The sequence below is a fragment of the Narcine bancroftii genome, chromosome 1 (assembly GCF_036971445.1).
Source record: "Narcine bancroftii isolate sNarBan1 chromosome 1, sNarBan1.hap1, whole genome shotgun sequence".
Taxonomy (NCBI): Eukaryota; Metazoa; Chordata; class Chondrichthyes; order Torpediniformes; family Narcinidae; genus Narcine; species Narcine bancroftii.
Window position 1 is genome coordinate 196,552,522 of NC_091469.1, and position 72,089 is coordinate 196,624,610.

The 72,089-nt window shown below is 41.9% G+C and overlaps 1 protein-coding gene and 1 non-coding gene across 9 annotated transcripts; both read left to right on the forward strand.

Moving 5' to 3' along the window:
- The first annotated feature begins 20,299 nt into the window (after positions 1-20,299).
- On the forward strand, positions 20,300-51,238 carry LOC138737033 (ras-related protein Rab-14). 8 transcript variants are annotated; one of them, XM_069887455.1, is made up of 10 exons: positions 20,300-20,458; positions 21,686-21,779; positions 23,558-23,689; positions 29,304-29,362; positions 35,285-35,338; positions 43,810-43,987; positions 44,561-44,627; positions 46,506-46,593; positions 48,714-48,744; positions 49,232-51,238. In XM_069887455.1, exons 4-10 carry the CDS (start codon positions 29,311-29,313, stop codon positions 49,407-49,409), a joined length of 648 nt encoding a protein of 215 aa, XP_069743556.1. In that variant the 5' UTR covers positions 20,300-20,458; positions 21,686-21,779; positions 23,558-23,689; positions 29,304-29,310; the 3' UTR covers positions 49,410-51,238. The 8 variants fall into 8 exon arrangements, with proteins under 8 accessions (XP_069743556.1, XP_069743579.1, XP_069743546.1 ...); XM_069887478.1 differs by lacking the exon at positions 23,558-23,689; XM_069887445.1 differs by lacking the exon at positions 21,686-21,779.
- Positions 21,932-22,090, forward strand: LOC138752044 (U1 spliceosomal RNA). Its single transcript, XR_011350336.1, has one exon. It is a non-coding gene; the product is annotated as a U1 spliceosomal RNA (small nuclear RNA).
- Positions 51,239-72,089: the final 20,851 nt, after the last annotated feature.

A 72,089-nucleotide genomic window follows, 5' to 3' on the forward strand; every position in this document is an offset into this window, starting at 1 on the left:
TAGTAGTGGTGTGTGTCATTCCTTGTAGCAGCTGCTACACTAGTGTCTTTAAAGCAACAGATGTCCAGGCAGAAACTGATTCCTATGTCTGGTTGCAGTTTGCTGTTCTAAGAGGGGTCATGTTGTTTCGCAAAAAGTGAGAGGGAGAAGGAGGGAATTCAGTTCTACGGTTCTGCAGTGGCTTTTAAGGCAACATGGCAAGCTGGCAGGCTTGTTGAAAACCCCATTTTGAAGACTGGCTGTGAGTTCTGAGTTCAGCCTGTTTTTTTTTTTAACTTTATTTATTTGTTCAAAAAACAAATAGTACATAACATATACAATAATTAACCATAAACATGAATGTTATTTTTTATATATATAGAAAAAAAAGAAAAAGAAAAGAACCCCCCCCCTTCAGCCAACTCTCCTAAGGAGAGCCATAAAGAAAGAAAAAGGAAAAAATATTAAAGAAAAATTAAATATACATATTAAGGTCTAATCAATGTAAATTGAAAAGTAAATATTCTAAGTATAACAACCACTTATTAATAAAAAAACTATAATTATCACGCAAAACATACGTAATTTTTTCCATTATTAAACAATATCTCATCTCATTATGCCATCTATTAATATCAATCATATTTGTATCTTTCCATGTACTAGCAATACATTTTTTCGCTACAGATAAAGCTAAATATACAAAAGCAAGCTGAAACTTATCTAATCCCAAGCCTTTCAGAGGTTGCAAACTACCCAATAAAAATACTGTCGAATCTAAAAGTATTTTAATCTTATATAGGTATTCTAAAAACAATTGAATTTTCTTCCAAAAAGATTGTACATGTATACATGACCAAACAGCATGAAAAAAAAGTTCCAACAGAATTACCACATCTAAAACACAAATCTGATTCATGAAAACCATACTTTTTTAATTTTTCAGGTGTTAAGTATAATTGATGTAAAAAATTATAGTTAATCATTGCATAACGTGCATTTATCAATCTAGTTACACTATCACAACAAATATCTAACCAATCATCCTCGGAAAAAATAAAACCAGTATCCTCTTCCCATTTAGTTCAGTCTGTTGAAAACCCTTGTAGTACTTACAAGAGGAAGTGGCTGGCTAGAGTGTTCCTCCTGAAATAAGAGAAACAAGAGGAACTCTGTGGTGACCTGGAAGAAGAGATTATCATTTGGAAAACGCATGATGGGACAAATTTCTTTGGCAAGACACTGAAGTGGCTGATTGGAGGAAATCAGTTTGTGTGTGTGTTCATCGAGCAACAAATCTCTCTCTGAAACCAACAAGAACCTTCCTGAGTGGTAACCATTTACCTTTAAGTGCTAGAGTCTGGTGAAAATTCATAAATGTTAAATTCTGTGCACAGTATAAGAATTGCCTGATAGTGGTGAACTTGGAGAAGTGAATGACTGGACTATTAAAGCAAAGAACTTTCCTGAACATATACACATTACATACACGTGCACTTAGAATTAGAAGGGGGTTAAGTTAGGTTATGTTAAAAGTAATAAGTTAAAGTTTGATCCTCTTTTTAAGTTTAAAGAAAATTAAAAGCAACTTTTATTTAAGTAATCATTTGTCTTGGTGAATTTCTATGCTGCTGGGTTTTGGGACTTCTGGACTTGTAACAATATCCATACACCCCACAGTGGGGCACTAAAGTTAATAAAGTGAGAAGGGTGTATTCTTATGCAGTTACAAAACAGTTCACATTATCCTAACTATATAACATTCTCAAGATAAAGAAAAAATTAGTGTTCTTTATCACTTTCTTTCCAGTGCAACTTAAGTAACTGAACTTGTACACTAGTTTATTTACACAACTATTTTTAAATAGTTCTTACTGATATCACACTGGTGGCAGTATTGCTGGTACACGTGTAGGTGATGTAGCTTTCTGCTTCATCACATCTTGTGTCGGCCGGGTGTGAATTCTGTTCCTCCTCAGCTAATTGCCAGAGTCTGTCTCGATAATGTAGGATCTTGGTGTCTCAGCTTCTCTGATGACCTTTGCTGGGGTCCATGTTTTCAACATCGGCTCTTGAATATGCACGTGCTGCCCTCTGAAGAGTTCTGGCAATGTTTGTGCATATTTGCTATGATGTTGGCATCCTTCTTCTTGTGAGTCAGCCAGTTTTCTTCTGGTTTCCTCCTGATCTTCTGGAGAGTGATTTTGCTTGGCAGAGTTGTTTTATATCTCCTGCCAGGGACTTAATGTCAGTCTTTAAAGATGTTGCTTGTAATGATAGAAGAGCTAGGTCTGGGTCTTCTTTTCTTTCGCGACACTTAACTAGTGTGCGTTTCAGTTTGCACCTGGCCTTCTATGAACCCATGACATTTGGGGTAGTATGGGGATGATGTAGTGATAACAATCCCATATTCTGCAGTCAGTTTTCTGAATTCATGTGACGTGAACTGTGTTCCATTGTCACATATTACCTGCTCAGGTATTCCTTATTCAGCAAATAGCTCTCTCATTTCTGAGGTGATAGTTAATGCTCTCAGGCCTTTCACCCTTTTGATGAATGGAAACTCAGAGTACTAACAGGCTACTATTAAATACCACTCTTGATTCTTGGTGAACCAATCTGCTCCCACTGTGTGCCATAGCCTGGAAGGTACTTCTGTGGAAATCATTTCCTCTTTTTATTATGTGTTTCTGTTTTGGATATCTTCTTTGTCTGGATCTCATGGTTGACAGAGATCAACTGCAACTCCTGGCAGCTATCTAGACCTAGAATTGCTGGTCCATCTGCGTCTACCATGTGGAATGTACAGAGGATGTTCTTTCCCTTATGGCAGCCATTGATATTAGCTCACCCTCACTCCTTGATCATGGATCCACCAGAGGCTGTTAATGTGACATTGGTTGTTTCCAAAGCACTGTCTTTTAGATACCATTGTGGCGGTGCACATCACTCGTGGCGAACCAGCCCCGCTTATATCACCGCACTGGTAGGGCAGCCATGGGAAGATGGCACCGTCGGGGAACCTCAGTGTCTTGAGGCTTAGGCCAAAGTGCTCATCTTGGGTGAGCGTGATGACATCACCGCCAGTGCAGGGGCGGAGCTCACGCCACCCTTAAAGGATGTGCGTGAAGTTCAAATAAACAGTTGATTTGAAACCCCCAATGTGTTCAGTGGTGTGTTTCTGTTTGTGTAGCATCCACTACATTGATGACCCCACCAAGTCCAGATGGTTTTCTGGCCTCGTGATATGGACGCAACAGCAGTCAATGCAGTTGTAGTGAAACTTCCCCCCCCACCTCTGGATGCATCGCCCACGCACTTGGTTCAGGCAAGCAGAGGCGCAGTTTCACCTCAGACACATCACCTCAGACGCCACGATGTTCTACCATGTTGTGAGCGCGCTCGATGAAGAAACTGTGGCCAGGGTGGATGACCTCATCCACAACCCACTGGAGGAAGGTAAATACCTCACACTCAAAAGCCTCCCCCTCGAGACTTTTGGCCTCTCCCATCGGCAGCACGCTGCCAGGCTCCTACATCTGGACGGTCTGGGCGACAGAACCCCATCTGCCCTCATGGCTGCTTGATGTTCGAACAGGCCTTCCTTGAGCAGATGCTGGAGGACATCCAACTCCTGCTGGCAAATGAGGATTTCTCAGATCCATGCAGAATTGCAGCCCGCACAGATGTCCTCTGGTGGACCAATCGAGGAAACGAGGCCGCCCTCAGCCAGGTCACCCGTCCGGGACCCAGTCAGCCGCAGGCACCCCCCAAGCACAAACCGGAAGAGCACCATCCCACCTGGTGTTTCTACCATCAGCACTGGGGGAACCCAAGCCCGCAAGTGCAGGAAGCCAAGTTTGTTTCAGGGAAATGACCGAGCCAGCTGCTGTTAACGGCTGCGATGGCTGGCCGCACTAACAGCCTCCTGCATGTGATTGATAAGTCCCGTGGCCGGCGTTTCATGGTAGACACCGGAGCAGAACTGAGTGTGCTTCCTCTGACCACCCTCAAGACCCACATCTGTCAACGAGGCCAACCCTCTGGGCAGCTAATGGTTTCTCCATCAAGACTTTCGGCACACGCAGCACCCAGATTCAGATTGGCAAGGACAAGTTTCGCTGGAAGATCGTACTGGCCACAGTGGGCACTGCGCTGCTGGGAACCGATTTCCTCCGAGTGCACAGCATGTTGGTGGACATCAAAGGCAAGCGGTTGGTATATGCCTGCATTTTCCAATCCGTCAGCCTCGATTCCACACACACGTGCGACTGAAAAATAGCTTCCATCAGTGCCGCCAAGGATGAGTATTCCCGCATTCTCAATGAATTCCCCACCATCCTGCAGTCACAGTTCACTTCCGCCATGCCCCAACATGCAGTCCACCACCACATTTTGATGCAGGGCACCCCTCCATGCCAAAGTTGGGCATTTGCCACCCAAGAAGCTGCAACTGGCAAAGGAGGAGTTCTCCCGACTGCAGGAGCTGGGGATTGTCCACAGGTTGAATAGGTCTTGGGCCTCCCCCCCTTCACATGGTCCTGAAGGCTTCCGGGGATTGGCGCCCATGCGGGGACTAAGGTCGCCTCAACAACATGTCCATGCCAGACTGATACCCCATCCTGCATATACAGGACTTTACTGCTAATTTGCATGGCGCCCAAGTGTTCTTGAAGGTTGACCTGGTACAGGGGTACAATTAAATCCCGGTCCATCCCGATGACACTGGCAAGACCACCATCATCACCCATTTCAGCCTATTTGAGTTTCTGCGGTTGCCTTTCGGTCTTAAAAACGCGTCCCAGGCACTTCAACGGCTGATGGACGCAGTGGGCATAGACCTGGATTTTGACGACATCCTCATCGCCAGTCAGGACCATGGTGAACACAAGGTCCATCTCTGTGCACTGCTCGCCTGGCAGAGTTCAGCCTCACCGTCAACGTGGCCAAGTGACAGTTTGGCAAGAAGTCCCTGAAGTTCCTGGGCCATTCCAACTCCGTGGATGGGGCCGCCCCAGCACCCGAGAAAGTCTCAGCCGTACACCAGCTCCAAAAGACTGACACCCTAAAAGATTTGCAGGAATTCACCGGGATGGTCAACCTTTACCACCAAGTTGGCTTGCATCATGCGGCCATTGTTTTCACTGATTGCCACCAAGAATAAGATTCTGGAGTGGATGGAAGAGGCCGAGAAAGCTTTCACCGCAACAAAGGACGCCCTGGTGAGCGCCACCCTACTAGCCCACCCATAGCCTGATGCCCACACCGCACTCTCAGTGGACGCTTTGGCCACGCCTGTCAGGGGCATCCTGGAGCAATCGGTCAACAGCCAGTGGAGCCCGCTTGCATTCTTCAGCAAACACCTCTGCCCCCCGGAACTAAGATAAAGCGCCTTTCGACAGGGAGCTTCTGGCCCTGTACCTGTCCATCAGACACTTCTGGTACTTCCTGGAGGGCAGGCCATTCACCGCTTTCATCAACCACAAACCGCTCACTCAGGCCCTCAAAATGTCCAACGATCCCTGGTCGGCGTGCCAGCAACAGCGTCTGTCCAGTGGAGTTCACCACTGACATCTGACACCAAGTGGGTAAGGACAATGTCATTGCAGATGTGCTCTCAAGGCCCACCATCCACAGCCTCGCCCCCGGCCTGGACTACGCCCAGCTAGCACAGGCGCAGAAGGAGGATGCAAAAACACAAGCTTTCCGCACCGCCATTCACGGGCCTCCAACTTTAGGACCTCAAATTGCTGGACAGCCCTGATACACTGTTCTGTGACATCTCTACCAGCTCGCCATGCCTGGTAGTTCCACCACAATGGAGGCTGCAGGCCTTCAGCATGGTCCACGACTTGGTTCACCCCTCGGTCAAGACCTCAGTGCTCATGGTGGCAGAAAGATTTGCGTGACACAGCCTCAAGAAACAGGTAGCCCAGATGGTGAGAAACTGCATGCAGTGCCAGGCCTTCAAAGTCCAGCGCCATGTCAAGGCCCTGTACAGCAGTTTAACTCCTCGACCAAGAGGTTCGAACACAAACACATCGACATCATGGGCCCCCTACCGGTATCCAGGGATGCCTGCTACTTGTTGACTGTGGTCGACTGCATGACAAGGTGACTGGAAGCCATCATGCTGTGAGACACTTCCGCCAAGTTCTGCGCTAGGAACCTACTCGCCCACTGGATCACCAGATTTGGAATCCTGGCACACATGAAAAGCAACGGGGTGCCCAGTTCACATCCGCCCTCTGGTCACAGCTGGTGAACCTCTTGGGGATCAAGCTCCACCATACCACCACATACCATCCCCAGGCCAACTGTCTAGAGGAGCGTTTCCACCAGCATCTAAAGTCAGCTCTCATGGCCCTCCTCACCAGCCCCAAATGGACAGACGAATTACCCAGGGTCCTGCTTGGGATCAGAATGGCCCCGAAGGAAGACCTACAGGTATCGTCTGCAGAGCTGGTCTATAGCGCACCGTCGTTGCTACCTGGGGAGTTCTTCATCCCAATCACTGGTTCCGTGACCGAGAATCAGACCTTACTGGCAGATTTGTGGGGCAAGCTCGCCTCACTAGTGCCCCCATCACTGATCCACCACGGCAGCTGCCCATCTTGCATCCCCAAAGAACTACCTGTGACTGATTTTGTTTTCATCCGTCGAGGCCCACATCCCACGTCTCTGCAGGGCCCCTACGAGGGCCTCTTCAAAGTCCTGAAACGCGCAGGCAAGACATTCACGTTGGATATTGGGGACAAGGAGGAGATATTTAAAGTTGACAAACTCAAGGTGGCACACTTGGACCTTAGCCAGCCAGTACTGATGGCCCGGCCGAAACAACGAGGTCAGCCAACGAAGTGGCGAGACGCGTAAGCCAGTTCTAGGGGGGGTTGTGTGGCAATGCACATCGCTCTGGCAACCGGACCCGCTTGTATTGCCACACCGGCGGGGCAGCTGCGGGAAGATGGTGCCATCAGAGGACCTCAGTGCCTCATGGCTTAGGCCAAAGTGCACGCCTCGGGTGAGCGTGATGACGTCACTGCCAGAGCAGGGACGGAGCTCACACCACCCTTAGAAGATGCGCGTGAAGTTCGAATAAACAGTTGATTGGAAACCCCCACCATGTTCAGTGGTGTTTTTCTGTTTGTGTAGTAGCTGCTACACCATTTTATTATGTTCTCTAGGAACATGGCAGTAGAGTCTGAGTGTAAGGATGTTGGTTTGTGATCCAGTATCCAGTTTCACCTTTAGGTTAAATATCATAGGCTTGTTCTGGATTGTCTTCTGTATTTAGATCCTTGTGTGCAACTCGCTTCCTTCTTTCATCTCATCCGACATCTTGTGAAGGTGTATGGATTCTATGTCCAGTATCTGGGTGTCGGAGTCCTCATTTTTGTTTCCTTTTATGTCATGGATCTTCTTGTTTTTTTTCCTCACTGGTATTATGTTTTCTTCATACCAGACTTGCACATCTTCGCCCAGTGGCTTGCTTTACCACAGTCTCTACATTCAAAACCGTATGTGGGGCATTTGTTTTGGTCTTTGAAAGGGTGTTGTCTGCCGCACCTCTTGCAGGTCTTGGGGGTTTGCAATTTTCTGATTGTGTTCTTTATACCATTAACCCTTCCTTCCCTTTGCTGTGGGTGGGTTTGCATAGATAGGGATTTCATTTGCATCTTTGTGACTTCGAAGGTTCTGGCTGTGTCTATAGCTTCGGCTAGTTTCAAGCTATCCTTCCCTGTAAGAGACTTTTGGACTTTGGGATGGGCACTCCCCCATATTAGTTGATCAACTAATCTTTCCTCTATATTCTTAAATCTGTACATTTGCAGCAACAATATTTAGTCTAGTGAAGACGTTATCAAATGTTTCCTCAGTGTCTTGCATTAAGCCTTGAAATTCATAGTGTTTAATTCGATGATGAGACCTGGATTCAAGGAGAGAAGCAAACTTTGCAAATATCTGCTCTGGATCATTTTTCTCCACCTCTGTAAGCTCCTAGTTATTAAATAAGTCAAGGGCTTGCTCCCCTGCCCAGAGAAGTATATAACTGACCTTCTCCTCTGCAGTTGCATTTTAAAAATTGCTTTTGAATGGTAAATTGTACTTCTGTTGAAACTTTTTAAACAATTCAACAATGTCTTCAGCCTCCCCGTCCATCACTGGGTGAACTGCTGTTGCTCCACCAATTTTTTTCTAGAATTGTTTTTTCTCTTCTTCCCCTTCATATTTCAGTGCCTTACAATCAATTGTATGGCTTTATTCCTGTTCTCTTATACCGCTGTCACCATGTTATGTCTCTTGAGTTACTTGGGAGCCTTCTTAAATAACTTAGAGATGCAAGATTCGAGGAGTCTTGGAGTGATGGAGTAGTGGCTGGTCAAGTATAACTAGCCCTCTCCAGAGAAAAGGAAAAAAAAAGTTTGGAAAAAACAGAGCTCAATAAACATAAAACACAGGAAAAGGAAGATAAAGTTACAAAAAAGAGCCAGGAGATGCACCCTGTGTTAGTACAGATTCTATCACCAATGTGTATATGTACATATGTACAGATGGTAGTGTAGAATGACTGTGATTGGCTGAGAGTGTAGCCACACCTACTGGCAGGTCTTAAAGGATTGCTCCTAGCCAGACTGGTCGACCTACTTGTGATATGCTCCAGTCTTTTAGTTAATAAAAGCCTTGGTTCTTTCGACGAGCATTACACACCCAAAAAAGAGAAAGCAAGAATAACAGAGAAAAGAGAAGAAAGAAAATCACCGGAGAAAAATGAAGGCGGCCTTACCTGCACATGGGAGCAGGGAGCCACCGTGGAGAGGAGCGACCGACCTCTGAAGCTGGCAAGTGCCCGGAGGAGCGGTGACCTCCCGACTGGCGGACTTCAAAAACGGCTGTCGGAGCCAAACAAAGAAGCGCAGTGCGCAAACAAAAGAAAAAGTGAATGCTGTCGGGAGGAGGGCCCAGCTGAGGAGCAGACAGCTGCAGAGCGACCAGCTGAGGGACACCCAGCACAGGGGCGCTCAGCTAGGGGAAGCCCACAGTCGAGAAGAGCAGAAAAGTGGTGAGAAAAGAAACGAGGGGCTGGAAGAGGTGAACAGCGATGGGGCGACCAATGGGTCAACCTGCAGCAGGAGGCCCAGAAGTGGGTCAGCCTGTGGCAGGAGGTCCGACAAAGACACAGAAGTGGCTCATCAGAAAGAGCTGAAGAGACACAGATACAGAGGAGAGAAGAAGGCGGCACAGGCCCAAATACAGACACACAAGAAGAGGTGGAAGAAGACAAAGATCTTCACAGGAAAGAAGAAGGTAAAGCAGATGGACAGAATAAATATGAAGAACAAATGAGGTCATTAAAAGAATGGCTATCATTAGAACAGTGCAATTAAAAGAAAAAATGAAAAGAACAGAAGATAAAATGGAAAGTTTAGAGTTGGTCATGACAGAAATAGAGAAAATGTGGAGGAATGAGAAACAGCTGTAGAAATGGAAATAAATTATTTAAGAGGAAAATTGGAAGAAAGAGACAAAAAAATTAAGGAGACACAAGATTTGTTATCCCAGAAAATTGACATGTGGGAAAACGACAGTAGGCAAAATAACATCAAAATAGTGGGCCTGAAAGAGGGAGAAGAAGGGACAGACGTGAAGGAATTTATAAAAGGATGGATCCCGAAGGTGTTGGGAGTGACAGACCTACATGAAGAAATATAAATATAAATGGCACATAGAGCACTAGTATCGAAGCTGCAACCACCCCAAAAGCCAAGATCCATCTTAATAAAACTTCTAAGATATATAACAAGAGAGAACATACTGGAACAGGCAAGGAATAAAGTTGGAGAAGACAATAAGCTGTTGGAATATAAGGGACAAAAAAATATTTTTTTACCTGGACATAAGTTTTGAATTTTTAAAGAAGAGGAAGGAGTTTAATACAGCGAAAACGATTTTATGGAAGAAAGGCTATAACTTTATGTTAAGACATCCAGCAGTACTCAAAGTATTTATTCCTGGGGAACAGAATTCTTGGATCCAAAGAAAGCCCAAGAATTTTCAGAACATTTGCAGGACAGGAGAAGAGATTAAGAGGAGTGACAAGGAAGAAGACTGACAAGAAAATATTCAAAAATAAGTATATAAAGTAGATTATATATATATATATATATATAGAGAGAGAGAGAGAGAGAGAGAGAGAGAGAGATTTAAAGATGAAAAAGAGAAGAGAAAGGAGGGAAAGAAGGGGGAAAAAAAGAGAGAGCTTTGTTATATGTACAGAAAAACAGTGTTCTCTGGGGGAGGATAACCATCACTGTGAAATCAGTTGATGCTTGAGAGTATTATCGCAAACCAAATAGAAAGGTGAGTTGTCCCTGGCAAGGGACAAGGGGCAACCCAAGGAGGGGGGGGGTTCATTTGGGGTTAAAGTGTTATTGGTTGTGGGTATTGTTGGGGTATTTTATGTTTTAAGCATGTTGTCATGTATTGAGATTAAAAAGGAAAACTAAAAATAATGGAAAAAAGGGGATCAAGGTGATGAGGAGGCCGATAAGAAGTGAAAACAAAGATATAAGATGGCCACGTTGAATTATATGACTATAAATATTAATGGAATACATAACCAAATTAAAAGGAAGAGGCTACTAACATTACTGAAAAAGGAAAAAATAGATATAGCATTTGTGCAGGAAACACATTTAAACGAGGTGGAACATAACAAATTGAAGAGAGACTGGATAGGACATGTAGCGGCAGCATCATATAATTCAAAAGCTAGAGGTGTAACTATATTAGTTAACAAAAATGTACCAATCAAGATAGAGGAGAAAATAGCAGACCCAGCAGAAAGGCATGTAATGATAAAGTGTCAGATATACTCAGAATTTTGGAATTTGCTCAATATATATGCACCTATTGATGAGGATCAAAAGTTTATGCAAGATATTTTTTTGAAGATTGCAGGTACCCAAGGAAACATTCTGATAGGAGGGGATTTTAACCTTAATTTGGATTCAGTGTTGAATGAAACTGGAAAGATAATTAACGAAAAGAATAAAGTAGCCAAATTTATGGTTAAATCAATGCAGGAAATGAAACTAATGGACATATGGAGGAGATAGCACCCAAAAGAGAAGTATTGAGAAGTATAAGAGAACAGAATTCATATTACTCGAAAAGGCACAAGACATACTCAAGGATTGTTATGTTTTTGTTGTCAGCTCATATTCAAGGGAGAGTCAGGAAAACTGAGTATAAAGCTTGACTACTTTCAGATCATTCACCCCTGCTATTGCTATTAGCAATAGAACTGGAGGACATCTCACCAAGAACATATAGATGGAGATTAAACTCCATGCTACTCAAAAGGCAGGAATTTAGAGAGTTTAATTGAACGCCAAATTAAAACATACTTTGAGATAAACACAGAATCTGTAAAAGATAAATTTATACTATGGGATGAAATGAAAGCCTTCATCAGAGGACAGATAATAAGTTATGTATCGAGATGTAAAAGGAATACAATCGAGAAATAGAACAGCTGGAAAGGGAGATGGCAATTATAGAAAATGAATTAGTGAAAAGGGAGGATATAAAAAAAAAGAGAGTTGGCAGACAAAAAAAATAAAATATGAAATATTACAAATGTACAAGGTGTAGAAGAACATAAGGAAAACAAAGTAAAAGTATTACGAATTGGGAGAAAAAACATAAAATATTGGCCTGGCAACTTAAAACAGAACATGCTAAAAGAACTGTATTGGCGTCAAGGAAAAAGGACAAACAAATCACATACAACCCAATAGAGATTCATGAAAACTTTAAGGAATTTTATAACAACTATACCAAACCGAGAATGAGGGGAAAAACAATTAAATAGACGTGTTTTTAGCTAAAATTGAATTGCCGAAATTGCAAGAGGATCAAAGCAAACTGATAAAACCGTTTGAAACAGAGGAAGTACAGGACATATTAAGAAAGCTGCTGAAGAATAAAAAACCAGGAGAGGATGGATTTCCAATAGAATTTTATAAAACATTGAAAGAGTTATTAATTACACCTCTCCTGGAAGTAATGAATCAGGTGGAAGAAACGCAAAACTTACCAGATTCATGTAAGACAGCAATAATCACAGTAATACCAACACCAGTATCATACAGACCAATATCCTTACTAAACGCAGATTATTAGATAATAATAAAATTATTAGCAAACAGATTGGCCGATCGTGTACCAAAAATAGTAAAACAAGATCAAACTGGATTTATTAAGAAAAGATGAACAGCAGACAATGTTTGTAAATTTATTAATTTAGTTCATGCAGCTCAAGGGAATAAAAACCAACTGTGGCGGTTGTTTTAGATGCAGAAAAAGCCTTTGATAGGGTAGAGTGGAACTACTTATTTAAAGTGTTACAGAAATTCAATCTGCCAGAAAAATATATTAACTGGATTAGGGCATTATATAATGGACCATTGGCAAAAGTAGTGGTAAATGGATATGTATCGAATCAGTTCAAACTAAGCAGATCAACTAGGCAGGGATGCCCATTGTCTCCCTCACTGTTTGCCTTAGCAATCGAACCATTGGCAGAGCTGATAAAAAAGGAAAATAAAATAAAAGGGATAAAAATAAAGGAGAACAAGTATAAAAACAGTCTATTCACAGACGACATCATAGTATACCTAACAGACCAGAGAAATCAATAAAAGAGTTATATAAGAAACTGAAAGAATATGGAGAAATATCTGGGTATAAGGTCAACACAAATAAAAGCGAAGTGATGCCAATGAGTAATGCGGACTATACAGAACTCAAAAAAAAAGAATTTCCATCGAAATGGCAATCACAAGGGATTCGATACCTTGGTATCAGGATAGACAATAACTTAAACCACTTGTACAAATTAAATTATCAGCCATTAATAAAGAAAATACTGGAAGACTTAGAAAATTGGAAAGAATTACCACTAACGTTGATAGGGAGGGTGAGTGCATTAAAATGAACGTATTCCTACGGATACAATATTTAAACCACTAACGTTGATAGGGAGGGTGAGTGCATTAAAATGAACGTATTCCCATGGATACAATATTTATTTCAAACGTTACCAATTGCCTTAACAGAGAAATTCTTTGCAGAACTAAGGAGAATAATAAGAAAGTTTTTATGGAAAGGGAGAAAATCGAGGGTAGTGCTAGATAAGTTATCAGAGAGGTATAATCAAGGTGGATTACAGTTACCAAACTTCAGAAATTATTACAGAGCTGCGCAATTAAGGTACTTATCAGATTTTTACCGGACAAGAGAAAAACTGGATTGGATTAAGATAGAACTAGATAAAATAGAAGAAAAGGTACAGGAACATATACTTTATAAATGGGATGAAAAGCTGGGGCAATATAACAACTCACCAGTACTGCATCATTTACTTAAAATATGGAAGAAGATACACATAGAAAGGAAAAATATAAATTACCAATACCAAAAATGCTATTGACTCAAAATACACTAATCCCTTTTACAATAGACAACATATTTTTTTTTAGAGAATGGGAGAGAGAAAAGGAATCAAGAGAATAGAAAATTGTTTTTTGGGAAATAATTTATTAACATTTGAACAGTTGAAGGATAAATATGGAATAATGTTTGTATACTATCAATTGAAAACTTATTTAAAGGACAAATTGGGAAGCAGATTGAGACTACCAGAAGGAAGCAGCTTTGAATATGTAATTACAGACACAATGATAATTAAAAGATTTATAACAAATATGTACATTAGCTGCAAGGCAAGGAAAATGATAAAACAAGATACAAACCTAAACAAAGATGGGAAAAGGATTTAAACATAAAGATAAAGAACGAAACATGGGAAAAGTTATTTTCTGGAACTATGAAGAACACAATAAACACAAGGCTACGTATGATATAATATAATTGGTTAGACAGGCCATATATCACCCCTCAGAAATAAAAAGAATGGGATCCAACAATATCGGATAGATGCTTTCGCTGTAAAAATGAAATTGGAACAACAATACACGAAATTTGGGCATCTGCAAAAGTGAATACTTCTTGGAAAGAACTAAATCAGATATTAAATAAAATCACAAAAAACAACATACCAAAAAATCCAGAAATGTTTCTTTTAAATAACATAAGAAGTAAAGAACTAGGTCTCAAATTGGATAGAGCACCAAAAAGATTCATTATGATAGCCTTAGCAGAGGCAAAAAAAGTATAATGTCAACTTGGAAAATGGAAGAGATCCTGAAAATACAACAATGGTACATGGGAATGGATAAGTGTATTCCATTGGAAAAAATTACATATAATTTAAAAGACAAAGTTATATTGTTTTAACAAATCTTGGAACCATACATGAAACATAACAGAAAAAGCTGGTCTCGGATCTCCACCTCCTAAAGTGATAAGAAGATAAACATGATCAGGTTTAATTTGTAAATGTAGATGACATGTCTTTCTTGTTTGTTTTTCTTTTGTGTAAAGATGTTTTTATATTGTATTTTATATGTTTAATATTTATTGGTTTTGGAGGAGGGTGGGAAGGGGGAGAGGGAGGGATGGGGAGAAGAGAGAAAATGTCACTGTGCATATTTAATGAGAAACATTTGTACATATTTTGGTTGATATGGTTCATAATGTGGTGGTACACCACCGGTCTACTGCAGGAGGCAACCTCTGTACCTGCAGGAGTGTAAGGGGACAGGACAATCAGTCAGCCTGAATGGATCAAGTCGGGTGTCAATCACCTTCCGGGATTATAAGCCTGTGCCGGCCTCCTGAGGCCTCACACTGAGTCGCTGCAGCCACAGCCAGCCTGTTGTCTTGGGTAGACTTATACCTCTCATTTTGTTCATTTTAGATTGGTCACAGTGTTTGAACTACCGAAAGAAAATAGACACACACCGAGAGCAGTTCAGTTTATACAAGTATTTATTACTAAATCTAAAGCTGAATTCGCACTACAACATGCAAGCCCTTCCCAATTATACTTATCAATGCCTGAACTGGTCCCAACTGCCAAAGCGAGGCGACGACTGCACACTTGTAGTAGGTTGACTGGGCACCGGTCCACCTCCCCGGACCGGGACGTTGGTTTGGAATCTTGAAGTTCTTCTTCCTGAGAGATGTTGCCACCTCTTGGAAAGTCTCAAACTTCAGCAGTGGGACCATGGCTTATATTACCCAAAAGTTGTTTACTTCAGATCTTATCTCTTTGAACAAATGATTTAATTATCTTCAAGGTCGCCTGACAGTCTGCGACCAACAAAAGACAACTGCATCTCTGGGCCTCATGGTGGAAGTTGGATAATGTCCACTGATTCATATGCATCCCTAGACCCCATATAGTGTAAATTTAGATAATGTCTTCTGATTCAACTGCATCCTGGGCCCCATGGTGGAATTTAGGTGTGTCTACTAATTCATATGCAACAAGCAGGTTCTCAGCCTTGCAGAAGCAAAGGCTGCAAAAGTAAGAAACGTGGTTTAAATCTTCCATTACATCTGTCTCTGTGGAGGATTTTGTGGATTAAAGCCTGTTGTTCAGTCTTTACCTTGTGTGTGTCTGATTCTGTCGAACAGCGCACCACAATTTAAACCACAAAATTTTCCCACAGTTGCCATGGAAAAATTCTTGTGCGCAGGGAGCCTCAAGGTCGACACACGCTTTGAGATCTGGCAGCACGCAGTTGAGGCAATCATCGAGGCACACGAGGGCGACATCCTGGACTCCGATCGGAAGAGGTTGGTCCCAATTCAGGATAAGATGTCTTTTTATAAGTTAAAGTGGACTCCGTTTGCTAATTATATGCATTTAAGTTTGATTTAAATATATGTTTAAGTGTGATATTTTAGTATTGACAATTTTTTTTTGTTGTTGTTGCTAGAATTTTTTTTAGGTTAAGTTTTATCTCTTTTTTTTTGTAAATGGGTATTTTTTTTTCCCATATATAATATTGTCAATTTTATTAATTCTTCACTCTTTATTTTGGGGGGGAGGGTTAGACTAATTTTAAGTTAGACTATTAATATTGTATTACAATTAACGGGGGGGGGGTTATTTTGTGTAGTTTTCTGATGTAATGTTGTAACCATACCTTTTTTAATTTTTTTTTCTATTTTTCTTTAAATGTAATTCTTTATTGTATTCATGTTATAAAATTTTAAATAAAGTCTTCAAAAAAAAAAGGAAGAGGTTGGTCCTACTCTGGTCAAAGCTGGGTTACCGAGCCTTCCAGGTAACCAAAGGCTGCACCACAGACAAGAGCGCAATGGAAATTCTTGAGAACGTATAAGCCCCCCCATGAATGTGGTCTGTGCAAGGTACCTCCTTAACACCTGAGCCAAGCAAGGGGGATGGCTGAGTCTTACCTGGGACACTTGCAAGAGTTGGCCCAACCGTGTCTGGCTGAACCCGGGGTAGGTGTAGAGGAGGTTGAGAGGCTGATCCGGGAGGCCTTCATCCGAGGGCTACGCTCAAGGGCCATCCGGCAGAAGCTGCTGGAGGTCAACATCTATGCCCTAACCAGGACTGTGGAAGTGGTCCAAACCCTGGAAGCAGCAGCCCTGATCGTCGAAGCCTTCAATTCCAGGTTTCTCCAGACTCCCTCATGACCCTCTCACACTACAGCTGCAGCCCCAGGCCGAACTGTGGAGGAGAACGTCACTACGGCAGTACTGTGGGTCCTGGTGCGGATCAGATCGACGATCACGCCAAAACTGCCCAGCTAGGAACCTGTATTGTTCCCGATGAGGCAAGAAAGGCCACTTTGCAAAAGTGTACCTCTCTAAACCTGCTGGCAGCTCAGCGGCCCTCTATGACCTCACTACCTCCTCCGCGAACCCCCCCCACATGCGCGTGCCAGATGGCGCCATTGTCCCCGACTTCGACCGCGCAACATCTGGCCCCCCCAGCAACCATCGCAGCGTGTGCCCCGAGCATCTGCACCAGCCCTCACTAAGAACTACAGTGATGTCACTTCCGGCTTCCTAAGGTTAAAAGTCCAGCCCACCACCTGCTCGATCGCCCTCGCCACCAACGATAAGACTGTTGGTACCCTTGGGCGCTGCTCAGTCGATATAATGGTGGAGGGGAGACTTACACAGGATTCAGGCTCCTGATCATGCCCAAACTCTGCGCACCATTCCTCCTGGGCCTGGATTTCCAGTGCCACTTGCAAAGTGTCACCCTTGCCTTCAGGGGGCCCCAATCTCCACTCTCATTGCACAGCACGCCAACCTACCAGCCCCAGCCAACCTGCGGCCTCTCCACACTGTGCATCACCCCACCGGCGCTCTTCCCACATCTTACGCTAGGCTGCAAGCCGATCGCCACCAGAAGTGGGCGCTATTGCGCTGCAGACAGGGACTTCATCAAGGCGGAGGTGTGGCAACTCCTGGCAGAAGGCGTTATAGAGCCCGTTAACAGCCCTTGGAGAGCCCAAGTCTTGGTGGTCAAAGGGGGAAGTAAGCCGAGGATGGTCGTGGATTACAGCCAGACCATTAATTGGTACACCCAGCTGGATGCGTACCCCCTGCCGAGGATCGCCGACATAGTCAATGAGATTGCCTGCTACCGGGTTTTTTCCACGATTGACCTGAAGTCGGCATATCACCAAATCCCTATCCACCCGAAGGACAAGCCCTGTACCGCCTTTGAGGCGGATGGGCACCTGTACCAGTTCTGCCAGGTTCCTTTTGGGGTCACGAACGGGGTCTCCATCTTTCAGCGGGAGATGGATCGCATGGTAGACCGGCACAAGCTGAAGGCGACGTTCCCATATCTGGATAACGTCACTATCTGCGGCTATCTGCGGCCGTGACCAGCAAGACCATGATGTTAACCTGGAAAAATTCCTCTAGATGGCCACAGAGCTGGACCTCACTTACAACAAGGAGAAGTGTGTGTTTAGCACCACCCGCCTCGCCATCCTGGGGTACATCACGGTCCATGGAGTCGTCGGCGCAGATCCGGAAAGGATGCGCTCATTAATGGAGTTAACCCTCCCCCCCATGCTAAAGGACCTCCGCAGGTGCCTGGGCCTTTTCTCTTATTACTCACAGTGGGTCCCTCGCTTCTCGGACAAGGTCCACCCACTGGCCCAAGCCACAACTTTTTCCCTCCCACCTGAGGCGCAGGCAACCTTCACCCGCATCAGGCAAGACATCGCGGACACCATGATACAGGCTGTGGATGAGGACTCCCCTTCCAGGTGGAGAGCGATGTCTCTGAGGTTGCCCTCGCTGCTACCCTCAACCAAGTGGGATGCCCTGTCGTCTTCTTTTCCAGGACCCTCCATGGCTCCAAGCTAGGGCACTCCGCCATTGAAAAAGAGGCCCAGCCGAATGTGGAAATTGTCTGCCACTGGCGCCACTACCTAGCCAGCAGGAGATTCATGATCCTCATGGACCAGCGTGCCATGGTGTTCATGTTTAACACTTCCCACAAGAGCAAGATAAAGAACGACAAGCTATAACCCTCAGGCGATGGGGTGGTCTGTAAGGCAGTCCTCCTGGCTCTCAGGTCAAAAGGGTGGGCCGTTGAATTCTGGCAGGAAGCCCTGCCTTAGGCGCTCCATACCATTTGGTCACTGCTTTGCATGGCTACCAACGAGACCCCTCACAAATGTCTGTTCTCATTCCCCAGGAGGTCGGCGACTGGAATGTCACTCCCAGCATGGCTCACGTTCCCGGGATCAGTGCTCCTGCGTAAGCATGTATGGACACACAAGGCTGAAGCCCAGGTGGAGCAGGTTTTCCTTCTTCATGCAAACCATAACTACGCTAATGTTAGGTTCGGCAGTGGCAGGGAGGACACCGTCTCAACCAGGGACCTGGCACCAGCAGGAGCACCCACCATACCACGCCACCCTCCAACCCAGAATGACGCTGGCCAGGCATACACCCCCGTCCCCATGCAGCTATGGGGACTCCTTGACCACCAGGGGCCCGCTTCAGCCTTAGGAGACGAACACGCCCCTCCACCCATCCAATACGGCCTGCATTCGTTGACCCCGGTCACCCCTCCGTGCGGCACCACACCAGCCATACACACCCCTGCCTTCAGCCCCCCCCCCACTTCCTCTCTGACCAGTGACCAAGAGCCAGTCCTACGACGGTCACAGAGACCCCAGCGGTTGTCGAATCGTCTCAACCTGTAAATTTTGTATGTACATAGTGGGTGCAATTCCTTGTTACTGCTCCCCCCCTCTGGAACAATTTTAAAGAAGGGGTGTATGTGGTGGTACACCACCTGCCTACTGCAGGGGCAACCTCTGTACCTGCAGGAGTGTAAGGGGACAGGACAACACCTGGCTGGCTGCCAATCAGAATGGAACAAGCCCCACCCGGTCGGGTGTCAATCACCCTCCGGGATATAAGCCTGTGCCAGAGGCGGTCCAACCACAGCCAGCCTGGCTCTGTGGATTAAAGCCTGTTGTTCAGTCTTTACCTTGTGTTTTTCTGATTGTCTAACAGCGCACCACACGTCGTGCAATAAATTAAAAATTACAAAAAAAAAGAAGTAAGATTCAAATAACAAAAGAGACTTTACATACTGATACCTTACACCATCTCAGGAAACCACACACATCCATATGCCCCCAGAGTGGAGCACTACAGTGAGAGGGTGTATTCCTCCGCTGATAAAAAATAGTTCACATTATCCTGACCATATAACACCTTCCAATTAATTCTAATGAACCTACATCGCCCTTGCATTTTAAAAGGTGGGAGGAAACCAGGGCACCATTAAGAAACCCACGCAGACGTGGCGAGAACATACAAACTCCTTGCAGACGTCACCAGGTCGCTGACTGCTCTGCTAATCATTCCATCCTAATTGGAGTTTTTAAACAAAGACCTCGCGCTTGGCGTCTTATACCTTGACGAAGGGACCAGGCCCGAAATGTTTGTAATCCTTGACCTCCAATGGATGTTGCATGACCTGCTGAGTTTCTCCAGCACAGTTGTGTACTGCACTCGACTGACCCCAGCATCTGACAACCTGCAAGGCTTCACCTCTAAGAATCTTCGAGCATTATCGTTGTTGGGGTAACTGCAAGAGATTGACGGGTGTTTTTAACTGCATGAATGATCTGTTTTTATATATTTGTTGATAATGGGTTTATTGTCCGGATACACCGTCCCATGTTCTTCCTGTCCTTGGGAGCGAGCTGGAGGGATGTGCAAGCGCAGGAAGCCGCTGCGCCGCCGCGACCAGAGCCCGACACCTCCCGGCTGCAGCCGCACGCCCCGCCCACTCTCTGCGGCGCGGCAACGGGCCTGACCCTTGACCCGCCCCTGTGACGAGCTGCAGGAAACCCCGACGGAAGTAGGCGCCATCTTGGAAGTTGCCGGGAGGGTGGTTCTCCAGAAGTGGGGATATTTTTTTCTTTTTTCATTTCAAGTGAGTGAGGTTAGGGCCAGGTTTATTTGCGGACGCTTGTGGACGACGGTGAGCTGTGGCGGAGGGGTGTAAGGGGGCGGGGCGCGGAGGGAAGGGAGGGAGGGAGGGTGAGAGGCCGCGGCCCTGACCCAGACCCAGCTTCTCGCCCCTCGGCCGCCGGCGCTCTCTGTTTTGACTCTCCATCCGGACGTGCACCGGGACGGGTGGGGTTGCCTGTTTGCTTGCCGGGCCCGCAAGGTCCGCTCCGGCCTGCTTGCTGTGCGGTTGAGTGAGGCCGCTCCCCTTGCAGCTTGCTGGCCTTTTAACTCCAGTCTCTATTCGTGAGTAAAGGGCGTTGGTGGTGACTTGTGGCCCCACTTCTTTCTCCCAACCTCCACCCCCGACATGTAACCTACGGGCATCAGAAAATCTGGGTGTGGGGTTTTTTTTGCCAGACTCTAAATAGCTGACGTTGGAAAACTGATGCCAGGTTGGGTGGGGAAGTGAATTCTGTTGAAGAAGCCTGCATTGCATGAATTATGAGCCATACTGACCGATTGTTACATGGAGAGCAGCTTTAATTGTGTTTGATTAAGCTGTCAACACCTGTGGTGTATTTTTCTATAGTATGTGTGGAATATTGTAGCCTGATGATGCTGAAACTTCAAAATCTCTTGGAGTTCAAGGGTTTCATGCAGCAGATCCTCATGACATTCCTCTGCAGTGTATATATTGGGAGGAACTGTCTAACAATAGATTGATTTTTGAACTTGAATGTTATGACACAATGAAATCGCTACTTTGTTTTGCTGGACCTAATTGTTACTCTTTATATGCATGCACATTCCTGATATTTTCCTTCTAACCTTTTCATTCTTTTCTGAATGGCACAGATATCCAGTCAAATGGAAGCTTATTTTGAATTAATTTCTATTGACATTGTTTTTTTTAAATTTTGGAGCAGAAATCAGTTGTGACTAACATTAATAACTTTCTCGTACACAATTAAATAAGGTTTAATTTTAATATTTTTAAATCTGGGTAATGGGCTAGTCTAGTGAAAAAATTAAACTATTTGTCAGATAACAAACTGTCAGATGTAGGGTAAAGTTCCTTCATCTTTCATTTTGAGATATCACCAGTTTGATTTTTTTTTGTCATGCAGGCAAAATTAAAGCCATGCCATCTCAAATTGCTAATCTGTGACATATTAATGCAGTTATGTGCTATGTAGGATTATTTACAAATAAACTGGGTTGAGATTGCTCAAACTGACTTATCATTGGATTCTTGCAGCCTGTAGAGAGAAGACTTGCATCCCATGACTCTGATCCAGATTTGAACAGAAGTTCAGGGTGAAAGTTTTTAACCACTACACTAAACCTGAAAGGTATTCTTGAATCCAAGTTCCCACTGTAGTGTTTAGTTCCATGTCTATGTAATTGAGTCTCTTAACACAGTAAGCTTCCAAGGAAGGGATCATTCTGATCACACATCTAATACAGAGAAGAGGTCAATTGAAGAACTTTCACAACTGATTAGAAAATTGCAGGGGAGAATCGGTGGTTATGATGGCCGATCTCCCAGGACGAGGCTATCCCATTGCACTTCAGGTGTGCTGACGCCTGCGATGTCCCTAAGTGCAGGATACTCGACTGCAAAATTTGTGGTAGTGGGGCACTGCGTTTGTGCTCTCCCATGAAACAAAAAAGAGAAAATGTCTAATGTAGTGCATTCCTGGCAGTTTAGAAAAAATCTAGCATCTTATAAATTTATGTAGGATTTTAAAATATTTTGAGAGTTCTGTAATGAATGCTACTTGGGGCGAAAAAAACTTTCATAGTTTAGTTTTTTTTTTCTGGAGCAAATCTTCCCAATTGTATTTTTTTAAGTGAAAAAAGTTAACATTTGAGATGAGTTCCTGAGAGTTCAAAATCCAAGATGGTACTGTAAAATGTTGGGTGTTTAGTTCTATTTTAGTAAGAAGAAATTGCACTGATAATGCTAATGTAGAATTGAAAAAAGATCCTGTAGTTTTATCGCATTTGTCATGAGTGTGGAGCATCACTAATTTCACTTTATCCTAACAGTTGAACTTGAAATAAAAGGGCATTTGGAAACTTTCAAGTTGTTGGTAGTAATTGCTTCTTTGCAGCTAATTACCAATTAATATTATTGTATTTGACTTCCTATCAGGAATTTGAAGGACTTCCATTTTATAACTTTTTATTGTTATTTAATTGTGCATTTTAATGCTGGTAGCTGCTGTTCCCCAATGTGGTTTCTGATCTTAAATGATGCATAACAGTGCTGTGGTCACAATTCCTGAAATTCCAAAGTGTTTGGCAAAACCAACTATATAGATAGGATAGAGTGTTAATTTTTACAATTATGTGAACTTTTTAGTTAATTAATGTTTTGATTTGATTAATTGATCTGGCACGCCGTCGCCTCCTGGGTGATGAGCAGCACGGACTGGCTTCTTGACTATTGGTGTTTTGTGAAGATAGTTGTTGCCTTGTTGTATATTTGAGATATTCATAGTTTGGCTACATTGGCACAAATTGGGGAGTATTCTATCAATGACATTAAAATGTTAAATAATGCTCTTGCTTTGTACTGGTGTGAAATCCTTTTGTATAAAGATCAAAGATCTTCCGGCATCATAATTAGTGACCAAAAATGTTCTGTTTGGTACTAATATTGTGAGATAGCCTGAGGCTCTGTAGGTGCAATAAAGAACAAGTTTTGATTTGATGGCTCATTTCCTCATTTGTGGAAAAAAATATTAATCTGCTACTGAACAGTTTGTAACTCTCGTTACACTTTGACACACTTTATATCTTTATTGGATAATGATGTTTCCACTTCATTCTTTCCCTCTGAGGGAAATGTGAGCAGGTGTATGCTCCATCAGCAGGGACAATTGTCCTTTAGTTTTGGGATAATTTGTGGTAAGATAACTACATTATTAAGAGCAGCCCTAACATTGAAATAAGCTCCATTGTATTTGTAATTGTACTTGAGTTCTTTCCTGTGCTTTTGGGAGACATGTTACATAAGGCACTTGTTTTCAATCTTCCTGAGAAAAATTAGGAGTATGAATACTGTTTGGCATACAGCATTGATGTGAAATGTTTTTAACTGAAGTAATACTTTTGGTTACAGTGCCCATGGTTACATAACATGTGGGATAATTGCTGACTTGGTGAGAACAAAGCAGTTTAAAGGCACTTGGAATATTTAAGATGCTATAAACAAAGTCGGGTGATTAAAGCAGCTTCCATCAGTAAACAGCAAGTAATAATTTTTTCTGGATTTACATGCTTAGTGGTACTCTCTTACCAGAGGAATTTTGATTATGGCTCTTATGAAGTGCTTTCAGAAAGGAACTTTGTGAAACCTGAACAAATTTGTTCAGTGCAGCCTCTGTGGATGAAGACAATTTTTGGTTGTGATTTTGGCTTCATTCAGATATATGAAACCTGCCTTTACCCTCACCATTTTGAGCTAGCTCAGATTGTCTTTGTGAAATAAGTATTGAGGCATTGCTATAAAGAGTTCTGCTCCGGCAATGTGCCTAGGTTGCTCATGCTGAATGGGGTAATCTTAAATATTGTCCTAAAACTATTTCATTGTGGCTGCTCCATTAATCTATCCATATGAAGGCAAATAAATGCATCTAGTATGAAACAAATTGTAAAGGTGGTGTTCAATACCACTGCAATAAACAACTTTTTAGTGAGGTATTTGGCAACAGCCACAGACAAGGAATTGGTGTGACATCATTTGTAACAACCAGGTGACATGGTATTGTGGAAACATTTTTCCAGTTGAACAAGGCCCGTAATGATCCTTGAGGAAATTAGTTGAAATCTTCTGAATTAAAAAAAAATCTCCAGTCATTCCAGCATAGGGAGCTGTAGTTGGTCTTGTAAAATTGGGAAGATAAATTTTAGATAAATCATGAAAGTTTTTACAGATGCTTGAAGTGTATGTAAATTATGGAAGTTCTTTAATCTGTATTTTTAAAGTATTTAGTCGATTATTATTTTGTCCTGGTCTATTCAAAGCCTCAAATTTATGGACCATGAATGAGTATAGATGAAAATTCCATACTAAAATGTGATTGGCTCATTAGAGCATTCTAAATTTTGGAATTTGATTTTTAAAATATTCCTTTCCCTGAGTTATTCTAACTTGTAGGTGCAATAAAACTTTATGTCCACTAAAGTGTACTTTTTTTCTGTATTAAGTTATTCTCTAATTTAAATTTCCATCTTGTATTCTGAGACAAAACTGTACACTAGAGCCAAGATATCTTTGAATGTATTGCTCCATTGAATGGAATAAATATTTCCACTGACATTTGTGATAGTTGTTTGAACATTGAATTTCCATGTATCCTTTACTGCTTCATGAGAGCCCAGCTTTTTGAGGAGATGTAATATATTTAACTGGAATTATTTTCTGTATGGGTAGTTTAAATCGAAAAACTCTGTTTCCAGCAGTACTTCAGCAAGCATTGTGGTTTTCAGTCTTCTCCAGTGGAATTGAGGAAAATAACTCAAATGAATTTGAGGAATACATGTAGTGACATTGTTTTGACTGGACATTATCTGAATAGATATTGGAGATTATCTTTTTAACTTAATTTGAGTTTTTCCCTATCAGGTGAAGATTTAGATGCATTTCTATTTTGAAATAACTTTCTCAGTTATCCAAATTGAGCATTAGAAAAGGCGTTTAACATGGAAGTAATCCAAGGTGATGTGATCTGTGGTGACCTGGAATTTTCTTTTGGTAGGGTTATGAAGTTTCTTTAAGCTATCCTTGTGTGGTGGAAAATCTCCAGCCTCATAAAATTCCTAGACTCCATTCCTTAAGAAAGTTGATCCTAATTTGATACATTGGAAGTGTCTTAATTCTAATTTGGTGCATTGACAGTTGCACTTGCGGTAAATGCAACATAAAAATCTCATAAGGGAATGCTCTCAAATCGAAGCCAAGGTCCTGCTGGATTAATGCGTCTGATGGGCAAAGCTGATATGAAGATTGGGCATCTGAAAAAGTTTCTGTTGAAATCCTAAGCTCAGAGTGATGATGGCATGTTGCCCAAGGTCAACTTGAAAGGCAATGCTTATTTGTGCAGAGGTAAACACAAAATTTACAGAAGTCCAAAAATCTGGACTGGTCGGGGATTGGCTTGTCCAGATTTTCTAGATTCTTGGGAAGTACTTTTAAAATTCAAATTTAAGGAGGAATAAAGAGATGAACAGGTATATTTTGATTATTTAAATAGCAACTGCAGCATGCTTCATTTATCATTTTAATATTTAACACTTGAGTAACTGAACAATGCTTGTGCTATTGCAAATTTGGTGGAATAAAATTATTAAATTGGATAAATACAATATAAAACTAGTATTTGTGCTGGTGACAATGTGGGATATTTGAATGGGTGATCTTTGAATTAAAACCATAAAGTTTGCATGAACTCACATTAGCTCCAGTTTTGGTCACCAAAGAATAGTTTAAATTGTATGAGGCAACATTCAATAATTTAACGTGAGTTTATAATAAAGCTGCAGTCAAGTCCAAGCAGACTGCTTTAGTCAAATTGCTTTAATCAGTAGTTCGAATCATTCTGACCCTTGAAGTAAGAGTCGCTGAAAGAAATGAAAAGCAATGTTGATAAATGTCATTTTTATTTCAGTTCTAGAATCACATTTTCTCCTCCAAAGTTGGTTGTGTTGGGTCGATTGAATTGAATGTCTGAGAGTCACTAAAGCAATGGTTCTCAACCTCTTTCTTTCCCCTCACATACCACTTTAAGTATTCCCTATGCCACAGGTCAGGGATGGTTAGTCAGGGATGGCTTAAGGTGGTATGTGGGTGGAAAGAAAAAGTTTGAAAACCACTGTTTTAATCAAATCTAATTGACTTGTTTTGTGCCTGGTTTGATAACACCAAAGGAAACGGGCCAATGACAATTTTTCTCAAGCAAAATATTTCAATAACAATTGGGTGATTCTCAACCTTCCCTTCCCACTCGCATACCACCTTAAGCAATCCCCTACTAATCACAGAGCATTTATGACATAGGGATTACTTAAAATGGTATGTGAGTGGAAAGAAATAGGTTGAGATCCACTGCACTAAAGTATCTCTTTATAAAATGAAAGAAACTGCTGATTGTTGAAACCTAAACTTTATAAATGAATAATGCTGGAAATCAGGTAGCATCTGTGATAAGAAACTGTTAATGTTTTAGTTCAAAGCCCATCCATAAGGAAAACAAATTGGTTTTAAATCACATGAGGTGGGGAAGGGATGGCTTGGAGAGCTCATTAGTGAATTTGTAATTCACATTGTACAATGTGTATACACAAATTATTGCTGAAGCTGAACACTTGTAAAGAAAATCTATAATAGTAAAATATTCACATAATCCTAGTGCAGAAAAAAAGTGACTTGCAATATTATGTTGATGGAGCAGTCTGTGATTAGCGTACCAAGGAAAGTTCAGGAGTCTGATAGCTGTTGGAAAGAAACTGTTCCTGAACTTGAGGTGCTGGTTTTCATCTTTCTGTACCTTCTGTCCATCATTGCCATTTGACCTCTGACAAGTCAAATATTCTGCATCCTTTCTAACCATGCTATCTGTTGGTTAAACAACATTTGTACAATTGAATTGTACTAGAAACAGGAGTAGAAATAAATGTGTAGTATATTCTTGAAATTATTTGGCTTCACAATACCAATGCTTCAATGGTGATTTAATTATTTCAGTGATTTTTTTTGTTTGGAACTGGTCCACTTTTTAAAGATGAAGGTGTGATACTGCTGCATTTTGTTCTTTAAAAAAAATCCTGTCCTTTATTGGGTGAGGTACAAAATTTGCCTGGTGGAGAAGGATGATATCATGCCAGGTGAAGGAAGAGAGTCTTAGGAAGATATACATGTAAAATTGGTTTGGCCTCATGAGAATGTAGTTCTAAGAATCCATTGCTAGCTCCAAAATTAAACTTTTAAGACATTGAGATTTGTGGATGGCCCAGTGTATCCTTATCTCACTTCACTCCAGAACCCATTGTATATAAATCAATTTTTTTTTCCATTCTGTTTAATTTCTGATCTGATGCAGAAAGTTTGTGGTTCTTTCTGATAATAAGTTGTCGCACCTTCCATCTTTTAAGTAAAAGGCAGGAGGACCAAGTAATTTCAGCTTTCATAAATAATAAAACCAGAAAATATAGTAATCCCTCAACAGGTTAGGTTGTATCTGTGGAAACAGTAAATATTTTGGGTCTGAGACCCTGTGGCAGATCTGATGCAGCCTTATCTTCGTATTTCCTGTGTTTTCAGATTTTATTTATTGCAAGTTTTGTTTCCATGAGATATAGGAGCAGAAATAGGCTAATCAGCCCATTGAGTCTACGCCACCATTCATTCATGAGCTGATCCATTTTCCCCACTCAGCCCCACTGTTCAGCCTTCTCCCCATCACCTTTGATACCCTGGCTAATTAAAAATAGCTATCATTCTCTTCAATGCACCCAAAGACTTGGACTCCACAACCACCTATGATAACAAATTCACTACCCTCTATCTAAATAAATTTCTCCTCATTTCTGTTATGTGGACACCCTTCAATCCTGAAGTTGTGCTCTTTTGTTCTTGACTCTCTCACCATGGAAAACAACCTTTCTGTATCTACTCTGTCCATACCTTTCAATATTCAAAATGTTTCCGTGAGATTCTCCCAAATTCCAATGAGTACAGGCCGAGGGCCGTCATTCAAACGTTCCACATGTGGTACCCTTTCATTCCTGGAATCTTCCTTGTGAATCTCCTCTGAACCTGCTCTAATGTCATTCATTCTTTCATAAGAGTGCAGAACTGCTCACATACTCCAGGTGAGGTCTCACCAGTGCCTTATAAAACCTTAACATCACTGCTCATGCATTCTATTTCATTGAAATGAATGATATGTAATGCTTTTGCCTTCTTCCCCAACCTGCAAATTTACCTTCAGCCTACCCTGTATGAGGACTCCCAGGTCCCTTTGCATGTGGACTTTTCAATTTTCTCCCATTTAGAAAGTAGCCTGCCTGTTTATTTCTTCTGACAAAGAACATAACCGTACATGTTGCGACATTGTATTTCTGCTCATTCTGCTAATCTGTGTATGTCCTCCTGCAGCCTACCTGTTTCTCAATGCTATCTGCTCCTCCACCTACCTTTGTATTATCTGCAAATGTGGCCACGAAACCATTTATTTTGTCATTTAAGTAATTGACATGCAATATAAAAAGAAGCGGCCCCAACACCTTCCCCTGCGGAACACCACTAGTAACTGGTAGCCAACCAGAATATGATCTCTGTATTCCAATTCTGTTTCCTGCCAATCAGCCAATGGTCTATCCACGGTAGCATGTTCCCTGTTCTACCATGGGCTCTCATCTTGTTAGAGGCCTTCTGAAAATCCAAGTATACAATATCCACTGTATCTCCTTAATCAAGCCTGCTTGTCTCCTTAAAGAATTCCAGTTGATTTCTTTTGTGAGTAGTGTACTACCTGATGTGTTACCAATAGGTTGTCCAGCCTGGATAGCATGCAAAACAAGTTTTTCTACCATTTTGGGAAATATGTCAAAAAAACAATTCAATTCAAAAGAAAATTGCACCTTGAAGAGATGGAAGAGACTTGTTTGAAGTAGCTTACTGCTTGAGGTGGGTGGGTGGGGTGGGGAGGGGAGGGGTGGTTGTAGTGCACTTTGATTACAATCAGACATTCCGAAGTATGATGCTGTGCATGAGAAGTGTATATGACTATTAGTTTTTTGTATACTCACAACAATTTAAATGTTTATTCAACTGTAGATTCAACCTTTTTTTTACTTCCCCTTAGAGCCAGGATGGCCACTGCTCCATACAACTATTCCTACATCTTCAAATATATTATAATTGGTGAGTACAATTTGTTTTGAATTTTAAATTCAATATCTAAAGATAGGATACAATGCAATTTTATAGCATGTATGAGGTAACTTATTTATAAAGCTAGAAAAGAATAACTTTTTAAATATAGTATGTTTCTGATAATCTAAGAAGCACTTAATACAAATTTTGGCGGCAAAATGACATCACAAGTTGAAAAACAATTTTCACCCCACGTGCTTGTGGGGCTCTGACGCACTAATAACATCAGTTTGGTAACATAGGTGAGCGACTGGAGGAAGTCGGTGGTTCAGGCAATGCATGGGGAGATTGTTCTCATTTCACATAGCTCCCTCCCCTCTCTCTTTCCATTTCTTTTTTTTACCCTCCACTGTACTTGGTTCTCTGCTGACCCCAGAGTTGGTGCCAGAACAAATCTAATCGGCGGGGGGGGGGGCAATTTTTTGGCTGCAGACCAGGTCAGGGGGCGGTGGCAGTGTTGGACCAGGGAGAGGGGTGGAGTTGGAGTGGGGACCTCAGGCTCCGGGGCAGGTTTGGCGATGGCAGTGGGGAGGTGTCTGGGATCGGTGATGGCCTGTACAAGTATTTTGCTGATGCTACTGGTTAGCTTAAAGCAATGCCTCAGTTATCAGAAAAATGCAGTTAACTGATACACATCCAGTCCGGAGCACTTTGGATAATTGGAAACCAACTGTAATAATATGTAATTGAACTAAAATCATTTGGCAGCTTTTAAACTTCCCGCCCTCTTCCAACTCCTTTCCCAATATTGTCTCTTGCAATACACCATGCTTCTTTTTAATAATTATGTTATTTTTTCCAATTGAATACATTTATTCATTTCCAAATACCATTGCTGTATTCTCAGGCTCTCTTCCATTTTCCAAATTGACATTATACACTTTTTTGCTACTGCTAAGGCTATCATAATGAATCTTTTTTGCGCTTTATCCAATTTGAGGCCTAATTCATTACTTCTTATGTTACTTAAAAGAAAGATCTCTGGGTTTTTTTGGTATGTTATTTTTTGTGATTTTTTATTTAATATCTGATTTAGATCTTCCCAAAACGTGCTCACTTTTGTACATGCCCAAATTGTACGTATTGTTGTTCCCATTTCCTTCTTACAGCAAAAACATCTATCTGATAATGTTGGATCCCATTCTTTTAATTTTTGAGGAGTGATAGATAACTTGTTTAACCAATTATACTGTATCATGTGTAACCTTGTGTTTATTGTTAACTAATATGGCTACACCTCTAGCTTTTGAATTATATGATGCTGCGCTACGTATCCTACCCAGTCTCTTTAATTTGTTATGTTCCACTTCAGTTAGATGTGTTTCCTGCACAAATGCTATATCTATTTTTTCTTTTTTCAGTAAATTTAATAGCCTCTTCCTTTTAATTTGGTTATGTATTCCATTAATGTTTATAGTCATATAGTTCAACGTGGCCATTTTGTATCTTGTTTACACCTCTTTTCTGCTTCCTCACCACCTCCATCCCCTTTTTTCCCCATTTTCATCTGTTTTCCCTTTTTAAACTCAATGTATGACAACACATTTAAAACATAAAATACTCCAACAATTCCCACACCCAATATTACCGTAACCCCAAATGCCCCTCCCCCTCTGAGTTGCCCCTTATCCCTTGCCAGGCAACCACACTTCCCTTTCCATTTGGGTTGCGATCTTGCTCGCAGCATCAACTGATTTCGCAGTGACGGTTATTCTCTCCCTCCCAACCCCCCCCCCCCCCCGACAACACTTTTTTAAACACATATAACAAAGCTCTCCCTTTTTTCCCCCTTCCTTCCTTCCTTCCCCTCTCTTTTCCCTCTTTAGTTCTTTACATATACATTGTTTTTACATCTTTATATATAATTACATCTTTTCATCTCTCCTTCTATCCTGCAAATGCTCTGCGAATTCTTGTGCTTCTTCCGGAACCGAGAACAGTCTGTTTTGCTCCCCGGGTATAAATATTTTAAGCACAGCTGGATGTCTTAACATGAATTTATAACCTTTTTTCCATAGAATTGATTTTGCTGTATTAAACTCTTTCCTCTTTAAGAGTTTAAAACTTGTGTCTGGGTAAAAAAATATTTTTTGACCCTTGTATTCCAATGGTTTATTATCTTCTCTAATTTTATTCCTTGCCCTCTCCAATATATTTTCTCTCGTCGTATATCTCCAAAATTTTGCTAAGATGGATCTTGGTTTTTGATGTGTCTGCGGTTTTGGAGCTAGTGCTCTGTGTGCCCTTTCTATTTCCATTTCTTCCTGCATTTCTGTCATTCCCAGAATCTTCGGGATCCATCCTTTTATAAATTCCTCCATGTCTGCGTCTTCTTCCCCCTCCTTCAGCCCCACTATTTTTGTTATTTCGCCTACTATAATTTTCCAACATATCAATTTTCTGCGATAACAACTCTTGTGTCTCTAATTTTTTTTGTCACTTTCTTACAATTTTCCTCTTAAGTCATTTACTTCCATTTCTACAGCCTTTTCTCGTTCTTCCACATTTTCTACTCTTTTCCCTATTTCTGTCATGACCAGTTCTAAACTTTCCATTTTATCTTCTGTTCTTTTCATTTTTCTTTTAATTGCACTAAATTCTAATGATAACGATTCTTTTAATGCTCTCATTTGTTCTTCAAAAATGGCTTTATCTATATTCTGTCCATCTGTTTTACCTTCTGTTTCTCTGTGAAGATCTTGGTGGTCTTCTTCCTCTTTTTCTGTGTCTATACCTGTGTTTGTCTTCTTTGTATCTGTGTCTCTTCTGATTCTCTTGATGAGTTGCTTGTATCACTTTGTGGGGCCTCTTCGTGCTGGGCCTCTTGTTGATCCTCCTCTCCTGGTTCCTCACTCCCTCTCCTGCTGCCTTCCTCATCTTCCAGCTGAGAGCCCTGGTGTCGGGTGTCCCTCAGCTGGTTGCGCCGTGGTTGCCCACTCCTCAGCTGAGCCCCCTCCCGTCGGTGTTTCCTCTTACCTTTGATTGTGCAGTTGTGCACTTTTGTTTGGCTCAGAGAGCCATTTTTGCAGTCCACTAGTCGGCGGGGAGGGGGTCGCGACTCCGTGAGGCCGGCACCAACCTCTGAGATCGGGTGCTCTTCGCCACCACGGCTCCCTGTTCCTTCGTGCGGGTAAGGCCTTCTTTCTTTTCCGGTGACTTTTCTTCTTTTTTCCCCCATTGTTTTTACTTTTTCCTTCTTGGGAGCCATCTTCTTTCCCTTCTCTGCAACTTTATCTTCTATTTTTTATACTTTATATTTGTTAAGCTTTGTCTTTTCTTGACTTTTTTCTGGAGAGGGCTGGTTTTACCCTACCGGTCATTACTCCATCACGTGACTCCTCCTCCAATACATCATGCTTCTTGACTGCTAAGTTCCATTTTGGTGAAAAGCAAATTAAAGCAGAAATCCATGAAATTTTGCTCTCATTTTAAATGTTATAAATTAAGCTAAAAATTACATGCTTCTTGGTGTTGATCAGAAAGTTGTGCTCTCAAGCACTAATTCAGACTGGGCAGTGCTCTGCCGAGAGTGCTGCATTTTCATGTATAGGATGAGCCATTAAACTTCTGTCTGAGTTGCACATAGATTTCCTTGGAATATTTTGAAGGAGCATGTCATTCTTTACCTTTTCCCTATTGTTCTGCACGTCTTGATTCAACAGCATCTAAAACAAGTTAGTATATTTGCATCTTCTGAGATTATATTCTGCCTGTATTGTCTACACATAGTAGATTTTAGAATCTGAATGTAATTCACTGGTTTATAATATTTTTGCAGATCCCATATAATCAATTTAAGTCAAGTTAAAATTTTGGGCAGAATTTGGTATACAAACCTGCTGCTTGATGTTAATTCTTTATTTTTAAATTTTTCAGTATTCAGCACCTGGAATAATATTCATGGTTTCTAGATTTCTATTTTGTTCTCCATTAGAAATCAGAACAAAGCTCAGAAAAGTTATTTTGCATGGAAAGTTGCTTTAGACAACTGAGGTTTGGTTGACTGATTTAATACAAGTGTTGTGGAGCTCTAACTTGTATACTAGTACTTTGAGAGTTTTTATTTGAGGGATCCTGCAATCCAAATGTGGTCTGTAAAACTTTATATTTTAAATTCAATTTTTCAACCAAGAAGGCAGGAGGCGGGTAGCTGGGTGACTATCAAAAGAGGGAAAGAGAGCAGGCAGTCAATGCAAGTCACGCCTGTGGCTGTTCCCCTCAATAACAACTACATCATTTTGAATGATGTTAGGGGGATGACTTACTGGGGACAAGCCACGGTGATCAGGTCTGTCATGGGGTCTGGTGGCTAAGAAGTGGAGGAGAAGAGGTTAACTGTAGTGATAAGAGATTCCATAGCTAGGGGGACAGATAAGAGGTTCTGTGGAAGGGATTGAGATTCTTTGATGGTATATTACATTCCTGGTGCCAGGGTCTGAGATTGCAGATCAAGTTCACAGCATTCTCAGGAGGGAGGCTGAGTAGCCAGATGCCATGGTCCATGTAGGGACCAATGACGTAGGTAAGAAGGTCCTGCAAAGTGAGTTCAGGGAGTTGGGTGTTAAGTTGAGGGACAGGACTGCCAGGGTTGTGATCTCAGGATTATTACATGTGTCACATGCTAGTGAGGTTAGAAATAGGAGGATAATGCATCTTAACATGTGGCTTAAGAGATGGTGTAGGAGGGAGGGCTTTTAAACCATTGATCCTGTACACTGCAATTAAAACATCCACCTGTGAGAGGCTCTTTAAGGATCAAGACAAGGTGCTGGAGGAACTCAGCTGTTTAGGCAGCATCCCTGGAAAGTAATAGATACTTTATGTTCCAGGTTTAAAACTCTGGCAGGATCAACAAGAAGTTTAAATTTTAGAAATACAGCATGGCAACAGGCCCTTCCAGCCCACGTTACCCAAATACACCAGTTAACCTACAATCCCCATACAGCCACACTGGTAGATTACTACAAAGCATCTCTATGTAGTAATAACCTATATAGTCGTGTAATAGTAAATCCTGTGTAAAAATAGAACAATTTGCCACACTGGGCCAAAAATCTCATAGTTTCCACATTGCGTTTAAAGTCAACAACCCCTGCCCTACCAAAATTTTTGGCCCTGCTCGCCCATCTGATCTGAGATTCTGACACATCGACAGTGGATCCTCGCCCCGGCTGCCTGCTGATCTGAGCTACCAATGCCCCGACCACAGATCCTCGCCCCAGCCACCCGTCCATCCGACCTCCTGACTGTGGATCCTCATTCTGGCTAACTGTCCACCAAAGCTCCCAACACCCTGATTGCAGATCCTTGTCCCAGCCGCCTGCCAACCAGAGCTCCTGACGTCCTGGTCACTATCTATCCTAGCACCTGACACCCTGAACGTGGACTTGCCACCTGGACCCAACCATCCAAGCTCTCGATGCCTTGAATGACACAGGTACTTGCCGCAGTCAATAGTGGTATCTGTGTAAAAGTCGACATTCCTCCTCTCCAAAATTTGACCTGGAGAATTGTTCCCCAAAACTCAACCATTAAACGAGTATATGGAGTTAAAGTGCAGTTAAAATGGAAATGAGTATTCAACTAGAAGTGGAATTGAGATTAGCACAGGATTTTTCCTTTATTGAAAGGAAACATGCAAGTTTTGCAGTCAATTCTGTGGTAATAGCTTTGATTTTAAATCTATCATGTGAAACATCTGGTTCTTTATCTCGTAGTCCTTGCATCTTATTAATCTTGCATTTTTTTTCAATTGTATTAGCAGCTGAATTTGAAACAAACAGGAAGGTGAGATTTTCAGAAAAAGTTTTGATTTGGAACCAAAGGATATGAACAGCTAAATAAATGTTATTATTTCTAGTGACCGTGATCCTTTTTATGACTGATGTGAAAGTTTTCTTTTTACAATAGGAGATATGGGTGTAGGGAAGTCGTGCCTGCTTCATCAATTTACAGAAAAGAAATGTAAGTGAAAACCATTAAAAACAAATTGAAATCTTAAATTTGACTGTTACTGAACAATAGATGCTTTTGAGCTCAGTTTAGTCCAGTCCTTTACATCACAGGTTGTGCAGTGAACTGAGCCTTCAAAAGGAAAAGTAGTAATAATACTATTTATTTGAAATGTCTTCATCAGTCGAAGGTTTCCAATAAATGTTACTTATTCCCTTTATTCTCGTAACTGTTTGGGGAAGAGGGGACGAGGGAAATAAGTCTGATTTTTAATAAAAGGAAAGAATGCATTAGAAATGTTTAAGCTACTGCATCCACTGTCTAATGCAGCACAAATAGGTGTGCTTGTGCAACGTGTAGGAAAACATTTTTGTTAGTTTCACCCTCCCCTTATTCACCATTGCCTCCTGCAGATGAATTTGCTTTAAAAACAAGCTTATGGGAACTTCTTCTGGGGGAAAAAAAAGATTCCCTTTAGAATTATTACATAATTCTTACTCAATTACTTGAATATCTTAATTACTTAAGATTTTTTTTTTAATTTCTGAGATGTATAACCTGTTACAAAATAAAATGCCTAAACCAGATGTTCATAAATCAAGAATGAAGTGGGAATCGGATTTAGAAAGAAAGATTGATGAAAAAGTTTGGAGAAATGTGTAAAAACAGTATGGCTAAGGTAATAAACATACGTTATAGCTTAGTGCAATATAACTTTTTGTACTAATTGTATTTGACTCAGCATAAATTGAAAAATTTTCAACTTAGTTCTTCGGATTTATGTTTTAGGTGTGTCAAGAAGTAGGTACTTTTTTTCATTAGACTGGACCTGTCCTAAGGTTAAAAGTTTTTGGGTAAATAATTTTTGGAACAGATATTAAAAGTGAACTTGCCTTTTGATCCATTGTTTTTATTAGGAGATATTGAGTCGATAGCTTTAAGATTGAGATTGACTATGTATCAAATTGAATTTTTGCATTTGACTCTGTGTCTAAGAAGTGTAGCTATTACATGGAAATCTGACTCGGTTTTAGGTATGAAAAGATGGCATAATGAAATGAAAGCTTGTATTCCTTTAGAAAAGATTACATATAATTTTTTCTTTACTAAAGTTGGAGCCCTTATTTGAAACTTATTGGTGTTAAAATTTGATCTCTTTGTCTGCTCCGATAGGTGCCACCGTTCTTGCAGCCAAAAAGTTTTAAATGCGATTGTATTAGATGATAATCTTTTTCTTTCTTTGTAAGTGAGGAGGGAGGGTATTAGTAGGGTGGTTGGGGGTTTGGGGTTTTTATATAAATAACTAATCACGCTATGTCTGTATCAATATGTAGTAATTGATGTTATGTTATGTGATTTTAAATTTTAAATAAAATATTTAGAAAAAAGATTCCTGCTGTTCCTATTTAAATGTGATTTGTTCTAACTATTCACTTGGCACGAGGCTTGACTTGTAGGTAAATTCAAGCTTGTCCAGAATTTTAGCTCATAATCCTGCATAACAATGTTGAATTATGATTAAGCAGGTTTTTAAATTTAAGCATACAGCATGCTAACAGTTTTAACCAAGCAAAAATTCTTCTCCTTTCATCTAATGTCACAGTGCAAATATTAAATCAGTTATTTTGTCACAGAAAGAGCCCATTGAGTCTGTTGGCTCCCAGTAGAACTGTCCCATTTTTCTCTCTTGCCCCTCCAATGTGATCTCTCCATTGCTATTTACCCACACTCAGGAGTAATTTAATGGCCATTAACATGGTAACACAACTTTGCAATGTGGGGAGAGAAATTCGTTGGGAAACTTGTGCTAACACCATGCTGTGTCCAAGGACAAGTCTGACCCTGCCACTTTTTAATAGAAAAGTACAGAATGTACTATACTCAAAATCATACTATTTCATCCACGGTACCCTACATTCTTAATCAAACAAATTATGCTATTAGTAATATTTTATTACAAAACATCTAATTCAACTACCAAAACTGTGTTTGGCAAAGAGATAAAGAAAAATAATTCCATGTTGCAGTAATAAATGACCTTATTAGCCAACACCTCTGCATTAATAACCAAATCAAAGATTCTGAAAGTAATTCAAAAAGAGTCCCCACAGTGTTTGAAATTTTAAATTCAAATTGAATGTTTAAATGAAGATGACAACATGGCGTAACATTGAGCGCGAGTAGGCAGAGCAATATCCTTCCATATAAGAACACGGCCAGCCTAGTGATTAGAGGAATAAAAGCTAATATGTGTAAGTCGGGTGCAGTTAAAGTTATGCCTCTCTTTCTCTAACAATACCAAACAAGGCAGTTAATGGATTAGGCTTAAAATTAACTTTTTAAAAAAGTGATTAATCAACGAGGCGACAAAGAATTCACCTTAGAGGAATTGTCAATGTTTATTGTAAAAATCAATGAGGCTTGCAATTACCTTACTTTAGTGAAGGGATGGCCAACCTTTTAATTTGACATACAGCATGGTAACAAGCCATTTCAGCCCTCTAGTATTTACTAAGGGTGTAGGTTAATTGGGTGGCACAGACCTGTGGGCCAAAATGGCCTGTTACTGTGCTGTATATCTAAATTGAAAAATTAAAAGGTTGGCCACCCTGCTTTAATAGATTTGAAAGTAAATAATGACAGTCACACTATTGTACTAACTTAACTTTGAAAAATCACAAGACGGGCTATCATAAATAGGGGAACACCTGTAATCTAATGGGAAAATATTTCCCCCCACTGCTTTAAGACATAATTAGATTTAAATTCAAGATATAAAACCTCTTTCAACTAGAAATGCCTTTAGAACAGTTGTTTGTGGGGGCTGGGGGAGAAACAAACTGAAATCATAAAATATTTATTTTGTTTTTGTAGTCAGTAGGAGAGAAGTATAGAAGAAACCAACTGAACTTGAATGCTTCACCAGGAAGGGGACCCATAAACTGAGCAGAGTCCTAAGTGGGCCATAGCCAAAAAGATTAAGAATGGCTTCTTTAGAGTTCTCTAGTTTGGCAATCTCAGCACATGTCCATGCAGAAGTTTTGAATTCCCGCTTCATGAATTGTTTTGAAATAATTTGCTTCTATATTTTTGTCCTCTGCTAACACACCGTAGAAAATAATTGAGAAAGGTTTGATCAATAGCACATGAATTGTGCAAAAGTTTTTGAAAACAATTTTTCCTAATAGTGCTTGAACTTTCTCTTTACAATCAGATCTGAAAATCAACAGCTGATTAGTCAACAGTTGATTGTTATGCATGATACTTAATGCTGATCTTGGGGCTGTGCCACCTCTAGCGTTGAGGAACAGACTAATTCGTGAGTGATGGACTTGTGGGGGAAGAAAGCAAAATAAGTTTGCATATCAGGGAAAATTATAAAAGGAACTGGAGGTTGCTTTCAAAGACAAAGTTTGAGGGGGGAAATTTAATACTAAATACATTTAAGGATAAATAGAATACTGAGCAAAAGTATATTGGTATACAGTTTTCCCATTCCTTGCTACAAGACCTGGGAAATTATCTGATTGTTTCTATATATTATATAGCTGTTGCTAATGAGCTCTGCATCCCAATATAAGAACTTTAAAATCCATCCAGTTAAGGCTACGTGGGCTATCTTGATGTAGGATGATTTTTGTGCCATAACTTATTACTTTCTGTTTAAACCTTGTTGACAATTGGCTGAAGTGTTTTAAGATGTGCATGAGATTATGAAAATTTGATCACCCAAAGTGGTGAACCACTGGAATTCTCTACTTGTTTAGAAAATTTTTGATGCTTTTTAAAAAAATTATTTATTGAGCATCAAAAACAACTTTGTACATATTATGCAAATGCACATTGTGCACCTATTTTTAAACCGAAAAGCTAACACGTATACACAAATGCAAACATACGCCCTCAGATACATGAGTGAAACACAATAAGCTGCAGATGCTGTGATTGTAGTAAATTGGAGGAACAACACCTCATCTTCTGACTGGGCGCCCTTCAACTGGATGCCATTAATGTCGACCTGGCTTTTGTTAAACCCTCCCACCCCCTTTTTACCATTGTCTCTCCTCTCCCTGTCTTCTTTCACACAAATGTGATAAATTCTCACATAGTCCCTTATATTTAATTAACACCTTTTGTTGGTCTCGGTTCCTCCCCCATTGTTTGAATTCTGAGACTTTCTGATATATTCTGCTCCTGCCTTTTCTGATTTATTTTTTCCTTTGAAGAAGTGCTCAAGCCTGAAACATTGGCAATATATCTTTGTCTCCTTTAAATGCTGAGAAGACTGGCTGTATTCCTCCAGCATTTTGATGTGTTTACACTCAGATATATGCTTGTACACCCCATCCCCTGACCACCTTGGCAGCTTTGCTGACAGTATCATCAGTACATTACCAATTGTACTGTAACAACAGTCTCGGTTAGTGTTACTTAGTAAGCACTTGTAATTCAGAAGAAAAAATGCATAAAGGGTTGCCATTTGTGGTAAAGTTTTCTGGTACCCTCTAAATGTGTATTTGTCCACTTTAATGAAGAAACTGATATCCTTAATCTGTTGTGTAATTGAACGACCCCTATCGGACTTCTAGTGTAACAAGATTAGACACTTGGCTAATAGGGATGTAAATACTATCACTTCTTTATGCAGGGAATTTAGGAAGTTGTCAGAGATTCCAAATATTGCAGTTAATGGGCATGGTTTCACATTGACTTTTAAATATTTCTCTCCAGAGCCCTTGTATTTTGAGGCACTGATAAAACATGTGACTTAGATGGCCAGGGAAGCCATTACACCTATTGCATTTGTTCTCTATTTCAGGACAAATGGCTGGCAATCTGGATTTTGAAAAGCGAACCTTATGTAGTATCTTAACTGAATGAGTCCCAAGAGGTGGTAGAACGAATACTCTCAATAGCCTCTTCCCACAGTTTCTCCTCAATTTATTTTTATTTGGTTCAGATGGGAGAAAAACTTTGATCTTTTGATAGGACTTCCCATTCCTCTGATATTCCAACTGAGAAGTCTGACAGGTGCTCCCTCCCCGTCCCGGGGTGCTCAGATTCATTGGGTTATACATTAGGATTTTGTGGGCTGTACCACCCTAATTGAATGTAAGCTCCAAGATGGTTTCGCTCCCCCAAAACCAAAGTACCCAGATCTGCATGCACGCCCACATAGAGTAAACTCCAATTATCCAAAATGGTTGAGACCAGGCCCATTTTGGATAAACTTTTTTCAGAGAACCGGTCATTTTTTTAAAAAACAGCTCAATAACACAGCAAATCATTTGTAAAAGTTTTTATACAGCAACAAACACAAGTTGAGGCTTTTTAACCTTTAAAATAAAGTTTAATTCTCACCAAAAAAAATGCTGGCCATCACTGACACTTCCCCCACTGAGGCCCTGCTCGTGCCAGGGGCCCCGAGGGTCCCACTGCTACCGGGAGCCAATGTCCCTGGTCAGTTCGGCTCCGAAAACATTTCAGATAAATGAGGATTTCAGATATCCTCGTTAATCTGAAATTTAAAAAAAAAATGATAACTCAGTATTTCAGAGAATCAGATTTTGGATAATTGCAGTTGTACTGTACTTAATACACTCATCCCTGTATTAAGACTAAGCCGTGGGGACAACACTTTACATCCACGTGGTCTAAATGTCCTTGCCCCTAAATGTCAAGGACTCGGAAAGTGAATTTAAGTAGAAAAGAAACACAACCATCCCTCCCGCGAATTATGTTTGCAGACACATTGCATGGCACTTCGGTCAGCTCCACGTTGTACAGCCCAATAAATTTTGCATATAAATTTAACAGTAGTAATACTGTATTATACAAGTATTGGAATTCTGCCTTAACCTTAAGTTTTGTAACTGCAGATTAAAATAAGAATGCCCAACAAGTGGCATCACCCCATTGCACTTGTGCTTTAATTAGTTTTTCACTTCAATTCACGTTTTTTCAGTCGAGAGGAAATCCTTCACCTTGTCATCATAAGTGATCTGTAGTCGGGCTGAATAGATTAACCCGTATCGGACTCCCTTCAGGGTACGTAATTCCTGTCTGACATTGTTGAATACTGCTTGGGCCACTTTCACAGTCAGGTGGGAAAAACAGATAATCTTTTGCAGTTTTACCTTGTTGCGTTCTCTGGCATGGCATAGGACATCCACACCATCACTAAGTCTAGCCGTGATGGCCTGTCTGCGCTCCGACGGCCTCTTTTAATAAAGCTGATACCGTGTTTTTACGGAGTATCAGCTATCTTAAGAGGCGCTTGGACTGGATAAAGAGACACTGCGCAAAATCATTGAGGACCCCTTCTACCCTTCACAGCATCTTTCAGCTGCTACCATCGGGGAAGAGATACAGGAGTATCAGAGCCAGCACCACCGGGCTGAGGAACAGCTTCTTCCCATGGGGAGTGAGAAGACTGAGCGACCAAAGGAACTGCTGAGACTAATCATCTGAGACTCATTTGAACAAAACCATATGTATTTATTTATTTTTATAGATATACTTGTTCTGCATACGTATTATTTATGTGTGTTATATCTGGTTGTCTGGACATTTTGCACTGAGGAGTGGAGGACACTTTTGTCAGGTTGTACAATCAGATAACAATAAGCTACTTGGTGCTTTTGGTTGCTTTGGGAACCCCACATCCCCCCCACTATCCTAATGTTATTTCTCTGGGACCTTCCAAATCCTCACATCTATTTTCCAGCTTTATTATATTACCAGTGAGCAGATGTTACTGATGCATCCCAACATTGAATGTTCTATCTCCCCAATAGTATCTTTAATTTTACTTGTTTGGTGTCTTTTTCGGCCACAGATTGCGTTTTTACAGTCTGTAGCTTCGACTTGAGGGCAGCCAGCTCTTCTCCAATTTGTACAATGTTTTTATGAAATTCAATCAGTACTGCTAGCTTTAGGTGTTCTTCCTAGTCTGACAGTGTGCTGCCCAGGGAGACAGGATCAGGTGAGGCCCAGGCTTCAGTCTGCAGGGTAGACCTCTGGGGCTGATGCATGCTTTTTCTACTTTTAGCCTTTTTGTTTGGCATTTCAACACTTCAAAATCCACCCCTGTTACTTAAAAGCTTTGCCAAGTATAATCAAATGGTAGAACACTGCCTGGATTGCTGTTAAATAATAATTAATACAATTTGTAGGAGCTCTGTAGGTTGTGACTTACTCCATCCTTTGCTCTTTTAAAGAAAAGATGGTTAGTGGGCTTTAAGGATAATGTTGGAAACTGGTGCTGAGGTGGAAGATAATCCATGATCAATAAATCACAACAGGCTTGAAGGGCCAGATGATCAGTCCTTGGTCTATAGAACCATTGAGCACTACAGCACAGAAAACAGACCATTTGGCCCTCCTAGTCTATGCCAAAAACATCATACTGCTAGTTCCACTGAATAGAACCATAGAACATTACAGCACAGAAAACAGGCCATTCTAGTCTGTGCCAATTTATGTTCTGTATGGGCATGAGACTGGAAATACCTGATCACGGCAGCTAAGTAGACTTTTTCCTGGATAGTATTTGAAAAGGGAAACAAAGAATATTAATGTGGTTGGCTCTTCTTGGAATGATGGACCCTGTAAAGTCGGTGCCGGAGCATGAACTATTTTGAGAAATGCATGGTGTCCAAGGTATCAGATGCTGTTTATTTCCATTTAATAAAACAAATGCAATAGTACATGAAATTGCCTTTAGTATTTCCTGCGGGTGTGAAGGGAAAAGAACTCTGAATAGTGTTCCTTTATAAAGACATTTCAAAAATGGATCTGAACTGCCAGCTGTGTCCATGTATTGAATGCATCACTGATTTGAATGTCCTATATTCTATTTCATCCACTGCCATAGACTTTCCTGATATTTCTGTGACTGGTGGCTAAGTTAACATTTCAGTTTCCCAGCTCCTTATTTAAAACTGCAATTTAATTGCATGTATTATTGAGTCTCCGCTTTCACCCTGAAAGTAGACAAAGTTGCAATGCATGAAATTTTCTCATTTTGGACAGTTTTCCATAATTGTTACGATGCACTAAATGACATTCTATTGTATTTTTTCCTGGCTCCACAAAATAGCCTTATCCAAGAATGTGCTGCAAACACCTGATTTGAGAAGTAACAAATTTAAATTTCAGTTCAAAGCTAATCTGAGAATGCACTTTCAATTCAACTTTGATGCAGTATCACCATTTGGAGGTGACCAGTTGTCAGAAATTCCACTGCCATAATTTGCTGCACACATGAGGGAGGCTTGGGGAATTTGCTTTTATGAAAGTATCAAATGTACCCCCATATCAGTATAATGCACATCAGAACTAAAAAATGTTGTTCTTCATTGTTATTCTTGGTTAATGGAGTTCTTCTACTGTGAAGACTATCCATTTTGGCAGAATGTCATTGTGTAAATGCTTAAAGTAATGATCCAATTTTAATTTGTAACTTTAACTCTTCCATCAAGTTATGGCTGATTGTCCCCATACAATTGGGGTAGAATTTGGAACCAGAATAATTGAAGTTAGTGGACAGAAGATCAAACTTCAGATCTGGGACACAGCTGGTCAAGAGCGGTTTAGGGCTGTCACACGAAGCTACTACAGAGGTGCTGCTGGAGCGCTTATGGTCTATGATATCACCAGGTATGCACACATCTGAAATTCAGAAGCTGATGTTGGGATCTCTCTTGCTTCCCCAAAACTGCTCGTCTTTATTTGAAAGTCTTGTTAATGTGTTGGTGGCATATCTGGCCGAGGTGCCGACTTGACATTCAAGCTCAATCCTTTGATTTTAATTCTTAAACCACGTTTCTGGCTTATGAATACAAATCTTGGATAGATTCTTGTCAAGGGTACTGTTGATTTACCCTGATCTTCCTTTCCTTAACCAGGTAGGTATTGCATATGCATTATAAAAAGCCATTTAGAAATTGGAATATGGAAAATCAATTAAGTATGTACAGAACAAATGAGGCTGTAATGTAGGCAGTACTTTGGTTGATGATCCTTTTGCAATACTTCAGGGGTATACAAGTCAAGCTGTGAGCAGTCACTTTCACTATTCTTTGAGGTTTACAGCAACAAAAGTCTGAAATAGATGTGTTACTGGTCACAAGCCTTGTAGTGATTTAGCATTGTATTGCCTATACATCTGCATTTGAAATGCCTTTTTGAAAGATGAACTTGAATACATTTGTGTGAATTATTTTTCTCCAGGCGAAGTACTTACAACCATCTTAGTAGTTGGCTTACAGATGCAAGAAACTTAACTAATCCAAATACTGTAAGTGAATAATTTAAGGAAGAAGTGTTTTGCAGCTTTGAATTATTTTACTACAATTCTGCATGCATGTAGTTCTGTAATGATCATATTTCTTGAAATTTGCTCCATTTGAAAGTCACTTCTGCTGACTCCAGGTTGATTTCCTTAATTTAATGGGAATATGATTCAGCCATTGAGAGTTTTCCCATGTCTGCTGATCTGGATGAATTGATGTCAGAATTATCCCATTTGACATGTTAAGAGATGAGGATCTCTACCAGATAATTGATCTAGTACCTTGCTAAGCAAGTATCTGGGACGGCGGTCTCTCATAGGTCTTGATGGCTAACTCAAATAATTCTCAATCATATAAATCTATCTTAAGAACAACTGTTGAGCTATGGTTGTTTTTTGGAATTGGATTCAAGCATTGTGCTTTTTAATTTAAAAAAAAATCCACTCTCCGGTCCATCCCTGCTAGAGAAATAGAGCAGTAGGAGTTTGCTGCTGGAATTTGAATTAAGATAACACAAAAGTAGCTGAGCATTACTGCATTTTGCCACCAGATGGTGATGAACCCAGCCCATGCCTTGTGGTTACATCGCCCTTTGCGGTAGGGTGGTTCCTAACCCAGTACCAGTTTTATTCCATAAGGCAGAAGTTGGCATATGTTAAGGTCCAAAGCACAAAAGCATCAAACTAATTATTAAAATGTTTTATGCTTTTCAGGTTATTAAACATAATTAAGCCATTTTATAAAAAGCTTTTCTAATGTCGGCCAGCAACACAATAAGTGAAAGAAATGACATAAGACCAGCCAACTTTGCCTGCTATAAAACTAGGGCCAGATAAACATAAGCTGTAAAATACTCTTGGACTTGATTGCAAGTCCTGTGGCTAATGAAAGGTCAGATGTGCCTGTATCTGACCTTGATTACTTTGGGTATGTTTGGATGAGAGAGCACAGGTGCAGAATTCTAGAATTGCCAGGTTGCTATCAGCCACTTTAGGCAGTCATTATATTGTGAGTTTACAGAATGGCTCCAGTTGAGAAACGAAGTTTGTTGAATCTGAAGCTTGAGTAAAAAACAAAGATGCTGGAAGAACTCAGCAGGTCTCGTTGCATCCATAGAAGATGATGTATAACCAACATTTTGGGCTTGAAGAGCTCAGGCCTGAAATGCTGGTTATATCTTTACCTCCTAACGATGCTGCGAGACCCTCAGTGTTTCTCCAATATTTTTGTGTTTTTACTTCAATCACAGGTTCTGCAGACTTTTGTTTCACGTCACATCTTGGGTCTTTGGACATTATGGTAAATGCATCTCTGCATGTAAAACAGCAGCTTGCTCAGTGTGGATGACATCTTGTCTAAATGTTTTAATTGGACCCTGAGCAAAGGGGTTTGACAATGTGATGGTTGATTCAAATTAAAAGGACAGGACACCATCATAGGGTCACATTGACAGGGCATCAACATATGTCACTTTTGTGTTGTATACCAAGTTATGCAGCCTAATGCCAAATAAGTTTCTCTGGTGTGTTACAACTAAATAGTGGAGAAATGCATATAATTCTGGATTGTTCAGTTATTCTTGTCATCAGAAACATCAAGTAATTTTGCATGTTTGTTTTTTAGTTCAACTGCAGCAAAGACTTTAAATAAACTGTAATTAATGTCTCTTTCAAGTTACCTGTATGAAGTTTAAAAATGTAATTAATCTTCAGTTTGCATTAGGAGCTTTTTTTTTAATGTAGAAACCTAACTTGGACCAATTCCTTCTCTGCTGACTATCTGTCTGGATAAATGATCTGCTATTTAGAACAAAAACTTTCCCGGATCTGTGGTTTTTTAAATGTTCATTTCTGCAATATTTACTTGGATTTCTTTTTACACAGGTGATTATTCTCATAGGAAATAAGGCAGATCTTGAAGCTCAGCGAGATGTAACATATGAAGAAGCCAAGCAATTTGCTGAAGAAAATGGTAGGTTTCCTGCTGCAGGAAACACAAGAAAGAGTATCCTAGATAATTCCATAATATAATCCGAAGGGGAGATCTGGAAAATTTAATATATTTTCATTGTCTTTTATTATTGACTTTGAGGTGTTTAAAAATTATACCAATTTCACATTGCTGCAGACTATTTCTGCATACATAGCTGTTCCCTCTTCATGAGATGACAGCTGAACATGATGTCCCTGCAGTGAACATGGGATACGAGTTTGTGATTCTGTTTAGTCCTGCTGTTCCTCCTGCTTCATTTCTTCCCCCACTCCTCTGCAATGTAGAATTCAAATGCTGTTGGGTGATTGAATTGTTGGGTAATGATGTGATAAAAGTTGCCATGATTTGGATTTTGGCTTCTAACTGAGTCTCCTATTTGAACATTTTTTTTGTCCTTAATATGGACTGTAAAATAACCAAATATGTACAAGTGGTTTGGAAAGTTTGAATTTCCATAGTTATCAGCCGAGACCATTGCAGATATGTGCTCAGCAAGCGATTCTAGTAAGCATTAGAAGTTTGGATTAATGCCATTCTCCAGTACAGTATTACTGATCCAAGATCTGGTTCTAATTTAGCTCAGATTATGCATTACAGATAGTGGTAAATGCGTATGATAATGTCTCCTGCTAAAAGTTTTCACTTCATCTAGCCAGAGAATGTTTAGTGACACCTTTAACTGTACTTGGAAAGACTGCCTCATTGTATTTGCCAGCTCCTTAATGGAGCCATTTCAAAACAGATCTTGAATCTTTTAAAATATTTATCAATTTTTCCTTTTTTTGGAAATAGTGCATTGATCTCTCTAAACCACTTTTTGCTTCTAACAGCATTTTCTTTTGATTCCTTATCATTAATTCCAAACAAAACAAATGTGTCCATTTTAATCATAATTTTTTTTTAAATTCAGTTGCTTTCTCTCTTGGCCTTGTCTCCTCCTTTGGCAATAGTTCTAGTATTTCAGGTCTCTCTCCATTGGTAGTTAGCAAAGATTTACCAAGATTAGGTTCTTGTGTTTTAGAAGATGCCTGTTGCAAAATGAGGTGCCCAGTACTGCATTCACTACTTAACCAATATTTCTTACATGTTTATCAGGTGTTCTTGAAACATAAACATTTTTTAAATCCAATTTGGCTGTGACAACTTGAAATTTGCTAGTTCATTTCTATTGTGCCTTCCCTGGGCGAATCTGCTTCTGTGTAGATTTTCATATTAAACTTTGGCTGAAATTCTATTTAATTTGAAATTGTATAAAACACATTTTTATGCCTTGGTTTTTGTAGTCAATTTTCGTTGAATTATGTTAAATTGATCCATTTTCAGTTGTATGGATGTGAGTGAGGAGAACACGAGTGTGGCCTCCATCAGTCGTGGTGGACTGTGGGTACTGCGCCTCTAGTAGCTGGAGTGGCCTCTCCAGGGTGCAAGCTAGAGCAGAGTTGATATGGAGATTTGTTTGTTGCCCATGCAGTGGGACTCTTCCCCCCCCCCCCCCCCCATGCTTATGACAGGCCCAAATGAACTGTGAAAATCGATACAGTTTGGTGCTAGTAGTGTCGCGGGAGTTGCCGTGCCGGTGCTTATGGCAGTCAGCCGCCTTCAGGACTCTGATTCTGAATTTTTCCTCAGAGCTTACTCCCAAAGCCTTTCCTGTAAGTGGGTATAGCTACAAGGCAGCAGAGGTTTGAAATGGGAATTTTTCCTCTCCCAGTTAATGAGCCCCATCTGCTGGAGTAACTGGTTTCAAGGCGTGCCACTGAGGAGAACAAAACCATCTATGTTTTGTAATGTGGTTACTATGTAGTATTATTGCATTCCTTTTTGGCACAAATTAAAATCTAATCCAAATTCCCACCTCTATTCCAACTCGTTATCCTAATGTCTACTTCCCTGTTGAATAAACTTAATTCTACACCAACATATTAGATTTGCTTTGTAGGATAACTGCTCGCCTAAGAGTAAAATTTCTTACAAGAGCTAATGGCATTTGTGTGGCTTGAATATGTTGAATTTGGATTCTCATAACTATCTTTTTAAATTTTATATCATACTTGGGTATAATTTCTGCCATTCTAAGTTTTATTTTTATTTTGCTGCAGGTCTACTATTCCTTGAAGCAAGTGCAAAAACGTAAGTGGACTCTTCGAAATTGGTGGCTGGATCAAAGTTGCCTTTTTAAAGGCTATGTTATCCCAATGTGCATGGAATAAACAATTTAACATATTTAGATTTTTTCTGCATTGGGGGTTGATTTAGTATATTACCATGTACACAAGTACAATATATGGGTGCACCAAAATTCATTCTTGCTGGAGCCACACAAGTATGTAAGACACAGCAATGTCAATTATAAGGTGCCATGTGAGAGAAATATAAATAATAAGTATTAAAGAACCGATAAATATATTGACTGCTCTTGCTGATCTTGCAAAACCAATACAAATACAGCAAGCAGCCACCTGCTCCAAAATCCCCAAAAGCCATGCGGTTTTGCAGTCATTGATGCTTTGGAACTAGATATACCAAGCCAGTATGTGGATTTATTTCCCCTTGGAATACTTATTTTTACCTTGGCCATTTTATCACAGTGAACAAGAAACTCTTCCTTTGTTTCCAGAGGTGAGAATGTTGAGGATGCATTTCTGGAGGCAGCCAAGAAAATCTACCAGAACATTCAGGATGGCAGCCTCGATCTCAATGCTGCAGAATCTGGAGTACAGCACAAACCATCTGCTCCTCAAGGTGGTCGACTAATCAGTGAGCCCCAGCCCCAGAGAGAAGGCTGCGGCTGCTAGTGACCTTCAGCAAGCAGACTTCTTGACCTTTCACATCTTACTCCGTGTCTTTGTCAAAGCAGTATTTCTAGCTGCCTTCTTGTCTGCTGATAATCTGACAGGATAAATTTTGCTGCTGTGACAACAGTTTAACACATTGATAAATGGCTCCTCGTTAAACCACTGTAGATGTTTATCAGGTAACAAGGAAAATGAGTAGAGTAATAAAACCTCTCCCGCATGAAATTTAGAATTGAAATATTTTCTTACTCGTTCTCGTGGTAGGTTCATCATCATCCCTCAATCTGATCTGGTTTCAATGCTTGTCAGCAAAATAAATGCTAACATTGTAAAATTCCATTTTGCCACCACAGGGGTTGGAGGCATGACTCCCACTGTCCATTTAAAAAGATTCTTGTACAGTAAAACTCCTTGCCCATACCATTGTTGTCCAAGCTGTTCAAAGTTGGAGGTTTGACTGAACTGACATCCAACTCAAAGCTATAGGATGTCTGTAACGTGTAAAGTATGCTTGTTGCTGTTCACAAGTTCTCCACCAAGTTACATGGCTTCATGGGGTTCTAATTCCAGCTCTTGTCTTAACCTTGCACGAGGAAATGGCTATTACTCCTCTTTCCCTCTTAAGATGCAAAAGAAGGCTTTGGTGTGCTTTTTTGTCTTTTTATTCTTTACATTTATTAACACGTAAATATGTATAAAATTTGAAGGAACTGAACTAACATTTAAATACATCTGTATGTATATGATTTTAAAAAGAAACAAATTGATCACTGGCACTAAGTACCAGTTTGTACAGTACAATCTAAGAGACCATGTTGCCCCTTAAGCACTAGAATGGATATAATTACACTTCAAATGGGGAAAAAAGCAGTACTTTTAACACTAGTTGGGTTTTGTATTGTCATCTGGTTGCATCATTGCACTGTGGAAAACCTGTACCAGTTTAAAAAAAATCCTGTTCCTGCAATCAACCATGTGATGTTCTCTATAGATGTCTTGCGTTTCTGGCTGTATTTACTGCAGTACATCATTCAAGAAACAATTTTGGGTGCAATTGACTTCGATGAATTGAATAGCCAAATTTCATTCCTAAAGCAGACTCGAGGGAAATTTATTTTTTAAATATTGTTCACTGTATTAAATACTTCAGGGTAGGGTTATTCTGATTTATTTTCAAGAGATGAAAAGTAGTTTAAATTTCAATGGTGATTCAGCATGTTTGCCTTGGGTGGTATAATGTGGTTAAAATGCTAATTCTTAACACGCATCTTCAATTTGTGTATGAAATGGGGCTGCACTGCATATTCATTTTGTGTATGAAATGATACTTAATGTTCAAAATACCCATAATAGATACATGACCAGGTGGAAAATCTTCACTCTTGTAGAAAAATGGGGCCCTGTATAGAAATGCTGTGGGAAGGCCAAACTGGAATCTGCAATATATTGGAAAAATTGTCAATATGTGCACTGTCCTTTGTAGAGTCTTGCTATTAATTTTAAGAATGTGAGCTTTTCTGTTGAATATATGGGAGTGTGGTGAGGAGTCTGTTGTCTTCATTTTGATGTTAAGCCTTTGCTTTAGTGAGGTGTTGCCCAGGGACCATGGCCTGTGTGTGCAACATGCAGGGATTTGGCAAAGTATTTCATTCTAAATTTGCTGAAGTTTGCTTTAGTCATTAGGTGGTATGAGATCTGGACTACTCCTGAACAGCTTGCAGTAGATCCTGTTTATATGTGACAGAAGAAGACTTTGAACTGCTGTACCTTTCATTTGATGAAAGAAAAGCTATTAATCTGAATATTTGTAAATAAAGTACCTGTATCTAGTTGATCTGTCCTTGTTTTCATTATTAAGAATTTAACTGACTGTAAACTGAGTCATTCGATATAATTTTTGTGGTATTAAGGGAGGAGGTGGCATTCCTGTGTGGAATCAATGCTACAGATACAACAGAAATTCAAAAGGGAAAAATTTCAAAGTGCACCTTGGCAAAGTGGGACACAGATTTTATAAAAAGAAACCACAAGAGGGCAAAAGCTAGTGCCGAAGCTGCATGTCTTTTTTTTTGCTCCATCCTCCGATCTAAAGCCAAACCAAAATCTTGCTGCATAATTCCCCCAGTTGGTGACAAAAGATGCTCCTTTTGTACAGATTATTTTCATTTTGCTTTGTCATTTGTACTTTACTGTTCATTGGTAATTCTGCATTACTTTTGTCCTGTAATTGCATAATTGTACAAGACGTTAGCAAGATCAGACTATTGTTCTGATCATCCAGTTATAGAAAAAATACCCTTAAATGGGGAAAGGGTACAAAAAAAGCTCTGAAGGAATGTCACTGGGGCTGGGAGACTTGAATTTTTAAGATATTGCATTGGTTGTGAGTTTTTTCTCCCTGGTTTATGAGACTTAGAGGGGACGTTTATAGTTTTTTTTTAAACCCAAGGTAATGGAATTGAAAGTCAGGGCATAGATATAAGGTGACGTGGGAAAGATTTGAGGGCATCTTCAATGGGTGGTGGATGTATGGAGTGAGCTGCCATAATAAGTGGTAGAGGGAACAATTATGTTCAACAGCCATTTAAACAGGTACATTGGTTTATAATGCAGGCAGATTAGTATGGAGAGACAACCTGGTAGGTAAGGACAAATAGGGCTGAAAGGCTTATTCAAGTTCTGTAAACTGGCATTCTGGATTTGTCTTCCATTTCAGGTTTGGCATTTAGTATACTGGATAAGTGCAGTCTGATTGCTTGAGGTGTAAGTTCTGCAGAGTTGCACCTCTAATAATTGAAACTGATTTGGAAGATTGTGTGGCACCAAGTCGGAAGCCACCTCACCTGCCAATCAAGGAAAAGTGCCCCCCACAGATTAGGGATCACCTGACCATTGGCCCCCTTAATCACCTAACCCATATCTGAGCCAGACTATCCAGCCAATTGCACTATAAAACCCACCATGTGTGGACCATCTGTCTCTTCCCCTGGGATGAACCCTAGGTCCACTCCAGGTTGCAAACCATGAGTGATGCTGGAGAATATTTGGTAAATTGTGCACAAAGAATGGGGAGATGTAGTGAGGTACACGTAGAGATCACCATCATGGTAAGCGTAGTTTAAATGGTAAAGAGCCATGCCTGCACTGTCGAGGGGTGGTGGGCATTGTATTCCTTGACTGTAAATAATTTCTCCGCAGTTGGTGGTGTGTATCAGCTAGCTGATGCATCTGATTGTATTGTGCGATCTTTGTGAATATGTGGGTGTGTTTATTAATCCTGTTGCAATTTACTTATGGGTGTGACTGAAGATCAGTGTTAATTAGCCTGTGTTCAGACTCGCTGCTGCTTGGACGCGATGAACTTGTTTTCTTTTGTACAACAATTGGTGCTGTGATCGGGGTCTTTAGTCTTGATTGAATATAGATGCTGGGGAGATGTTTTGGAATCCACGTGGTGCCCCTCTTCAAGAAGTCAGTGTCCCCAAAGACTAAGGGGAGTCAGCAGGCTGCCAGCATCTTTCCTGAGACACCAATGTGAGATCATTGAAAGGATAGATGAAGAGAGTGTCCAGAAAGAAAGAGATGAAGGTGCTCCAGCATCGCTGCTCTGAAGTTGCACAGGCCACAGACCTCCAGATTAAAGGGACCCAGGTACCCTGCAGGCTGCTTAAATACAGCAGCTGGACTGATCCGGCTGGCAGCTTAACCTGGTTAAGGACTGGGCCATTGTCTGGTGAGGGGGTGGGCCTGGTGCTTGGTTGAGGGAGGGAGATGTGGATGGACAGGGAGGAGGCTGAGACCATTTAGTCCCAAAATGGGGAACCATCAGAGAATAGATGGACCTTGGGGGGAGGCTGCTTAAAATGCAACAGCTGTACTGATCCAGGTGCCAGCTAGACCCAGTTAAGGACTGGGCTATTGAGGGGGTGGGCTTGTGTAGTTGGGAGAGGAAGATGTGGGGATGGATAGTGAGGAGGCTGAGACCATGAAACCACACAGTCCCAGAGTACAGAATGGGAAAGCATCAGAGAATGGAGGTCTTTGGCCGGGAGGGGGGGGGGGGGAATAAAGAGAAAGAGACATGCCTGTGGCCACTGACCATGGAAACCAAGGACTATTCAGCCAAAGAGCTGACCAGGCTGAGGACCAATATCACCAGTGACTGGGCAAACACATGGCTGCTCTGAATCTGGAACAATGAGGGCCCCAATGTGAGCCTCTCACCTGGAAGTGTGTGCTCTGGGTAGCCTGTGGGGACCACCTTATGGGATTGAGTGGTGACTGCAATGGGAGCCCTTGAAGTGCAGTTGATGAAGTAGACAAAGACGATGTGGTCAAACAATAATCATGGCTTTTATTAGCAGAATCTCATGGTACAATAATGAAAGACAATAGGTGCATACACAGTTATACCCAAGGGGAGTGTCCTTAACAGTAGAGATAATGCACAGCCAATGTTAGTACAGCAAGGCTTGCCAGAGGGGAGACGGGCAGCTTGGCAGACATTCACCACAGTCTCCCCCAGGAGAAGAAGGGTTAAAATCAAAAGGACAGCTGCTAGGAAAGACTGAAGCAAGTGATGTTTGGCATTGAGAATACTTAGCAGCCAAAATACACCAGTATCTAGCAAATGATCGAAATATAATTAAATGTTTTATGAATATGTCAGCCTATCAAGTTGTTTACAAATTCTGGTGCTTCTTCTCAAAACAGGTGGCTCCTTTGCAACCCTGGGAACTGGGTCTGTAGTGTGGGAAGGACTGGCTTCTGGACCTGCTCCAGAATCGCCAGCGTGAGGCAGGGGAGCCTCAGCATAGCCATTTGAAAGGTTACTAGGGGGTCACAGGCTGGGGGGGGGGGGGGGTGAGCCCAATCTCTCAAGCTCACTCTGAGTAGGGGTGTGATGAAGGGGAAAATCAGGTGAGGCCAGATCTCTTAGGGGTACAGTGTCAGTACTCCCGTCTGGGAATTTAACATGAGCGTAGTTGGGGTTGGTATGCAGTAGCTGAACTGGTTGGACTAGGGGGTCTGTTTTACACGCCTGAGCATGGCTCTTCAGCAGCATGGTTCCAGGCTCAGATAAACAGGCTGGCCAGTCCATCACAGTTCCTGATTTCCTAGGAAAGGCAAACATACGTTCATGAGGTGTTTGATTTGTTGCAGTACACAATAATGACCGAATAGAAATGTAGCGCCTCAGGCAGCACCTCCTGCCATCGGGTTACAGGGTAACCATGTGTTTTTAAAGCAAGATTAACAGCCTTACAGACTGTAACATTAGCCCTTTCGACCTGCCCATTGCCCTGCGGGTTGTAGCTTGTGTTACGAGTGGTGGCAATCCCCTTCCGGAGCAGAGCTCGCCGCAGTTCAGTGTTCGTGAAAATGCTGAGCCCCTATTGGTTTGAATGTAATTGGGAAAACTAAAAATGCTGAAAATTCTGTCAAGTTACTTAATGACAGATGCTGACAAGACGTCAGGGCAGGGTATCGCAAAGGGAAACCAGGAATTTTCATCAATTACAGTAAGGAAATGTACATTTTTGTTGTTGGAAGGTAACGGTCCTTTAAAATCTAAGCTAATCCTCTCAAAAGGTCGGGTTGCCTTGATGAGGGTGGCCTCCGGAGCTGTGAAGTATTACGGTTTGCATTCTGTGCAAATGATACAGCTTTTAGTCAGTTTCCTGACTTCTTCCAGAGAGTAAGGAAGGTTGTTAGCCCTTATGTAGTGGAAGAACCTTGTGACTCCTGGGTGGCACAATCTGCTATGGATCTCTTTTAGCCCCTCCAGCTGAGCACCAGCAGCAGATCGTGACAATGTGTCAGAGGAATCAATTAACCTGTCCGGTCTGTACTGGATCTCATAATTATAAGTTGAAAGTTCTATTCGCCAGCTTGCCATCTTATCATTCTTGATTTTACTTTAGTGTTTAGTACTGAGCACGTAGGCTACAGATTTCTGATCAGTGACAAGAGTAAATTTTCTGCCGGCTAGCGAACAGCTTTAATAATAGCCTGGGCTTCTTTTTCAATGGCAGGATGTTTAATTTCAGCTCCGCGTAACGTGCGGGAGAAAAATGCTACAGGTCTGCCCTTTTGATTAAGGGTTCCTGCCAAGGCACAATCTGAGGCATCAGTTTCCATTTGGAATGGGACATCCTCATCAATGGACGAGAGTGCAGCTTTGACAATATTAGCTTTAATTATCTTGAAAGCTTTCAAAGCCATTGGAGAGAGAGGAAAAGATGTAGTGTCAAACAGAGGGCGTGCCTTCATGGTGTAGTCCCGAACCCATTTGCAGCAGTAGGAAAACAATTCCATACACCTTTTAAGGGCTTTTGCTGATTCTGGGGGTGGTAACTTCTTAAGGGAGGCCATTCTTTCCGGGTCGGAGCGGATTTCGCCCTTGCGGATAATGTAGCCCAGAATGGGTAGCTCTGTCGCGTTGAACGCACATTTGCCCTCATTAAATGCAAGTTAAGTTCTTTAGCTGTTGCTAAGAATTTCTTTAAGTTGTTGTCATGCTCAGCTTGTTTCCCCGTAGATAGTGAGATTATCCAGATAGGGAAACGTACCCTGTAATTCATACATCCTAACATCCATTTCCCTCTGAAACACGGACACACCATTAGTGACCCCAAAAGGTACCCTTTTAAACTGGCATAACCCCCCCACCCCCCCCCCCCCCCCCCAATTAGCCTCAAAGGCTGTATAGGGCCATTCCCTTTTCTTAATTGGGATTTGGTGATAAGCTGCTTTGAGGTCAATAGTGGAGTACACTTTGTATTGTGCTATCTGATTAATCATTTAATTGATGAGTGGCAGAGAGTAGGCATCCAGGTTAGTGTAATGGTTGATTGTCTGGCTGCAGTCAATAGCCAGTTGTGGCCTCGGTCGAGTGAGGCAGGCGGAGGCCCCGGTCCGGGCAGAAAGTTGGAGGCGGCGGCCCTGGTCCGGGCAAGGGAAAGCAGCGACGGCCCCGGTCTGGGCAGAGGGTAGGAGGCGGTGGCCCCGATCCGGGCAAGAGCAAAGGGGAGGCGGTGGCCCCGGCCTTGGTTGAGTGAGGCAGGCAGAGGCCCCGGTCCGGGCAGAAAGTTGGAGGCGGCGGCCCCGATCTGGGCAAGAGCAAAGGGGAGGCGGCGGCCCCGGCCTCGGTCAAGTGAGGCAGGCGGAGGCCCCGGTCCGGGCAGAAAGTTGGAGGCGGCGGCCCCGGTCTGGGCACAGGGAAAGCAGCGGCGGCCTCGGCCCCAGTCCGGGCAGTATGGACCGACCTAGGAGGGGAGGCAGACCCCTCCAGCCCGGGTAAGAAACCTTACCGGCCACTCTGATATAAAACCTACGACCCAAGGACCTCGCTGCCACGTCCCAGCTTGCTTGGCCACGACACACGAACCATGGGTGTAAAGGGTGGGGCAAATACTGCGCGCACTGCACTCCACCTAAAAGCTCCTTTGCGCAGGCCCGAGGACAGGTCCACGTCCTACCCCTCCACGTCCTCCCCCTCCACGTCCTCCCCCTCCACGTCCTCCCCCTCCACGTCCTCCCCCTCCACGTCCTCCCCCTCCACGTCCTCCCCCTCCACGTCCTCCCCCTCCACGTCCTCCCCCTCCACGTCCTCCCCCTCCACGTCCTCCCCCTCCACGTCCTCCCCCTCCACGTCCTCCCCCTCCACGTCCTCCCCCTCAAAAGATGCTCACAAACTCAAGCTAGCATGCTGGAACATCAGAACCATGCTAGACAAGGCTGACAGCCACCGACCTGAACGTCGGTCTGCCTTCATTGCATATGAACTCCTCAGACTTGACATCGACATAGCCGCTCTCAGTGAAGTCCGCCTGGCAGATGCAGGCAGCCTCCAAGAACGCGATGCGGGCTACACACTCTACTGGTCTGGCAAGCCTTTGGATGAACGACGCCTATCTAGTGTAGGCTTCATGGTCAAGAACTCCATTGCCTCCAAACTCAAAAACCTCCCAACAGGCCACTCGGACCGGATCATGTCCATGCGACTCCCCCTTCAAAACAAGCGTCGCATCACCCTCATCAGTGTCTATGCTCCAACCCTCCAGGCGGAACCAGCAGAAAAGGACAAGTTCTACACTGACCTGCGCAACCTCATTAAAGGCACCCCTACAGCCGACAAGGTTGTCATCCTTGGCAACTTCAACGCTCGCGTCGGCAAAGACTCAGAAACCTGGCCAGGAATCCAGGGCAAGCATGGTGTCGGCAAGTGCAACGACAACGGGCGCCTCCTGTTGGAGCTCTGCGCAGATCAGTGGCTTGTCATTACAAACACCCTTTTTCATCATCACCCTGTACTAAAACAAAGGCGAGAAATCAGACTGCTCAAACTACAGGGGAATCACGCTGCTCTCCATTGCAGGCAAAATCTTCGCTAGGATTCTCCTAAATAGAATAATACCTAGTGTCGCCGAGAATATTCTCCCAGAATCACAGTGCGGCTTTCGCGCAAACAGAGGAACTACTGACATCGTCTTTGCCCTCAGACAGCTCCAAGAAAAGTGCAGAGAACAAAACAAAGGACTCTACATCACCTTTGTTGACCTCACCAAAGCCTTCGACACCGTGAGCAGTAAAGGGCTTTGGCAAATACTAGTGCGCATCGGATGCCCCCCAAAGTTCCTCAACATGGTTATCCAACTGTACGAAAACCAACAAGGTCGGGTCAGATACAGCAATGAGCTCTCTGAAACCTTCTCCATTAACAATGGCGTGAAGCAAGGCTGCGTTCTCGCACCAACCCTCTTTTCAATTTTCTTCAGCATGATGCTGAACCAAGCCATGAAAGACCTCAACAATGAAGACGCTGTTTACATCCGGTACCGCACGGATGGCAGTCTCTTCAATCTGAGGCGCCTGCAAGCTCACACAAAGACACAAGAGAAACTTGTCCGTGAACTACTCTTTGCAGACGATGCCGCTTTAGTTGACCATTCAGAGCCAGCTCTTCAGCGCTTGACGTCCTGTTTTGTGGAAACTGCCAAAATGTTTGGCCTGGAAGTCAGCCTGAAGAAAACTGAGGTCCTCCATCAGCCAACTCCCAACCATGACTACCAGTCCCCCCACATCTCCATCGGGCACACAAAACTCAAAATGGTCAACCAGTTTACCTATCTCGGCTGCACCATTTCATCAGATGCAAGGATCGACAATGAGATAGACAACAGACTCGCCAAGGCAAATAGCGCCTTTGGAAGACTACACAAAAGAGTCTGGAAAAACAACCAACTGAAAAACCTCACAAAGATAAGCATATACAGAGCCATTGTCATACCCACACTCCTGTTTGGCTCCGAATCATGGGTCCTCTACCGGCATCACCTACGGCTCCTGGAACGCTTCCACCAGCGTTGTCTCCGCTCCATCCTCAACATTCATTGGAGTGACTTCATCCCTAACATCGAAGTACTCGAGATGGCAGAGGCCGACAGCATCGAGTCCACGCTGCTGAAGATCCAGCTGCTCTGGGTGGGTCACATCTCCAGAATGGAGGACCATCGCCTTCCCAAGATCGTGTTATATGGCGAGCTCTCCACTGGCCACCGTGACAGAGGTGCACCAAAGAAGAGGTACAAGGACTGCCTAAAGAAATCTCTTGGTGCCTGCCACATTGACCACCGCCAGTGGGCTGATATCGCCTCAAACCGTACATCTTGGCGCCTCACAGTTCGGCGGGCAGCAACCTCCTTTGAAGAAGACTGCAGAGCCCACCTCACTGACAAAAAACAAAGGAGGAAAAACCCAACACCCAACCCCAACCAACCAATTTTCCCCTGCAACCGCTGCAACCGTGTCTGCCTGTCCCGCATCAGACTTGTCAGCCACAAATGAGCCTGCAGCTGACATGGACATTTACCCCCTCCATAAATCTTCGTCCGCGAAGCCAAGCCAAAGAAAATAGTGTGATTTTTCACAACTACCACTTGGGCCCGTCACGGACTCTTACTAGGTTCAATTACTCCCTCTTTAAGCAATCTCTGGGTCTCCGCCTTGATAAACTCACGATCCTCTTTGCTGTATGAATGGCTCTTAGTGGCAATCGGCTGATACTCAGGATAAATCACTGAAAAGGGAGGGAGCTTTGATCTTTAATGTGGACAGACAGCAGTAACTAGCGCAGGGGATGGTAAGCTGGGTAGTGGCCCACCAAAATTTAACACTAAACTGTTCATCTGAGATTGAATATCGAACCCCAGTACCACAGGGGTGCAGAGCTCCAGCATAATAAAGAGCCACACATCAGCCAGGCGATGACCCTGGAAAATTAAAGTTACTTTACACTTGTCTCGTACAGTTTTTGTACGTTCACTACAAGCCATCGATATCTTTCGGTTTGCTGGATATCTCCGCAAATTTATGGCTCTGGCAACTCTCTCGTGATGTAGCTGTCAGCACTCCCCGAGTCTATTAGACAATCAAGAGCTTCACTATTCACCTCCCCCTTCATAGTTGTCCGTTCCAGTCCGTAGCATCCCCCAAGCTTTGGAGTCAATTGAGCTATCACAGGGGATCTCTCCTCGCCGTCACTTGAAGTCGATTCAGCCTGCTCGTCTGAAGATTCCCCCTTTTCACAGTTGTCTTCCATTCCTGCAGCTCCAGGATGCATTTTCTTGGTGCTTCTCTTCTTATTAGTGAGAGTACTTCTCGCCTTACAGGCTTTAGCAAAGTGGTCGAGTTTCCCACAATAGCTGCAGGTAGCAAATCGAGCCGGGCACTTCTGTCTGGGGTGCCAGCTCTTATCATTGTTCAGGAGTTCGCCCTTTTCTTTCCTTCGTGGTTCCAGCACTCCTGGATGTTTTCTTTTCAGTTTCTAGCATTTCACTGGACCACATGGCACTTCTCAGTGTTTTGGCTCGAGTGACTGCCCGGTCGTAGGTTAAGGGCTCCATCTCCAGCAGCCTCTCGAATGTAACTGGAGTCAATCCCGTTGAGAAAAGCATACAGCTTCAAGGCATTGCGGTGTTGTTGCTCATTGACTGCTCTGACATCACATTTGTTTGCCAGTGAGTCAAGGGCCAGTGCATAGGCAGTATTACTTTTCCCGGGTTTCAGGCATCTAGTCAGCAACTGATGTCGAGCAAGCACCACATTTCGTGGCGCTGCATATTAAGCAGTCAGACATTCCCAGGCTATAGCCAGAGTGGTAGCTCCTTGTGTTATGGCAAAATGGACCTCACCCAGCGGAGAGTTCAGGTGGCCCCACTGTATCGCCTCACCGACCACGTTGTTTCGAGCCATGTAGTAATTGAAACAAGCAATCCAGTGGTTGAAAATTTCTCTGGCCCTCAGGGCAGACTGGTCGATTATCAGCCGCTCTGGCTTGAATGCTGCATCCATTCCTGCTAATTTTTGAAGTGCCGGTTGATGAAGTAGAGAAAGATGACATGGCCAAACAATAATCATGGCTTTTATTAGCAGAAACTCATGATAAAAGACAATAGGTGCATGCACAGTTATACCCAAGGGGCGTGTCCTTAACAGTAGAGATAATGCACAGCCAATGTTAGTACAGCAAGGCTCGCCAGAGGGGAGACGAGCAGCTTGGCAGACATTCACCACAGCCCCAAACCACACTCTCTTTGAATGGGACCTATATAGCTGGCCACAGTCAAATACGATTAGCGAAGGGACTAGGCTAGAATCATCAGGGAATAGACGATAATTACTGGCATCTTTGGGAGAGCCCACAACTGCTATTTCCTCAAGAACACAAGGGTGATTTTCAGGGGAACCAAAGTACAGAATTGGGCTGCAGAGACCGGTATTTTGTGGCTGCTACATATTCCCTATCACCCACAGCCATCCGGTCTGATTGAAAGAATGAATGGCCTGCTCAAAGAACAAATACCTATTCTTTGCTAAAAGTGGTACCTGTATAGTGATTGGTAAGGAGTGTCTCACCTACATTCCCAATGAATCATGGAACATCACTCACTTGGCTGAGCACATTGAAGAGTCAGTGGGTAAAATTGAAAAAGCAAGGTTCCCGTTCCTGCATCACACCACCACATGGAGAAGCTGGAGGCTCTTTGGGGGCTCTGGGGAGTTGGTGGGCCACTGCTACTCACTGGGTCACCACTTTCACTCTCATGCTTGTCAAGTTTTGTCTTATTTGTGTTTGTCTATTTATTAAGAAAGCACTTGACCTGTATTAATATGTATGATGATTGGTGAGTGTCGGGACTTCCAAGGGGTAGAATGTAATATGAAGGATTACATATGTCACGCAATCCTACCGACAGGCACCTAGTCGGAAGTCACCTAATCTGCTGATCAAGCTCTGCCCACAGATTAGTGCTCACTTGACCACTGGCACCTTTAATCACTTAATCCAAACCTGGGCCAGACTCTCCAACTGATTGCAATATAAAGCCCCCCATGTGTGGACCACCTGTCTCTTCTTCCCCTGAGACGAATCCTAGCTCCACTCCAGGTTGCGAACTGTGGGCAACTCTGGAGAATCATTAGTAAGGTGTCCAATGACAAAGAGTGGGGAGCTTTAGTGTGGTACACATAGAGATCACCATTATTGTAAGCTTACTTTAGTTAGTAAAGAGCTGTGCCTGCACTGTGGTGGCATTGTATTGTATTCCTTGACTATATATCTATTTCTCCACAAGGTGATTGTATCAGGTAGCTGTTGCGTCCAACGTGATTGTATTGTGTGACCCTTGTGAGAGTATATGGGTGTGTTTATTACCCCTGTTGCAAATACCCTACACATATGAATAAAGATTAGTTTTAATTAGCCTGTGTTCAAACTTGCTGCTCTTTGGATGTGTCGAATTTGTTTTCTTTCACACAAGAGGTGGAGACAAAATAGTCTGTTCAGTTAACACATCCAAATCTCCATGTTGAACTTCATGTTAGCCGTCTGCTTACCCCAAATAATTTGAAAAGTCTGTTAATTAATGATAACTAAAATCATTTCTTGAAAAGTCTCGATACAAAATAACACAGGAGAAGGAGTCTTTTTTTAAAAAAAAAAGTAAACCTCATCTCCACAGAAGTATAGTGGTAGTTAAGAGTCTTTACCTCCTGTGGATGCTGCAAGACCTGCTGAGTTACTCCAGCATTTCCAAGTTTTTAGTTTGCAAAAGAAGCACAGTCCCCCTCCCCCTCAGGATGCCCAGCGCGTAGGTGCAAGGGAGCACTATTGACAGTTTTCATTGGGACACATGGTGGTAATTGGCATGGAGGCAGATCCAAGAGAATGACAGGTTTCTGAAGTTGAGTGGAAGATGGGGAGCAGGGATGAGTGGGTGGGCGCTGTGTGTGTGATCATGTCATTACAGGAGATCACACGATTTAGTTGCAGTTTGTATATTCTTTTTAAGCCTGGTGGGTTGGAACAGTTTCTGCACTGCTTTGCATTGTGGATAAAAATTCTAAAATCTTTCTTCCTGTGCCCCATTTTAAGAATTCCATTCCATCAGCATTGCATTGGCCTATGACAGTTGTGACGGGCTCCTCGGCTTCGGCCTATTCAGCCTAATGGTTAATCTGCAACTCGTTGAAAGTAGTTTAAAAAAAACATTGGATTCTGAGCCTGGTTAATACATTACAAAGCAAGGAAGTCAAAAAAGAACCTTTATAATCTAATTGTTCTGCTACAGGTGGGAAAATTCATCCAATTCTGAGTTGAAAGATGTGAGGACTTAGGAGAAGCTAGTAAAGTTCTACTTTGCAAAGAGTTTGCTTGATGGAGATGCATTTAAAATTGTGAGGATACAGATAGAATAGATGGATGGACATATTTCCATTACCAGTGGAAATTTAAGTGAATATAATTGGCAAATGAACCAAAAGTGACAGGCCAGATTCTTGATTTCATTTGGTGCTAGGAAAATTGTGGTAGTTGGGCCAGATTTGAGTAGTGTTCAAACAGGAGCTGGTTTAGTATCTGAAAGGAAAGGACTTGCAGGGCTCTCAGGAGAAAGTGGGACGGGATAGGTTGAATTGCTGCCATACTAAAGATGCTATGGAAGTTCAGGTCCTCATTGAAAAGGGAAGATTCTATTTTGTAAGCACTGGAACCTTTGAGCTTTTAAATGTTCCCAATGATACAAGTTTGAATAAAGTCAAATCAGCCACATGTGCCTTGTTTGACAACTTGATATGTTCTAAGAAAAATATAAGCATGTCCGTGATGAATAAAATCCAAGAACTTGTGCTTTCTTTAACAATGCTACCAGGGAAGACCTGTGATTTTCAGTTTTGTCAAATATTTCTGCACAAATTTTAAAATGCAACATGAACACTTGTCTCCTTTTATTTTTTAAATTTAATTTTTTACACCATAAACCACATTGATCAAGATACATACATTTTCCTTTTCAAATATATACAGTGTCGTTTTTTCCCCCCCTCCCTCTTCCCATCCCACCCTCCCTACCTCCCCTCCCATTCATTTAAAGTACAGAATCTAAGATACATTAAACCAGTCAAACAATGTTGTCACTCAATAAAAATAAACAAGAAATTCCACTGAGTCAATTCTTTTCATTTCCTTCTCCTTCTGTCATTTTAGGTGGCAGATGTCCACGGTAGGTTTTCTCTATTGTGTTTCATGTATGGCTCCCATATTTGTTCAAATATTGCAATATTATTTCTTAAATTATATGTTATTTTTTCTAATGGAATACATTTATTCATTTCTATATACCATTGTTGTATTCTCAAGTTATCTTCTAATTTCCAGGCTGACATAATACATTTTTTTGCTATGGCTAGGGCTTTCCTAACAAATCTTTTTTGTGCACCATCCAAATCAAGTCCAAATTCTTTGTTTTTTATGTTACTTAGGAGGAAAATCTCTGGGTTTTTTGGTATATTGCTTTCTGTAATTTTATTTAATATCTGGTTTAGATATTCCCAAAATTTTTTCACTTTCTCACACGTCCAGATTGCATGAATTGTTGTTCCCATTTCTTTTTTACAACAAAAACATCTGTCAGATACTGTTGGGTCCCATTTATTTAACTTTTGAGGTGTAATGTATAGCCTGTGTATCCAGTTGTATTGTATCATACGTAACCTCATGTTTATTGTATTTCTCATAGTTCCAGAGCATAACTTCTCTCATGTTTCCTTCTTTATCTTTATGTTTAAATCTTGTTCCCATTTTTGTTTAGTTTTACCATTTGTTTCCTCATTCTCCTTTTCTTGCAGTTTAATATACATATTTGTTATAAATTTTTTGATTATCATTGTATCTGTAATCACATATTCAAAATTACTTCCCTCTGGTAACCTCAGACTGCTTCCCAATTTGTCCTTCAAGTAGGATTTCAGTTGGTAGTATGCCAACACTGTATCTTGAGTTATATTATATTTATTCTTCATTTGTTCAAAGGATAGTAATTTATTTCCTGAAAAGCAATTTTCTATTCTTTTGATCCCTTTTTTCTCCCATTCTCTAAAGGAAAGGTTATCTATTGTAAAAGGGATTAACTGATTTTGTGTCAGTAATAGTTTTGGTAATTGGTAATATGTTTTATTCCTTTCTACATGAATCTTCTTCCAAATATTGAGCAGATGATGTAATACTGGAGAATTCCTACGTTGTACCAATTTTTCATCCCATTTATATAATATATGTTCAGGTATCTTCTCCCCTATTTTATCTAGTTCTAATCTAGTCCAATCTGGCTTTTCCCTTGTTTGATAAAAATCTGATAGGTATCTTAATTGTGTGGCTCTATAATAATTTTTAAAGTTTGGCAGTTGTAAGCCTCCTTGTTTATACCATTCTGTTAATTTATCTAGTGCTATCCTCGGTTTCCCCCCTTTCCATAAAAATTTCCTTATTATTTTCTTTAACTCCTTGAAGAATTTCTCCATCAAGTGTATTGGCAATGCCTGAAATAGGTATTGTATCCTTGGGAAAATGTTCATTTTAATACAGTTTATCCTTCCCATTAGTGTTAGTGGTAAGTCTTTCCAATGCTCTAAGTCGTCCTGTAATTTTTTCATTAGTGGATAATAATTTTCATTAGATAATAATTGAGTTTATATAGATGGCCGAGGTTTTTATTTATTTATATACCTAGGTATCGTATTGCTTGCATTTGCCATCTAAATGGTGATTTTTTCTTAAATTTTGAGAAATCCGCATTATTCATTGGCATTGCTTCACTTTTATTTGCATTAATCTTGTAAACCGACACTTCTCCATATTCCTTCAATTTCTTATGTAATTCTTTTATTGATAATTCTGGTTCTGTTAAGTATACTATAACGTCATCTGCAAATAAACTGATTTTATATTCCTTGTCTTTTATTTTTATTCCTTTTATTTTATTTTCTGTTTTTATCAATTCTGCTAGTGGTTCTATAGCTAACGCGAACAATAGGGGTGATAGTGGGCATCCCTGCCTTGTTGATCTGCTTAAGTTAAATTGCTTTGATATATATCCATTTACTGTCACTTTCGCCAATGGCCCCTTATATAATGCTTTAATCCAATTAATATACTTCTCTAGTAAACTGAATTTTTGTAATACTTTGAATAAATAATTCCATTCTACTCTGTCAAAGGCCTTCTCTGCGTCTAAAGCCACTGCTACTGTTGGAGCTTTATTCCCTTCTACTGCATGAATTAAGTTAATAAATTTACAAATATTGTCTGTTGTTCATCTTTTTTTAATAAATCCAGTTTGGTCTAGATTTACTATTTTAGGTACATAGTCGGCTAATCTGTTTGCTAATAGTTTAGCTATTATCTTATAATCTGTGTTAAGTAAAGATATTGGTCTATATGACACTGGTGTGAGTGGATCTTTCCCTGTCTTTGGTATTACTGTAATTATTGCTGTTTTGCATGAATCTGGTAAGCTTTGTGTTTTATCAATCTGGTTGATTACTTCCAGGAGGGGAAGAATTAATAAATCTTTAAATGTTTTATAGAATTCTATTGGGAATTCATCCTCTCCTGGTGTTTTATTATTTGGTAGTTTTTTTTATTATCTCTTGTATTTCTACTATTTCAAATGGTTCTGTTGATTTATTTTGTTCCTCTATTTGTAATTTTGGTAGTTCAATCTTAGTTAAAAATTCATCTATTTTGTCTTCTTTCCCTTCGTTTTCAGTTTGGTATAATTGTTCATAGAATTCTCTGAAGTTTTCATTAATCTCCGTTGGATTATATGTGATTTGTTTGTCTTTTTTCCTTGATGCCAATACCATTCTCTTACTTTGTTCTGTCTTAAGCTGCCATGCTAGAATTTTGTGCGTTTTTTCTCCTAGTTCATAATATTTCTGTTTTGTCTTCATTATGTTCATCTCCACCTTATATGTTTGTAGTGTTTCATATTTTAGTTTTTTATCTGCCAATTCTCTTCTTTTAGTTGTATCTTCCTTCATTGCTAATTCTTTTTCTATATTTACTATTTCCCTTTCCAACTGCTCTGTTTCCTGATTGTAGTCCTTCTTCATCTTGGTTACATCTTGGTTACATAACTTATTATTTGCCCTCTGATGAACGCTTTCATTGCATCCCATAGTATAAACTTATCTTTCACTGATTCCGTATTTATTTCAAAGTACATTTTAATTTGTCTTTCAATGAATTCTCTAAAATTCTGCCTTTTAAGTCTTCTTTGGCTTGGCTTCGCGGACGAAGATTTATGGAGGGGGTAAAAAGTCCACGTCAGCTGCAGGCTCGTTTGTGGCTGACAAGTCCGATGCGGGACAGGCAGACACGATTGCAGCGGTTGCAAGGGAAAATTGGTTGGTTGGGGTTGGGTGTTGGGTTTTTCCTCCTTTGCCTTTTGTCAGTGAGGTGGGCTCTGCGGTCTTCTTCAAAGGAGGTTGCTGCCCGCCAAACTGTGAGGCGCCAAGATGCACGGTTTGAGGCGTTATCAGCCCACTGGCGGTGGTCAATGTGGCAGGCACCAAGAGATTTCTTTAGGCAGTCCTTGTACCTTTTCTTTGGTGCACCTCTGTCACGGTGGCCAGTGGAGAGCTCGCCATATAACACGATCTTGGGAAGGCGATGGTCCTCCATTCTGGAGACGTGACCCATCCAGCGCAGCTGGATCTTCAGCAGCGTGGACTCGATGCTGTCGACCTCTGCCATCTCGAGTACTTCGACGTTAGGGGTGTAAGCGCTCCAATGGATGTTGAGGATGGAGCGGAGACAACGCTGGTGGAAGCGTTCTAGGAGCCGTAGGTGGTGCCGGTAGAGGACCCATGATTCGGAGCCGAACAGGAGTGTGGGTATGACAACGGCTCTGTATACGCTTATCTTTGTGAGGTTTTTCAGTTGGTTGTTTTTCCAGACTCTTTTGTGTAGTCTTCCAAAGGCGCTATTTGCCTTGGCGAGTCTGTTATCTATCTCATTGTCGATCCTTGCATCTGATGAAATGGTGCAGCCGAGATAGGTAAACTGGTTGACCGTTTTGAGTTTTGTGTGCCCGATGGAGATGTGGGGGGGCTGGTAGTCATGGTGGGGAGCTGGCTGATGGAGGACTTCAGTTTTCTTCAGGCTGACTTCCAAGCCAAACATTTTGGCAGATTCCGCAAAGCAGGACGTCAAGCGCTGAAGAGCTGGCTCTGAATAGGCAACTAAAGCGGCATCATCTGCAAAGAGTAGTTCACGGACAAGTTTCTCTTGTGTCTTGGTGTGAGCTTGCAGGCGCCTCAGATTGAAGAGACTGCCATCCGTGCGGTACCGGATGTAAACAGCGTCTTCATTGTTGGGGTCTTTCATGGCTTGGTTCAGCATCATGCTGAAGAAGATTGAAAAGAGGGTTGGTGCGAGAACACAGCCTTGCTTCACGCCATTGTTAATGGAGAAGGGTTCAGAGAGCTCATTGCTGTATCTGACCCGACCTTGTTGGTTTTCGTGCAGTTGGATAATCATGTTGAGGAACTTTGGGGGACATCCGATGCGCTCTAGTATTTGCCAAAGCCCTTTCCTGCTCACGGTGTCGAAGGCTTTGGTGAGGTCAACAAAGGTGATGTAGAGTCCTTTGTTTTGTTCTCTGCACTTTTCTTGGAGCTGTCTGAGGGCAAAGACCATGTCAGTGGTTCCTCTGTTTGCGCGAAAGCCGCACTGTGATTCTGGGAGAATATTCTCGGCGACACTAGGTATTATTCTATTTAGTAGAATCCTAGCGAAGATTTTGCCTGCAATGGAGAGCAACGTGATTCCCCTGTAGTTTGAGCAGTCTGATTTCTCGCCTTTGTTTTTGTACAGGGTGATGATGGTGGCATCACGAAGATCCTGAGGCAGTTTACCTTGGTCCCAACAAAGCTTGAAAAACTCATGCAGTTTGGCATGCAGAGTTTTGCCGCCAGCCTTCCAGACTTCTGGGGGGATTCCATCCATACCTGCTGCTTTGCCACTTTTCAGTTGTTCGATTGCCTTATATGTCTCATCCAGGGTGGGAACCTCATCCAGCTCTAGCCTTAGGGGCTGTTGAGGGAGCTGGAGCAGGGCGGAATCTTGGACTGAGCGGTTGGCACTGAAAAGAGATTGGAAGTGTTCTGACCATCGGTTGAGGATGGAGATCTTGTCGCTGAGGAGGACTTTGCCGTCTGAGCTGCGCAGCGGGCTTTGGACTTGGGGTGAGGGGCCGTACACAGCCTTTAGAGCCTCGTAGAAACCCCTGAAGTCGCCAATGTCCGCGCTGAGCTGTGTTCGTTTGGCGAGGCTAGTCCACCACTCATTTTGGATCTCCCGGAGTTTGCGCTGAAGATGGCTGCATGCGCGACGGAAGGCTTGTTTCTTCTCTGGACAGGACGGCTTTGTAAGGTGAGCCTGGTGGGCAGCTCGCTTCTTTGCCAGCAGCTCCTGGATTTCCTGGCTGTTTTCGTCAAACCAGTCCTTGTTTTTCCTGGAGGAGAAGCCCAGTACCTCTTCAGTGGATTGCAGTATGGTAGTCTTCAACTGATCCCAGAGGGTTTCAGGGGACGGGTCCATGAGGCGGGTTGCAACGTCGAGCTTTGCTTTGAGGTTTGCCTGGAAGTTTCCTCTCGCTTCGTCTGACTGCAGGTTTCCAACATTGAACCTCTTTCTGGGGGCTTTATTGTTCCTGGGCTTTGGCTTGAAGTGAAGGTTGAGCTTGCAGCGAACCAGCCGGTGGTCAGTGTGGCATTCCGCGCTAGGCATGACCCTGGTGTGGAGCACATCTTGTTTGTCACTTTCTCGCACCAGGATGTAGTCCAGGAGGTGCCAGTGTTTGGATCGGGGATGCATCCAGGTGGTCTTAAGGCTGTCCCTCTGCTGAAAAAGGGTGTTTGTAAATACAAGTCGCTGTTCTGCGCAGAGCTCCAACAGGAGGCGCCCATTGTCGTTGCACTTGCCGACGCCATGCTTGCCCAGGATTCCTGGCCAGGTTTCTGAGTCTTTGCCGACACGAGCGTTGAAGTCGCCCAGGATGACAACCTTGTCGGCTGTAGGGGTACGTTGGATGAGGTTGCGCAGGTCGGTGTAGAACTTGTTCTTTTCTGCTGGTTCCGCCTGGAGGGTTGGAGCATAGACACTGATGAGGGTGATGTGACGCTTGTTTTGAAGTGGGAGTCGCATGGACATGATTCGGTCTGAGAGGCCTGTCGGAAGGTTTTCGAGTTTGGAGGCAATGAAGCTCTTGACCATGAAGCCTACACCAGATAGGCGTCGTTCATCCGAAGGCTTGCCAGACCAGTAGAGTGTGTAGCCCGCGCCGCGTTCTTGGAGGCTGCCTACATCTGCCAGGCGGACTTCACTGAGAGCGGCTATGTCGATGTCAAGTCTGAGGAGTTCATGTGCAATGAGGGCAGACCGACGTTCAGGTCGGTGGCTGTCAGCCTTGTCTAGCATGGTTCTGATGTTCCAGCATGCTAGCTTGAGTTTGTGAGCATCTTTTGAGGGGGAGGACGTGGAGGGGGAGGACGTGGAGGGGGAGGACGTGGAGGGGGAGGACGTGGAGGGGGAGGACGTGGAGGGGGAGGACGTGGAGGGGGAGGACGTGGAGGGGGAGGACGTGGAGGGGGAGGACGTGGAGGGGTAGGACGTGGACCTGTCCTCGGGCCTGCGCAAAGGAGCTTTTAGGTGGAGTGCAGTGCGCGCAGTACTGGCCCTACCCTTTACACCCATGGTTCGTGTGCCGTGGCCGAGCAAGCTGGGACGTGGCAGCGAGGTCCTTGGGTCGTAGGTTTTATATCGGAGTGGCCTTCTCCTATGCAGGTTTCTTACCCGGGCTGGAGGGGCCTGCCTCCCCTCCTAGGTCGGTCCATACTGCCCGGACCGGGGCCGAGGCCGCCTTTTAAGTAGCATGGAGTTTAATCTCCATCTATACATTCTTGGAGGGATGTCCTCTAACTCTATTGTCAATATCAGGGGTGAATGGTCCGATAATATTTAGCTTTATATTCTGTTTTTCTTACTCTATCTTGCATACGAGCTGATAACAGGAATAGGTCTATTCTTGAGTATGTTTTATGTCTACCCGAATAATATGAATATTCCTTTTCCTTTGGGTGTTGTTTCCTCCATATATCCAAAAATATGCATTTCTTGCATCGGTTTAATTATAAATTTGGTTACTTTGTTCTTTCTGTTAATTTTTTTCCTAGTTTTATCCATGTCTGAATCGAAATTAAGGATGTTCCCTTGCGTGTCTGCTATCTTCAAAAAATATCTTGCATAAATTTTTGATCTTCTTCATTAGGTGAATATACATTGAGTAAATTCCAAAACTCCAAATATATCTGACATTTTATCATTACATATCTCCTTGCTGGATCTATTATTTCCTCTTCTATTTTAATTGGTACATTTTTACTGATTAATATAGCTACTCCTCTAGATTTTGAATTATATGACGCTGCTGTTATATGTCCTACCCAATCTCTCTTTAATTTCTTGTGCTCCATTTCAGTTAAATGTGTTTCTTGCATGAATGCTATATCAATTTTTTCTTTTTTCAGTAAATTTAGCAGTTTCTTCCTTTTGATTTCATTATGTATTCTGTTAATATTTAAAGTCATATAGTTCAACGTAACCATTTCATACTTTGTTTATCTTCCCTTTCCATTTCCTCATCATCACTTTTCCTTCTTATCCATTTCTGCTTTCTTGTTTTGAACACTTTATAAGACAACATTTCTAAAACATCAAACATTTCCCTTATTCTCCTATCTAAAATTTCTTTAACCCCATTATCCCCTCCCCTTCCTGAGTTGCCCTTTATCCCTTGTCGGGCAACCACATATTCCCTCTCCATTTGGATTTGCGAATTCACTCGTAAGCGTCAACTGATTTTGCAGTGACCGTAACTCCTCCCCATCCAGTCCCCCCAGAAAAGATTTCAATTTTCATATATAACAAAGGTCACTCTTTTAATTCCCTCCTTACTTCCTCTGTTCCCTTTCATTCCCTTATTAATTCTTATCTATACTCTATATATTTTCCTCTAAATACGGATACACTCATGTACACACATATATACATACCCATATACACACATACATATAGTTCGTGGTCATTTTTACTCTCGTTATATGTCTTCATCTCTCTGCCTGTTTTGTACTGCAAATTTTCGTGCTTCCTCCGGTTCCGAGAATAGTCTGTTTTGCTGCCCTGGAATAACTATTTTAAGTACCGCTGGGTACTTTAACATAAATTTATATCCTTTTTTCCATAGGATCGTTTTTGCTGTATTAAACTCCTTTCTC

What these genes read in the sequence shown, in the direction of transcription:
- LOC138737033 (XM_069887455.1), top strand. Translation starts at nt 29,311, where the DNA reads ATGGCCACTGCTCCATACAACTATTCCTACATCTTCAAATATATTATA. An exon ending in CTTCAAATATATTATAATTG is followed by an intron (nt 29,363 to 35,284) that starts GTGAGTACAATT and finishes TTTTTACAATAG; the next exon opens with GAGATATGGGTGTAGGGAAG. An exon ending in CTTGAAGCAAGTGCAAAAAC is followed by an intron (nt 48,745 to 49,231) that starts GTAAGTGGACTC and finishes CTTTGTTTCCAG; the next exon opens with AGGTGAGAATGTTGAGGATG.